Source organism: Magnolia sinica, chromosome 1, assembly GCF_029962835.1.
Source record: "Magnolia sinica isolate HGM2019 chromosome 1, MsV1, whole genome shotgun sequence".
In the NCBI taxonomy this organism is placed as follows: domain Eukaryota; kingdom Viridiplantae; phylum Streptophyta; class Magnoliopsida; order Magnoliales; family Magnoliaceae; genus Magnolia; species Magnolia sinica.
The window spans coordinates 103,533,410-103,605,498 of record NC_080573.1 but is presented as its reverse complement, the minus strand read 5'-3'; the positions used below and the strand labels follow the sequence as shown (position 1 = coordinate 103,605,498).

Sequence of the window (72,089 nt, the reverse complement as noted above, 5' to 3'; positions counted from 1 at the left end):
CTTTGAAGGAGGTTTAATCCTGATATCTTCTTTTCGGTTGGCTTCTAAAGCTCCTTTTGGCGGATAAATAAAATTTTATCAGAATATAACTAGGGTTACGAATTATGGTGAGTGTTGATCAATGGTTCTGATTGAAGGGATGGGAGTTAGGAATATCTTGATCAGGCCCGATAGTTCAATCTGCAATGAGTCCAAATTTTCTCCTCTAAATTTAGTCAGGCATCCAATGGTAATTGAGGGTTCTAGGTGCAATTTTATTAGGGTATAGCCCGTGGTTACAAAGTAGCATTTCATGATTTACATGGGGTATCTACAAATGCCCACCTTTGGTAAAGGTTACTAGTAACCGAATGCTAAAGTAAGTGAATAGTCCACCCCTCGAGATGGTGAATTTTTTCCCAACTAGTCCTAGTATCTTGATCGAAATATCTACTTAGCTAAATATTAACACGGACTTCTCTCAAGGTTTGAGGAAGACATTATGATTTGTCTCTACATATTTTGTAACTTTACAGGCCATCGAATCAGAACTCCTTCACATCATAACAGGCATGAACACATTGAGGGTGTTTGTGAGTCAGGATTTGAGATAGTTAGAGCCCCTGTACCTTTTACAGCCTTATGGAGGTAACCTTTCGAGCATGAAGGATTAGTTCATGATGCATGCATGATCCCCTTGGATTGATTGTAAGACAGTGCTCATAATAGGCAATTGCCTGTGCATTTTGTGGCTTTACGAATCTCTCAAACTACAAATTGCCAGTCTTCACTAGTATCTTAGACTAGAGTCTTTCTGAATTATTATTTTGCCATGTGGAGCTTCAATCTTAGTATGATTGAGTGGGCACTTTTTCACAGCTAAAAGTGTAGTTGTACCATCTTAGTCAAGTTCAATTTGTAGTCCGAGATATGAGCTGGCACTGGGAGTTTAAATTAGTTATTCCATGTTCCATATATCATCTTGGGAAAAACTAAAGATTCAGAAAACACTAAAATCAGTTATTGCTTTTGCACTAACACCCACTAGGAAGTATGGAAGAATGCCCAATACCTCGGTATTGTGCGCGTTTGTATTTTTGAAAGCCCTCCACTTTTTAATTTTTTATTGCAAGGTATTCTTACATGGGGGCTTTATTGCAAGGTATTTTTGGAGAATTTTCTAGGCCATTTATTGTAAAGAGATCTGTCCGATCTTGCATGTGGGTGTCAGACGGTTTTTATTTTTGCCCATTTGCTTTAAAGGGGTACGATCCCATTGGCTATTAGTGAGACAATGGTTGTTATAGTTGGCTACGAGATGGGTATAAACCTAATCCATCATTTCATGATCTAACAATCACGATTAAGATTTATCCTTAAGGGTATGAACCTGATCCATCGTTTCATGATCTAACTATCATGATTAAGATCTATCTTTATTGAAAATGTATTTTTTTAAAACAAGGTATCTAATCTGTCGTTTCATGATCGGATGGTCACAATCTAGATAAGATATATTGATCATGTATTTTAAGATTTTTGGAATAAGATCCATTCCATCGTTTCATGATCGGACAGTCACAATTAAGATAAAATGTATTGAAAATGAATTTTTTAGCTTTTTGAAATAGGATCCAATCCATTATTTAGTGAATGGACAATCACATTTAAGATAAGCTTTATTGAAAATGTATCTTTTAGATTTTTGAAAGAAGATCCAATCCATCATTTCATGATCTGATAATCACGATCAAGATTGGCTTTATTGAAAATGTATTTTTTAGATTTTTTTTTAATAAGATCCAATCCATCATTTTGTGATCAGATGGTCACGATCAATATTTGATTTACTGAAAACATATTTTTTAAATTTATGAAATAGGATCCAATCTATCTTTTTATGATTGAATGGTCATGATCAGGATTGGATTTATTGAAAAAATATTTTTTTGAATTTTTTAAAAAATAGTGGGTTAGATCATACCTGTAGGTGGGTCATTTCGATATATGGTGATGTGGCAGGTCCTAATTAGTTTGTGGTGGGTTGTATTATACTATGGGGCCCACTTATCATTAACAATAGAAAACCAAGCCCACATGTTCACCAAGGAGTCCGTTATAGGACCCAAGGTGTCTTAAAAATCGGGTTAAAGGACTATTAGTGGATGCAATGATGTGACTTGTGATTAAGATACCATCACACTAGTTCTTCTTCTTCTTTAGGTCATTGGTGACATTCTGACAACCATTACTGCTATCCTCGAACTCTTTCTGCCCCATTTTCACCCACGTTTAGCATTTGCCTTACTCATTTCCCCCCCTATTATCATTCCCTTTGCTTCATTTTCTCTGTTTCTTTCATTAAACATTTCATGTAACTAGGGTTTTGAGAAAACCCATTCTTCTTGCTCATTTAGCGGTCATATTTTGATCTAAACTACCCATGTGCAGGTAGTGATGAAGTATAGTACTCGGTAAGACCAAGGTCGATCCTCGAGCACTAATTTGAATAAAAACACTACTAGAACTATATTAAATCTAAAATTAGGATTTGTAGAGAATTAAGAAGGATTAAAAACAATATTACCGAGAAACTAAGGATCTAAGGATCCACTTTTAATAAATTCTTAATGATAATTCATCAATTCAACATGATAACTCAATTAGAATCGAATGAGGATTCACTCTAATAGGAAGATAAAATAGTTAAACTAAAGAATAGTTCTCAATAAAAGTTATAAATCTCAATTGATCGATTTATCATGAATAACTAAGTAATTGATCCCTGAGAATTCCAAGCATTTATTGTACTTGGAGTTCACAATAGATTAATGGATTTTACATATCAAAACTTTCACCAATACTTGAATTCAATAAAAATAATCTCAATTCATCAATCAAACCATAATCCTTGAATTAAAATCAATTAACAATAAAAATCAATTAAAATGTTCACCCCTTAACCTTAGCTAAAAGATTAGCTAAGCATAGCTAACAAACTAATCTCACAAGGAAAGAAAAACATAGAACAAACTAGAATAAAAGTAGAAATTGAAGAACGAAGGTGTCGATGAAGCTCCGCCCTAACTTTCTCTCTCTCCTTGATGCTTTAGGATGCTTCAATCACATTTAGAAGAGTTCCTTATATGGGGAATGTTCACAACCCCAAGTATAAGGTCACGATGTAGTAATAACTCGGTGAGACCGAGGTCGAATCCATAGGGACTAAACTTGTACATATTCTGAAAATAACTAGAATTAAAACTAGAAAAAGATCTAAATTGAAATCTAAAATAGTTGAGAATAATTGTGAATGAATTATCAATAATCAAAAGGGAACTAGAGTACTAAGGATCCACTTATAGCTATTAGGATACTACCTCACTTAATTTAATCAATACAACTGGAATCGACGTCCTATCTTATCCAGTTGGAAGATAAGCAATTAAAGCACAATCTAAACTTCTCATTGAATTAGTTCACACATGAAGGAGTATTGTGATGATTGGAAGGGAATTCATCCATCCACCATGCCCAAAAGACAAGGGTGAATCATGAATTTCACCAATCTCACAATCTCAAAATAGAAAAGAAGATATCCAAAGCTATCGCAGCGTCTATTGTAATTTGAGTCATAACAAACCATAGAAAACTGAAAATATTCCTTAAATTCAAACTAGAAGTCAATGAAGTTTAATATAAACAAGAATCAAAAGTAAGATAAACATCCTAATATGCTACAAGCTTCACCTCTTAGCCGTAGCTAAGAGATTAACCAACTAAAGACATGATTGAAACCAAAACTCTTAAAGAAAACATAAAACTAACTAAAAGAAGAAGATTGAGGAAGAAAGAAGGACTCCTTGAAGTTCTCCAACACTTTGCTCCACTCTTCCAACCCTAATTCATACTTAGAAACAATTAAGAGACCCATATTTATAGTTTTTGCTTAGACCGACATTGAAACCGCCTCAAATTTTTACAAAACGTTATGCTTCGGTTGGACGAATTAAATCTGAAAATTGCACTTTCTCTCTGGACAATTCTATTCAATTTCGGTCGGACTGAAGTTGGCTTCATTCAGACCGAATTAAGACTAAAAATTCTACTTCTCGCTGAACTGTTTTGTGCGATTTCGGTCCAACTGAAATCGCACTTTGGTCGGACCGACAGTCTGTTTCAAGACTTTTCTGTTGTAGACTCAAAATTCCAAAATATGTTTTTTAAGGCCAATTTTCAGGATTCCTTTTTTTTTTTTCAATCAAAATTTCATTTCATAAAGGAGCTCTACAAAACTTCTTTACATTTGGGTTTAACAAGATGAAAAGAACCTGACCAGAACCTATCATAAGGCTGGAAAAGAGAAAAGAAAAGCCCTCAGAGAAGGGGAGGAGGAACTGGGAAAGGGGCTAGCTCCTAAAGCACCTAGACCCACCCTGTCGAGGAAGATGAAACCCCTTACCTGAAATTGCGATAAGGACCGCTGTAGTAGAAGTTGTAATAGGTCAAAGTGTCCTAGAGGGGGGTGAATAGGACTTTCTAAACTTTGCTTGATAATTAAAAAAACCTATTAACCCAATCTTGATCTAATGTGCAACTATCAAGATATACTTTAACTCTAATGGCTTCCAAACCAAGTAGAGGATCCAATCACAAGACTACTCAATATTTAAACAAGATTAAGCAATTAGTCTGTGATGGATGAACAATGTGACAATGTGTGTGGGATGTGATTCTTAACAGTTTTAAACATTCACGTTATCATGTTTTATATAATCATTCAAAGTAAGCATAATAAATGAATACACAAATATCAATCTCAAAAACAATTGTTTATAGTGGTTTGGTTATGTGCCTACTCCACTCCCGGCGGATGCACTCAACCCTTGAGTGTACCGGATTTCACTAACGGAGATTTTGAACCAGGTTCACCTTCAACCTTTACAAACTACATAAGGTCGACTCTAGGACCTATACAAGGAACCTAGACATGCCTACACAAGGCACAAGTTTATACCCTACACAAGAGCAAAGGTTAACACAAAGCACCTACGTTTTATGCCCTATACAAGAGCAAAGGATCTACACAAGGAACCTCAGTTTAGACCACACAAGTTAAGGATCCACACAAGGACCATAGTTTAGGCTACACAGGCCAAGGATCCATACAAAGACCCTAGTTTAGGACACACAGGCCAAGGATCCACACAAGGACCCTAGTTTAGGCCATAGGGGCCAATGACCTATACAAAGGACCTAATTTTATGCCTTACATAAAAGCAAGGGTCAACACACAGCACCCAAATGTACTCTCCCGTCGGAGGCCTCCTATGAGTGCTTGAAAAGGTGAGATGTACTTGTCACCCAATCCTACATAAGGAATGATCAATATGGTCTCTAGACTCTAATGACTTACAGATAAGTAGATGAGCCCCATTCTGCACGTTGTTGAAGATATACTCCCTTGATGATGGTTATTCTTCAGCTCCCTTGATCCGCAACAACGATGATGCTCCAATGTAAGGCGACGGGGTTGGGTCAAGGTTTATTGGAATATACTCTGATAAATGTTAATCATTAAGAGACAGAGTGATTCCAAGGTTTTAAGCATTCAAGGGATCCCAGCTCAATGATTTGCCTTTAAGATGGTAGCTGGATGATCCTTGAATGAGGAAATTCATTCACCAATCAACTCTATAGAAAATCAATGATGAGGGTGGATTAAAGAATGAACTCCCATGAGAAAAAAGAACTAGGGTAGATGATATGTAAGTATTCTCTAAAGGCTCTCTCTCTTTTTCTCTCTATCAGCAACCAAGAACAAGCTCTCCTTATAAAGGCAAAAAGTCTCAACAAAAATAAAATTGTCAGAGTCTAACTGAGTTCAATATCATCGAACCTGATTCGATGCCATCGACCGTATACTTTCAATGCCATTGACTATCCGTTCGATGATACAAACTCAACTAAAAAATATTCTGGGAACTTTTTTTTATCAAAGATCGATGTTATCGAACCTCCTTCGATGTCATCGATATTTGACCTTCGATGACATCGAATCACTATTCGATTCCTCAACATGACATTACTCAGAGCTTGCTAGAATTTTTAAAGAAGGCGTCGATGTCATCGATCCTAGTTCGATGATATCGAAATTCAAATTCCGATTTCATCGACTCTCAGTTCAATTCCTCGGTATTTTTGGATGATATATCATAAAAGCTTGCTAAACACTTTTGTCCTCATTTCGATCTCATCAATCCTTCCTCAATATCATTAGAGTTTGAATATCAATAAAATTGAGGCTATTTCGATTCCTCAAATATTTCCACAAATTTTTCTGTTTAAGCTTGTTGGACATATCTAGTCCAGGTTCGATATCATCGAACCCGTCTCGATATCATCGTAATTTAAATTTCGATGACCTCGAAACACGTTCGATTACTCGAGTAATATCATAATATTTTTCAAAAAGATTTTGTTGGATAATGCTCTAAGTCCTTCGATGATATCGACTAGCCTTCGATGTCATCGATTATTGATGTTCGATGTCATCGAAGGAATGTTCAATCTATCGAAAATTCTGTCCAAATACTTTGTGGTTGCTGGATATAAAATACCTCAATTCGATGTTATCGAACCCTATTGGATGTCATCGATGTTGAGTGTTCGATGTCATCGACGAAAGCGCGATGTCATCGAATTAAGCTGAAAAACTTAGAAAATTTTCCTATTTCAGAATAAGTTTTTAGCCTTTTACCTCCTCTGTTGTTCTAAGGTTTTTAAGGATTTATATACCTGGGTGTTTTTGAGACATGGGATGTGAGGCTTAATTTACCTTTGACGGTTCAGAAGACACATCCAGTTGAGGCAATGGCTTGAACAATCTTCTTATGGGGCTCACTTGACTCATCGACTCAACCTTCATGCTAATTGACAAACCAGGGCACTTTTAATCTCTCCCTTTATCAATTACATGACAAAACACAAAACACCTAGAACAATACCTAAAACATCACCCTAAATTGTGTGTATATGAATTTTACACAATTTTACAAATGATCTAATTGAGTTCACACACAAAATGAAGTCGTCATGTAGCTGCTTCTCCTATCTCCTTGCAGCAGCTCCCTATATCACCTGTATCACCATGCTTAGAAACCATAGATAATTGTTCTCATGTTGGGATTTGTTCTCCCTCTTTTTGTCAGTCATTAGCAAAGGTTAGAATATACCCATTGTAAACATATTGACTGAAGTTGAATTTGAAGATACTGGGAGAATCAAGACAATAGGAGGGCCATGTAGGGAAGCCTGATAACATAAAGGCGACAGACTTCACTCTATAATATGAAACCATATTTCCAAAATGCATAACATAGATATTAAAGGCGACAGACTTCACTCTATAATATGAAACCATATTTCCAAAATGCATAACATACATATTAAAGAATATAATATTTCGTAAGAGACATTATAAGCACATATGCATTTGGAAATAGAGCATTGAAATCATCACTTAGCAATCTGAATGAAACCCTTTTATGAGCATATAAACAGTGATAAACTAATCATCATCCATAGTTAGTATTCAATCCCTACGAGCATATAATATGCAATATTTAGCATTCCGCAGACATGATTCATCCTCAGAGATAATTGAATATCAAGTTTAAAGATATGATCATTCATCAAACCACAAAAACTACCCAAGCTTGGCAGCATGAATATCCAAAAAAAAATATCATCCAGCCCATTATTGGGCACATTTACCTCAAAAAAAAAAAAATCCAACCATTTTGCCCATCCATGGGCAATATCAGATAATATCCTAACCAATCAAAATATCCTAATTCCAAGGACCAGACAAACACACTAAACTGTCAGACTATACAAGTCAGTAGACCATCACATACACTCATAAGTTCTTAGGATAATAAAAAAGATACCCATGTCCTAAGTATGAGTGATGAACATATGTATGTGATGGGGCAATCAATAGAACTACGGCACTGAGTTGAATGGAGCAGTGTTGTCACGCCGACAAGTGAGTAGATCAACTATATGTTGAGCCGTGTGTTGCAAAGAAACCACCATCTGCTCTAAGCCCGAGATTCACTCCTCCTGTCGATCGAATTTGTCTTCAAGACGCACCACCCCTCTTAGAGTCGCCCCGACCCGATCCTGATGCCACTTTTGTCTCTATGTTTGTGCGGAGTTAGGTGTGGTTGGAGTGACCTGTGGTCCCTACGTCTCTCCTTCAGTTGGTGCCGCTACCTCCCATATGTCAGTGTCACCTTGCATCTCTTCCTCATTCAGCCCTTCTGTGAGAGGATGGAACTTGAGGTCCATCTTTCAGATGTTGACTTCGTTGAAGTGTTGTAGAGGATGCTCAGGATCATCCGTCACGGGCTGTCCCAACTCATTGCACAACACATGGATGATATGTGGGAAAGGTAGATGAGTTGCTCAGGAGGTGTAGACAACAACAACCAGTTGGTGGACTATTAAAGTGGGTAGACATAGCTTGATACCAGACGCAATGTTGTATAGGATGAGGACCATGAAACTCGTAAGATCGGCTCGATTCATCCCCCTGGGGTACACATTTGTAGAGAAGAACCCATGCAAAACTCAGTATTTAGGGAGCATGTATTTTGCCTTAAGTGCATTCCCTTGATACCAAGGGACATCTCTACAATAGCACAAGAACTTGGTGGCTAGGGATTGGAAAATTGGGTCATCAAGATCAAGGTTGGATAAGCCGAGAGGGGAAAGAGTGAGACCAAACAGATTTGCAACAGACTTGGCCGTGATTTCTACATTCATTTCCCCGACTGTGACTATGATAGAGGGAGGCTCAAGAACTGGATAATGATAATAGGCGAGGAAACAGTAGGTTCTTTCATCATGGCATGGTCCCCCAAAGTCCAATACTGGGGTCCAATCGACAGTAGACAATAGGGATTCTAAGTCATAAGCTCGAATGCATTCCCTATTAACCCAACGTTCATGCACAAGACTCCTCCCCATATATTTTTCCAATACATTGGCGTGTAGCAGAGGAATTACTATAGCTGGAGGAGGTGTAGGCACTGCGGACGGGGCCTCACCACGTGATGACTATCTAGAGGTGGTTCCACGGTGGCGAGCAGGTGATTTGGGACCTCTAGGTCTTTCTCGCAGAGCCAAAGCATTTTTCCGAGTAGGCCGCAAGGATTCTCCAATGATTGGAGCTTTTCCTTTATCCTTGGACATGATAGCTTTGGCAAACTCAGATGCAAGATGAAGGATGACGGAAATACCCAATAGACAGTTGAAACACTGAGGAACAAAAGGATATTTCCAAAACAAAACTCCTAACAAACCTAGGATAACCCAATGAAATGATAAATACCTTTGAGAGAAAGGAGGAATATGCCTAGGGATCTCCGGATATGGGGTGCAAATGACTGTCCAACACGTTAATGGCGTCAAGAAGCTTAGGGAAGAAGAACTGTCCAAAACCGGAAACAAAACAAAAATTTCCCGCTCGCCTGACTTTTATCGGGTGGCTTTATTCGATATCATCAAATTAGATTTGATGACATCGATAGACCCTAATCGATGTTATCGAGGAGATGTTCGATGACAAACTATCAGGTGCGACGTTTCTGGTTCTGAGAGGTCATCGATGATATCGAGCTATTCTCGATGACAACGACGAGTCATTCGATTCGTCGACTGACTTATTGAAGAGAGGAATATGACATTGATCTGTGGACTTCGATAACCTCTTAGATATGCATATCATAAAGTGTTTTCTTATCAGCTTGTATACATAGCAAAATTTGTACAAAAAGTTGTGGGACTCAAAATTATGAACATTTGTTATGTTTATTATCAAAAAGAATTTGCTGATGTATACAAACCTCGAATATAATATAGTAATCACAAAAGTGCATCATTTCACACACATGTTCGGGCCTAGATGCCATAACCTGAACTTATTATCTGTACTCTGGTGATATTAGGCAGATGGATCATCCTTGTTGTTGCCTTTGACAGCATAGTAATGGTCACTAGTGCTAAGACCCTTCATAAGTAATTTACCTAATAGGTCCAAATCTTGCACTCATGTTTGGAGAATGTTACCACATGTTTGTTGTCACATACTTGAGAAATGCTTAGAAGATTGTGAGTCAACCCTTCTACACACAGAGCATTCTCATTTTTGAGCATTTCTAATCCAACAATAGTCTCATGTCCTATTACTTTAGCAGTGCGCCCATCTCCAAAGGTGACCTTCCCATCATCAATATTAGAATAATTTGAGAGAAGTGATTTGTCACTTATGACGTGTCTTGAGCACCCGCTATCAAGGTACCACTTAGCATCATCGTCTATTTTTGAAAATGAAGTTACTAGACAATTTCTCTTGTTTTTCACTACCCATTTAGTGACAGTTTTCCTAGGAGACGTTGTTTTTCCTTCACTATGGGCTTGTCTGGGCATGTTGGGTAACTGAATCACATTTCCTTATTTCATTAATTCTTTTGTTTTCTGATTTAGTTGAGCCACTTGACTTAATATCTCCTCCATTCTTTTTGTTATTCTGGGTGGAGACAGATGTTTCTTACTCCTTGGCATGTATCTTGGTGGACATTTGAAGTTTTGCAGTGTTCTTCCAATTGGTTTGTATTTACCACAAAAGTTCAAACCGGAATCAAATTAAGTCTTGCCAAAAGTAAGGCATTCAAACTTATAATGTCCTGAGTCTCTACATGAGTGACAGATAGGAGTACCCCTTGCATTACTCCCTGATGCAGCAGTTTTCTTAATCATTGGAGGCGTAGGAGTGGGACTTGGTTTGAAATTTTCATATCCCAATCCTCTCTTATCTTTTTATGATCTTCCCATTCCTAAAAGTCTTTCTAGTTTTTCACTACTTTGAAAAAATTTGTAACCAAACTCAACAGATTTTTTAGATTTTTCTGCATAAAAAATAAGTGTGTGATTTTCATTCTGAAGATGCATGTTTTCATCTTTCAATAATTCAATCTATTTGTTTAGTTTTACTGACTCAGACTTGAGAAATGAATTGATTCTTTCCTGCCTATCATTATTTGAGTGGTATTGCTGAAGGTCATTGATCAAATGAGTATTCATCTCTAAAGTTTTATCTAGATCCATTTGCAACAATTTATTCTTATTTTCATTAATACCAAGTCTTTTGAGGATATTGATGCTATGCATATAGAGTTGATCATAGGCATATTGTATATTATCCTTTTCTTCTTCTTCTTCTTCTTCTTCTTCTTTCTCATCATCTGATGGAAATGTCTCTTTGGCTTGTGGTTCATCAATTTCTTCAGTTTCTAAGGGAATGTTTGTAGGTGTGGAGGCCATGAGTATCTTCAAAGATTTCTGGTCTTTATCACTCTCTGAATCAATGAAATCGGAGTTTGATTTTTTAGTGTTATTCCAAGTGGCTGCCATGGCCTTTCCCTTAGTCTTCTTAGTGGGACAATCAGTGGACAACTGTCCAAATTTCCTGCAGTTGTAACACTAAGGCTCTCTGGACTTTTTAGAAGATTTGCCTATATTGTACTTGTTGTCTGAATGTTTGCCTCTGTATGGCTGGCCACGGTTTTTGTTGAAAAACTTCTTGAACCTTTGAGCCAAGAGAGCCACTTCCTCATCTTCATTTTCTCTCTCACTCTCCTCCTCATTAGTGATGGTGTGTTTTGCATCTTTGAGGGCCTTGCTTTTAGATTTAGGGGTTGGTTTGAAGTGTAGTTCAAACATTTGTAGGGAACCTGCTAGTTCTTCTACTTTTATTTCATCCATGTTCCTACATTCTTCAATAGTTGTTACTTTTGAGTTGAAACGTTCCAGTAGGGATCTCAGAATCTTTGTATAGATTTTTGGGACCAGAACTTTCTCTCCCAGTCCACCCATGATGTTTAGCTTTGTAAAGAATTCCATGAATGTCTCATGCTTCTCCATTCTGAGATGTTCAAATTGTGATGTTAGGAGCTACAACTTAGATCTTTTCATTGTGCTGGTTCCCTCATGAGTTGTTTCCAACAAATCCCAAGCTTCTTTTGATGTGTTGCACATACTAATTTAATTGAATACTTCTTGAGACACAGCACAGTAAATAACATTCATTGCTTTAGCTTCAGAAATTTGTTTTTCTTTATCGAATGTAGCTTGCATTTCTTTGGATTTTGGTTTGAAGATAGTTGTGCCATTTTCAATTACTATTTGTTCGGTTGGAGGCACCTATCCATTTTCAATAATGTCCCAAATGTCATGATCCAAAGATCTCAGAAAGTAGTGCTTCCTAGCCTTCTAGTATGCATAATTTGAACCATCAAATACAGGAGGTCTAGTCACAGATGAGCCCTCCCCTTTGGCCATAATTCCAACTTCAGTCAAGATCACTCTCTAGGTGGTTAAGCCCTTAAGAGAGACCCGCTTTGATACCAATTAAAATTGCGGTAAGGACCGCAGTAGTAGAAGTTAGAATAAGTCAAAGTGTCCTAGAGAGGGGGTGAATAAGACTTTATAAACTTTTCTTGATAATTAAAAAAACCTATTAACCCAATCTTGATCTAATGTGCAACAATTAAGATATACTTACTTTAACTCTAATGGCTTCTAAACCAAGTAGAGGATCCAATCACAAGACTACTTAATATTTAAACAAGATTTAGTAATTAGTCTATGATTGATGAACAATGTGACAATGTGTGTGGGATGTGATTCTTAGCAGTTCTAAACATTCACGTTATCATGTTTTGTGTAATCATTTAAAGTAAGCATAATAAATGAATACGCAAATATCAATCCCAAACACAGTCATTTATAGTGGTTCGGCTATGTGCCTACTACACTTCTGGCAGACGCACTCAACCCTTGAGTGTACCGGATTTCACTAACGAAGGTTTTAAATCAAGTTCACCTCTAACCTTTACAACCTACACAGGGTCGACTTTAGGACCTACACAAGGAAGCTAGATATGCCTACACAAGGCACAAGTTCATGCCCTATACAAGAGCAAAGGTCAACACAAAGCACCTAGGTTTTATGCCCTACACAAGAGCAAAGGATCCACATAAGGAACCTTAGTTTAGACCACATAGGTCAAGGATCCACACAATGACCCTAGTTTAGGCCACACAGGCCAATGATCCACACAAGGACCCTAGTATAGGCCATACAGGCCAAGGACCTACACAAAGGACCTAAGTTTATGCCCTGCATAAGAGCAAGGGTCAACACACAACACCCAAATGTACTCTCCCGTCCGATGCCTCCTATGAGAGCTTAAAAGGGTGAGATGTACCTGTGACCCAATTCTACACAAGGAATGATCAACAGGGTCTTTCGACTCTAATGACTTACAAATAAGTAGATGAGCCTCATTCTGCACGTTGTTGAAGATATACTCCCTTGATGACGGAGATTCTTCAGCTCCCTTGGTCTGCACTATTGATGATGCTCTAATGTATGGCGACGGGGTTGGGTCAAGGTTTATTAGAATCCACTCTGATAAATGTTAATCATTAAGAGACGGAGTGATTCCAAGGTTTTAAGCATTCAAGGGATCCCAACTCAATGATTTGCCTTTAAGATGGTAGCTAGATGATCCTTGAATGAGGAAGTTCATTCACCAATCAACTCTACAGAAAATTAATAATAAGGGTGGATTGAAGAATGAACTCCCATGAAAAAAAGAACCTAGGGTAGATGATATGCAAGTATTCTCTTAAGGCGCTCTCTCTCTCTTTTTCTCTCTATCAGCAACCAAGAACAAGTTCTCCTTATAAAGGCCAAAAGTCTCAATAGAAATAAAATTGTCAAAGTCTGACTGTACTTTCGATGCCATCGACTATCTGTTCGATGATACAAACTCAACTGAAAAATATTCCGGGAACTTTTTGATCGAAGATCGATGTTATCGAACCTCCTTCGATGTCATCGATATTTGACCTTCGATGACATCGAATCACTATTTGATTCCTCGACATGACATTACTCAGAGCTTGCTAGACTTTTTAAAGAAGGCATCGATGTCATCGATCCTGTTTCGATGATATCAAAATTCAAATTCCGATGTCATCGACTCCTAGTTCGATTCCTCGATCTTTTTGGATGATATATCATAAAAGCTCACTGGACACTTTTGTCCTCATTTCGATCTCATCGATCCTTCCTCGATATCATCGGAGTTTGAATATCGATGAATCAAGGCTATTTCAATTTCTCGAATATTTCCACAGATTTTCCTGTTTAAGCTTGCTGGACATATCTAGTCTAGATTCGATATCATCGAACCCATCTCGATATCATCGTAATTTGAATTTCGATGACCTCGAAACACGTTCGATTACTCGAGCAATATCAAAATATTTTCTAAAAAGATTTTGCTGGATAATGCTCTAAGTCCTTCGATGATATCGACTAGCCTTCGATGTCATCGATCACTGATGTTCGATGTCATCGAAGGTATACTTTGTGATTGCTGGACATAAAATGCCTCAATTCCATGTTATCAAACCCTGTTCGATGTTATCGATGTTGAGTGTTCGATGTCATCGACAAAAGTGCGATGTCATCGAATTAAGCCAAAAAACTTAGAAAATTTTCCTGTTTAAGAATAAGTTTTCAGCTTTTTACCTCCTATGTTGTTCTAAGGTTTTTAAGGATTTATATACCTGGGTATTTTAGGACATGGGATGTGAGGCTTAATTTACCTTTGACGGCTCGGAAGACATATTCGGTTGAGGCAATGGCTTGAACGATTTTCTTATGGGGCTCACTTGACTCATTGACTCAACCTTCACGCTAAGTGACAAACAAGGGCACTGTCATTACCTCCCTTAAAAGGGCAGTAACTGTGTGGAACAAGGCTGATGACTAAGATGTTCACAACCCCAAGTGTATGGTTGTGATGTAGTAATAACTCGTGAGAATGAGGTTGAATCCACAGGGACTAAACTTATACGTATTCTGAAAAGAACTAAAACTAGAACTAGAAAAAGATCTAAATCTAAATATGGAGTAAAAGAGAGTAATTGTCAAGGATTTATTAAATATCAAAAGTGAACTAGAGCGCCAAGGATCCACTTGCAGTAATTAGGGAGCCCTCTTACTTGATTTAAATACCACAATTGGAATTAGAGTCCTATCTTATCCAATTGGAAGATATAACAATTAAGATCAAATTTGAACTTTCCTTGACCTAATTCTCAATGGAGGAGAATTGTGATAATTGGAAGGGATTTCATTACTAAACCATGCCCATGGGATGATGGCAAACAATAAGATTTACCAATCCCACAATCTCAAAATTAGGAAAAGATGATACTCAAAGCTATCGCAGATCTACTGTAATTTGAGTCACAATAAACCATTACAAATTGAAAGTATTCCTTAAATATCAAATTAGAATCAAAGAAAGTTCAATATAAATATGAATCAAAGCAAGAGAAACATCCTATCACGCTATAAGCTTTACCTCTTAGCCCTAGCTAAGAGGTTTAGCCAATCATAGACATGATTAGACCAAAGTCTCTTAAGAAAAATATGAAAATAATTAAGGAAGAAGAAGAAAAACTCTTGGCGACGGCTCCACTCCTTAAACCCTAGAATATGCCTAGGAACATCCTAGGGAGTCCTCTTTATAGTTGTGGAATTTCAACTTTCACACCTAGTTGGAAAACTCTAAAAACCACCTCAAATTTAAGCAGTTTGCTAAAATAGACTTCACTCTGTGTAGTTTCTCAAAATAGACTTCACTCTGCGCAATTTCATAGAATGACCCAAAGTTTCAGAATATGCTTTTTCAGGACGATTTTAGGATTCCTTTTCTTCACTTCAAATTTTTGATTCTCTCAATTCCTCACTTGGTTTTCTTGGATATTTGGCATGTAAATTCTTCAATCTTGGTCTCCTAAGATCCATCCTTTGCCTTGGTGATTCTTGAGCATCAAATCCATGCTTTTAACACCATTTTCAATCTAAGCTCTTAAATTTACCTTGCAACACAAACACGAGTAAAATAGAACATTAAGCATTATCATGTTCATAAAACTAAGATATAAATGGGGGATAATATGCAATATTTGACCCTCAACTTGGGACCCGCTACTCATTCTGGCTAACCTGTCTACCGGCCTATTCTCCTCCCCAAGGATGTGCTAGAACTTCACCTCCCCTTTTTTCTATCACGCATTGTTCCTAGACAACTAGTATTTCCATTTCCACCCTTCAGGATTCCTTTTCTTCACTTCAAACCTTCGATTCTCTTCATTCCTTAATTGGTTTCTTTGGATCTTTAACATGTGAATTCTTCATTAATGACCTCCAAATCTCCAAATCTTTATTTAGTAATCTTTTAAGCATAAATCTTCCTTTTGACATCAATTTCACCTTAAGCTCTCGAGATCAGCTCGCACATGAAAACACATAAAATTAGATCGATTAAGCATTATCATGTTTATAAAACCAAGGAATAATTAGGGAGAAATATGTAATATTTGACACTCAATAGGGAATTTCCATCAACTTTGAGAAAATTCATGAACTTGTAGACAACCACCTCCATCGATCAAACTTTTTAAACGAATCAAAACGCATCGAAGTCCTATTAATCGAATCAAAATAACTTTTAATTAAATCAAAAGTATAAAAAATTTTCTAGCAAGAAAATTCATAAATTCATAATTTTCTCGATCGAATCGAACTTCTGGTCAATCAAATCGAAGATGCTCAATTTTGTCCAAATTTTAGACTTATTTCGATCGATCGACATTCAATCGACTCCAATCAATGGACGCTCAATCAAATAGAAGGCTCTGTCAATTTAATAAAAAAAAATCTTTGTTTCTTTACTTGAATTGTAGCTGCACGATTAATAATTTCTTCCATGTGAAGTCTTGCTTCTCTTGATCCTCAAGGCTTGGATTCTTCAATTCTTCATCATCTTTGTCTTAATCTCTTTTGGGTCCACAAATGGCTCAGATTATCTCAAACTTCTCTCAATCTTCTGCACATTGGAAAATTATCTAATTAAGGCAATTTAGTATTCATATGCTTACAATAGGGATGCGAAATTGAGGATCATTATGCAATTTTAAACACTTAGCAGATTTCTTCTTTGCTCACAGCCAGATTCAAATTTGCCCTTGTTTACTGAGCTAAATATGCCCTTTTTTGAATTTTCTAGGTCGCATTTTGATTTTGTAAGTGTATGGTTTCCTATGATGAAAATGGGGTCCATTGTTGTTGTTTGGGTTTTGTTTTGATGATTTGCTCCATTGGATGGGTTAAGGACGGCCTTGTGGGTGTAAATGTGTTAATTTTGCATAAATCGGACTTCTATAGCCTTAGTTTGAAACGGTCTCATAGTGGCCTCCTTTTGGATGATGATGACCATTGGATGGGGCCCGTTTTTCCTTACATAATGTATCTGAGGATTATTTATCGTCCTGTCATGATTTTCTGACCCAATCATTGCTTGGAAGATTTGTTGGGGCAACCCCACCGTTGGATCGAGACAGGGCTAGTTTAGAATAATTTGAATCGTTGTATTATTCCCTTTGATGATCGAGGATGTTTTCTTATGCATAGTGATGCCCCATTCTGGTTTGCGACCCCGATAGTTGCCTAGATTAATCCTTCGGATTGATTCGACACTTGGATTAGGGAGGGGCTCTCCAGGGCTGACCTAGGTCACTGGATGGTCCTTTTGGCTTTAAGTAAAACTCTTGGAATCTTCCTGGGTTGGTTTAAGTTGAATTAAGGATCTTGATTGATTTTGAGATGGACATTTTGTGTTAATTGAGTCATCTGGTTAATATGAGGCTCACTCGGATTTGTGCTTATGTATTCTTGCTCTCTTTTCCTCTTTTCACTTGCATGGAACTGATCTTGAGTTTGTATGAGCCTTGCAGGATATCAAGCAGTTGCATAGATTATTTGCATGAGGCCTCTTCGAGTCAAGCTCCTCTCCTCGACCCTTACAATATTGGCTACTGATCGACAATCCCAAGTGTAGGACTACGATGTACTAATAACTTGATGATACAAAGATCATTCCATAAGGATATATGTGGTTGATAACACAACTAAAACTAAACGGATTTAAGGATTATAGTTTCCAGTGGATTAAAAAGTGTGTAAACAATAATCAAAACACACTAAGGATTCAAGAATCCTTCACTTAACAAATTATTTAACTAATTTGTCTTCTTCAAGTAGATAACTCAACTAGAATCGGATTTTAATCTGTACTAATCAGAAGATAAAGCTATAAATTCAATAAACACATCCAACAAAGATATATAAATCGAGATAAATTGATCTCTCATTAAGATCTAGGTAATTGATCGCAAGGAATCAAAAACATCTAGTGTACCTAAAGTTAACAATAGATCAATCAATTTTATGGATCGTTTCCTTCTCCAATCGAAGAATTCAATCAACACAATCAAAATTCAACATTAAAAACCCAAGTTTCTATGGCCAAGGATAAGGTGATCCAAGCCATCCACTATCCTTAGAAGGAGGTTTAATCCTAGTATCTTCTTTTTTGGCTTCCATATCTCCTTTTGGTGGATAAGTATTGATCAATGGCATTGATTGAAGGGTTGGGAGTTGGTACTCTTTTGATCAGGCCTGGTAGTTCAATCTAGGATGAGTCTGAGTTTTCACCTCTAAATTTGGTTGGGCATCCAATGTTAATTGAGGGTTCATATATAGCCCGTTGGTTCAAGAGTAGCATTTCTTGATTTAGGAGAGTATTTACGAACTTATCCCATGTGATGTGTGCACGACATCCAATCTGTCCACTAGACCTCTCAGGTGGGCCACAACAAAGTGGGAGGTGATATTCACCCTTGATTTTCATGGGGGCCACCAGAGCTGCAAAATAGTGTAACTTTTTACTTGACCCTTTATCCAAGCTAGAGGTTTGTATGGCCTAGATTGCCTATGCCGATTACGTGAGATGAGTTCTCAAAGGATTCTCATTGAACCTATCCTGGGAGAAACATTATCATTTTAAATATATGTCGACGTCATTATTTGAAAACGCAATGATTCTAGGACTCGATTAAGCTAACTTAGGATGAAAATCTGGTTGGTTCACTTAAGTTTTTGACAATTTGGTCAAGGTTTGCATTAATTGGTCGAGCCACCATCGAGTAAAAAAAATTCTACGTCAATTTGTGTAAAAAAAAATTGCTAAAATTAAGACCAATTCATTGTGAATTGCTTCCATCCTTTTTTATTGGTCTTTAACATTCTACATTTACTTTCAATTCTTTGCAAGTTGATAACTTCTTTTTATCAATTTAAAATTTTACTAAGATCTAAATTGTTTGTTAGGACTATTATCAATTAGATTCCCAAGACTTAAAAATATCAAACTGTTAGATGATCATGATCTTCCAATTAGTGGACATTTTTTCCCATTGAAGGTAAATTATTTTGCTTATTCCTTTTTAGTGTTGATTGGTGGGCCATTTTTTAGTAGTTAGAATTCCACTTGATGGATAGTTCAAATCTAACGCACGTATGTCATATCTACTATTTGAATTATGGATACTTAAAGAAATATACACCACATTAACCATTTTACTATATTGACCTTCACTCTAGAAAGACATTTCCCCCTTAACAACCGATTGTGCACTTGGGGCTCACTCCATTATTCCAATGGTACGTTCCATTTCTCAATTGGCCGATGTTAAGCCTTTTAAAAATTACAAGTCCATGTAATAATTTGGTACAACTTAAGGATGGAGCTCAAGCTGGTACCAACATTAGAAAAATTAAAGATATTTAAGACCTGGTCAAATTTTACAAGACTCATCCGAGTTACCTTGTTGGCTCGTCCTAGACCTAACTCATTAGTTGACCAATCCAAATATGAGTTCTTGCACAATGATGTAGGTATTAAAATTTTACATATTGTGTTAATTTCCTAATAATTTTGCATTAAAATCATAAAAAGTTAAAAACTAATTTTGAAATTTAGTGCCCGTTTCGATGCCACCAAATAAGTAGCATTTTTAACTTACGCAAGTTAATAAGTTACTATTTGTAATTAAGTTAGTATGGTTAATCGATTTAAATAAGTAGCTTATTAAATAAGGTAACTTATTTTTCTTAAGTTATTTTTTATTGCTTTTTAACTTACGAAAAATAACTTAAACCACTGCCAATGTATAGAGTGGGCTCCAAGAATGGATGTGCTATGTTGAGAAATGGACCCTGGATGTTTTTTAGAAATTCATCTTGTCAACTAATTTATTCATTTCATTTTAGGAGATGCTCCAAAATATGTGGTAGATACAACACTTTAAGTGGGCCACACAACTTATAACAATGGTATTGAATGCCCACCATTGAAATTAACCACACCCATTGTTGTGTGGCCCACCATAATGTTTCTAAGAATCCAACCCGTCCACCAATTTTTGAAGTTGATTTTAATTAGTGAGCCCAAATATAATAAACATCCAAAACTCAAATAGACTAGGCAGCTTGAAACAGTGTTATTGAACCCTATCCTATAGAGGAAGGAGCTAAAAAAATTAGAGTATCCCACTACCATGTTTTCGAGAAATCCACTCTATCTACCCTTTATGACAGCTCATTTTAAGCTGTGGACCGAAATATAAGACAAGTCTAACAGTCAAGTGGGCCACAGTAATTGAAATAGTGGTATTGAACCTCCTCCACTTTAAAAATAGTCATAAGGCCTACATTGATTCTTTTGAAATATCCACCTGTCCACTGGTTTCTTCATATAATCTGGGTCTGGGAATGACCTTATGACCTGTTTGGATGGCTTATAATCAGCATAATAGGCCCCAGGAAGATTTCAATGGTGGCCGTGCAATCTCCATTGTTTTCTTCAATGTGGCCCACTTAAGATTTGGGTCTGCCTCATTTTGAGCCCACCTCCTAAAATGATCCGGTAAAATAGATATCCAGAGTAAATTTCTAAGAAACATCACTGTGGACCTAGGCACGTGGAGTTAGATTCACCCACCAATCCGCCTCTTGCAAGAGGAGCAGACAAGATTAGGTTAGTTCAGGATAACAAACGTGTTCAGTCAGCATGTGATTGTGGACCCACCTTGTATATGTTGTATATCCATGCCTTCATACATTTTGCCAGCTTATTTTAAGACACGAGCCCAAAAATGAACCAGATCCAATTATCAAGTGGACCACACCATAAGAAATACGGTGAATGTTCACAGCCCACTATTAAAATCTTATTGGGGGCCACAAAACTTTCGGATCAAGCTGATATTTGTGTTTCCCTTCATCCTGGTCTATATGACTGTATCAGCAGTTTGGATGGAAATTAAACATTTCAGTGGGCGCCCTTGGAGGTTTTCAATAGTAAGTGTTCAATCACCACTGTTTCCATAGTGTAGTCCCTCTGAGATTTGGATCTAGTTCATTATTGGGCCAATGCTCTAAAATGAGCTGGAAAAACAGATGAACGGAGTAGATATCTAACACATACATTAAAGTAAAGTAGGCCCCAATGGTTAGGCCATTACCAGACTGGGTGTATCGAAATAGCGAAGTCACACTTTTTGTGAGCCATTTTAAGAACATGCATACCAAACATGCTTATCTGCTTATCAAGTACAAACTAAGATAAGCTACTTAAGACATAAGTAACTTATGTAAAGTAACTTCTCATGCGAAGGTGCCCTTGGCAAAATGTCTAGTAACTCAGCAATATTATATGGTTAATATAGGCCTAAAAGATCACTGAGTTTTTTATAATCCCAGCAATACTTGTCACAGTACTAGCCATAATCAGCTGATCATGAATTCATCAATCTGGACTGTTGGTTAAGTTCGCTACACTTTGATGAGCTATCAAAATTTCCAGACAAGTAGAGTAACTTTTGATTCCATACCTGCCATAAAAATTAGATGGTTTGGATGAAACAAGGTCAAAGTCCAATGATCGATGTGACTGGGGTCCACCATTTTAGGCATAATTTTTGTATTTTTTTGTTTTTAAATGCGAAAATAAAACATGTTGAGAAAAAAGAGGTAAATCTGAGAAACGGTTTGGAGTAGACTCAGATAGGGAGAGACAAATGCTCGTGCTTTAAATGATGGATGAGTCATTCCTACATTTCTTATATTGTGACCCACTCAAGTTTTATATTTGTCAATATCTTGGCATGAGCAAGCGATAGATTTACTAAGTAAATGTCACATTGTTAAATGTTAACACAGTGCTAGCGGCCCCACAAACCCATGTTGTTGGGGCTTCCTAGTAATATGTGAGTACAAACAACATGCAAAGAGGAAAAGAGGTTGAAAAGAAGTTGTAGCACGCTATTGGCAAAAAAAACTTGAGCAGGTAAAATCCTTTAGCACCCCTCTGTCAATAAGGGTAAAAAGGGCGGAGATATAGAATAGTAGATTGAGGACGGTCACTCAACTCCATAAATAGTGAAGATAGATTCTTTGTATAACATAAGGTTTTCAACTTGATCCAAGGAGACTTGCATCCAAATTTAGACTCGAGTATCATCGTTGGAAGCCCCTTCAACCCCTTCTCTCAGTTTATTTTGTCTTGTAGGTTGCAAGCCTTGTCTTGTAGGTTGCAAGCCTAGACAGATGATGGCTGGATGTAGGGATTTCTTTTATATGTATTCAAAACATTTTCAACATATTATTGTAAATATTATATTTTTTCATTGTAAAGTAATACAATTTATTTAGTATTCATTTTTAAATATGTTGTGCAACATTTTTTAGGTTCTAAATATTTAAAAACAATATAGGTTCCAATTAAATATAAACAATCAAATGGATTAAGAAAAAAAAAAATTTAACTCACGATCAGCACTTTTACAAGCGGTCAACAATTTTTACTTATGCATATTTAAAGGTTTTCCATGGCATATGTCTGCATTTCATGACTTTTGAATTATGCTTGGCTTGTCGGGAGCCTTTTACTGATGCCTTCATAGATTTGTACCCATGTATACCGGCACTTTGATATCTCTAAATGACAGTTCGGCATGCCTTTTCTGACATTTCTGCATATCTTTCGTAGTGCTTTGACAACCTTATTGCGACGATTAAAATACTTTTACTAGTGCTTTGATATGTCTGAAAACATTTCGCCAGGCCTTTATCAACATTTCTACATATCTTTTCCCGACATTATGGCAACCTTTTGTGGCACTTTTTCCATATCGGCGCTTGTTACGTCTTTTGTCGGTGTTTCTTACAGCTTTTACTAGCGCTTTTACAGTTTTTGTCGACACTTTTACAGTTTTTACTAGTAGTCACCAGAAGCGCTGGTAAAGGATAATAAGTGCCGATAAAAGTCTATATTTTAGCGGCGGCCATAAAAAAACGCCAGTAAAAGATACAATAACGCCCCCCTTTAGCGGTTCAAGTACGATCGCCAGTAATTCCTTTATTGGCGGTTTTTTAGACTTTTAGGGGTGTTTTTGGCCACCGGTAAAGTCCAATTTTTTTATAGTGTTCGGAGCTCTCTTATACATTAGAAATTTTTTTGGATCATTAGTATGTCACATACGACGGGGAAATGGGAATGTTAAAATGTACATTTATCCTTGATTGATTCTCTCCTCTCCAGTAACGCCAGCATAGGAGGTAAGTAAGTCCACTCAAAACTGAAAAACTCTGAAGTGTGTAAAAATCCCAACCATCTGTCCTTAGCACACATAACTTTCGAATGCCCTGAATATATTTTATGTTGTAAATCCCTTCTAATGTCCTTTTAAATCTTATGGGAATAATTTTCCAAAATTACTGGTACTGTATTAGATATTAAATAACATAAAGTTTTCTAGCAATTTAATGAGATTTGGTAAGTATATCCCGTAAGAGAGCTAACATGCATGTGCCAAAGTGGCACACATGTCACTACAAGAAAGGAGGGCATAACCGGCAGTTGGTGGAACTGTTTGCCGGCGGGAACCAAAGCCGGTCGCCGGAAAAAGGTTCCCATTAAATCAATATCACAGATGCCCTATTCTCAATTTTCAGCCCTCTCTCTCTCTCTCTCTCTCTCTCTCTCTCTCTCTCTCTCTCTCTCTCTCTCTCTCTCTCTCTCTCTCTCTCTCTCTCTCTCTCTCTCTCTCTCTCTCTCTCTCTCTCTCTCTCTCTCTCTCTCTCTCTCTCTCTCTCTTCTTCTTCTTCTCTCTCTCTCTCTCTCTCTCTCTCTCTCTCTCTCTCTCTCTCTCTCTCTCTCTCTCTCTCTCCCTCCCTCCCTCCCTCCCTCCTAGGTTTAGGGCTTTTAGTCTGATCCACGCTCTTTTCCCATACTTCTGCCGGAAATTAGGATTTTAGGATGAGGTTTTCTCCCAATGGCAATGATTGGGTTTAAATTGAATGACATCTTCCAAATGATTTTCGACATTTTTGGTTGTAGATTGAGTGGCATCCACATATAGGAAGCTGATCCCTAAGCTCAGAGTTCAATGCAGCAATACATAGTGTTGGAGGGGATGATGGTGCCAAGGTTGTCAATGATAAAGATTGACCTTGTTCTGTTTCTACTGCCAATGGAAATGTATGTTTTTTTCCCCTTTTTATTATTTTTTGGGTTCATTTATACCTATTAATCTATTAAACGATACCCACCCATATTGGTGGAATATATATATATATATATGCTGCAGGGTTTTGGTTCTGCTCAATATACTCTGATCATGTACTTAGTCCAGTCAGCCACATCAGATTAGTAGTAGCAAGATAACCTGGACATTGGCACATGCATTTGGTATTGGACACTGATATGTGTCAAGCATGGGGACCCTGGAAAACCTGACAAGCAGATATCTAGAGACTGAGAGACATATAACGATAGTATAATATTGAAACAGAATGGATATCTATACCTTTCCCACGTACCTTGACTTGATAGATACATTGTTTTGTTTTGTTTTTTTACTTTTATTTTTTCTAAATTGGTAAATAGGATAGTTGTAGAGCTTGGACTGTTCTTTTGACGAACATAACAAGCTTGCATTGCTGTATTACCAACAGTAAAAGAGAAGAGATGATTAAAGGCATTTTCAGGTCAAGTACAGACGTATTTCTCGGAGATTGGTCGGTGTTGATGTTGTAATGGGGTAGTCATTTGCCTATGGGCTTTGTTTCTTAATGAACTTTACTTTCTGATAAAAGAAAGTAAAAACAGAGGGCATATATACCAAAAAGGTTGCATATAAATAGTGGCCCCCAACTGAAAATTAGTGCTTTTTAAACTATAGTTCGTAAATGCCAGTTATTTCTTAACAGAAGATCTCAAGTCCAACTGGTTGGACCACAAGGTACAGTCCACCCATCGGAATGGATAGCTTCCAACCTACTAAGAGCATGTGAAATCTAACCCTTCCAATAGGTTGTCCCCAATATGAGGATCACCTAGTGCAAAAATTGGCCCTATCTACTCATCAGGTGGGTCATGTCATAGAAAACAATATCTAGCCATTGATAAATAGCAAAATACATGCGTGGTCCACTTGATTAGTGGATATGGCCAATTTTTGCATAAGGTGATCCTCATGATAGGGCCAGGGTCAATCTATTGGACAGGTTGGATTTCAGACACTTGAAAGGTTGGAAGTTGTCCAATGGGTGGACTTTAACTTAATAGTCCAACTGGTTGGACTCAAGACCTCTCTCTCTCTCTCTCTCTCTCTCTCTCTCTCTCTCTCTCTCTCTCTCTCTCTCTTGTAATGATCGGTGATAGGCGCAGGATACAGAAAAATGTATCTATATAACTAGAAATGAATTTTTTTTAAAAAAAACATATTAATAGTGCGTGTGCACGCGCGCTCACACGCTTGTGTGTATGTGTTTGCATTTACTACTAAATAAAATTATAAAAGGTAAATATTATTGTTTTCTACAGTGGCTATGTTGATCTCTTTCCTACACATGCTTTTGACATGGGTATCAGAGATGCAGATATTTTTAGAAAATATCTGTCACGCCCCAGACCTGGAAACCGGACTCATAAAATTCTCGATCACCGAATCCGGCGCCGACAAGAGCTGAACAGGAGTAGAAGTGTGCTGCGGAGCTTTTGGAGTTTTTTTTTTTTAGTCATTGTATCTTTCCCTTTACGCACCTTGTAAAAGTTTTCATTCTTTGTGGATTTTGTAATGATGTTCCTGTGGTTATTATTTGTGGTTATGCTGATTATGAAATAGACTTATGTTATAGAAATCCTCCTTTTAGGATTCCAGGATCAGAACATGGTGTATGGGTGCTAAGATCCGAGAATGGAGTACTATGGAGGCTGTCGGCGCCAAATTCGGTGATCAGAAATTTTGTGAGCTCGATTTCCAGGTCTGAAGTGTGACAGGAGTTGGTATCAGAGCATAACCCAGGAATAATTCAGGACAATATCACATATCTGCTTCGAGCTTAGGACAAGTAGTGTCCCGATTGCGTACTCTTTTAATATGGTTTTCTAACATTTGAGTCTTCGAGGGTTCTGTTCTCAAGGCTGATGGACGCCTTTATTCTTTCTGTAGACCATGCCGCCTAGACGAGGCACGAGAGGCACTCGTGGTCGAGGCACGAGAGGCACCCGAGCGATCCGAATGCATCCCGCTCCACCTTTTGAGGATCTTATTCCCAAGGTTCTCATTACACCTCTAGTTGCTCCCGTTCCCTCGCCTGAGCCTGCTGTACCTATGTCAGAGGTCCTTGCAGTTCTTGTACCTCTGCTTAAGGCCAATGCAGCCCCTACATTCCCTACCATACCCGTTGGAGCAGAGCAGTTGCAGCAGATGTTGTAGGCCGTCACAGCCGCCCTCCAGGGGCAGGGCAGGTATCAAGTTGTTTCGCCAGCGCAGGCAAAGCAGGTGTGTGTGAGCGCTCTTCTACGAGACTTCCATCAGCATGATCCTCCACGTTTCCAGGGTGAGCTAAACCCCTGCAGCGGCTAAGTTATGGTGCTCCAAGGTAGAGAAGATTTTCGACACCATATGGTGCACGACTCAGCAACGAGTCTCATTGGAAGTATTCCTTCTTCAGGGAGAGGCTCAGCATTGGTGGGCATCCGTTTTCCAAGTGGTTGGGCCAGATTTTGTGTGGACTTAGAAGGACTTCGTGGACCAGTTTAACTAGAAGTTCTTCCCCGAGCATGTTCATCAGCAGCCTGCATTGGAGTTTGAGACGCTTGTCTAGGGGGACATGACCATGTCCCAAAATGAGGCACGTTTCGTTGTATTGTCTAGATTTGCGACCAATCTTATGGATGATGAGAGGCGAAAGGCCTGCCGTTTCGTAAATAGCTTGCGTCCCGCCCTCAGGAGTCCTGTGGTTGAACACCTGCTTACGACATTTGACCAGTTGTTCAGAGAGCTTTGGTCTATGAGGATGATTGGGCCACCTTGTAGAGGACTTGTGACCTGGGAGGAGACGGAAGAGGAAGGCACCCTCCAGTAGCTCCCGTCAATAGTAGCACCATCGGCGTATGGCTCACCTAGGATTTCAAGCACCAGCAGCGCATCCAACATCATCTTTGGGACCATTCACCGGTGTTTGTTTTGGTTGTGGTAGGATGGGACATCGTCGGCACGAGTGTCCCCATCCTTAGCAGCAGCAGCAGCTAAGGGCATCGCAGCAGCCCCCGTATCAGCCTCCACAGCAGAGACAGCAGTGGTAGCAGCAGCAGTAGAGACCGCAGAGGGGACAAACACCTCCCTCGCCGGCCCAGGGTAGATTTTATGCTGCTTAGCAGGACCCTCAATCATCAAGAGGGGTAGTCGAGGGTATTCTTCCTGTTTCCGCTTGCATTGCACATGTGTTTTTTTTATTCTGGAGCATCTCATTCTTTTGTGGTCGAGGAGTTCTGTCGATCGACTGATCTACCATTAGAGTCCTCTCATGAGGCTTTATCAATATCAACTCCCTTAGAGAAGACTGCAGTATTGGGCCGATTTTACTCATCTTGCCCCTTCTGATTGGGGATATCTTTCTGCTTGCGAATTTTTTTTATGTTGCCAATGTCCGATTTTGATGTTAATATGGCCATGGATTGGCTTGCTAAGTACCACGTCATATTATACTGCTCCACAACGCCATATTATACTGCTTCACAAGGACAGTCACGTTCTATATACCTGGCTTGCCGCTATTCCAGTTCGTTGTCGAGCCCAGAGGAGAGCCGTTGTCTAGTTTGATGACATGTACAGTAGAGGAGTCAGTGGCTATGTGCATCGATCAGTTTTCGATTGTCTATGATTTCCCCAACGTGTTCCAGGAGATTCCGAGGTTGCCGTCGCGCCGGCAGATTGAGTTCCAGATTGATCTTGTGCCTGGTACTGTGCCTATTTTAAAGACCCCGTATCATATAGCACCGATGGAGTTACGAGAACTGCAGATGTAATTGGATGAGTTGCGAGAGTTACACTTTATCCGTCCGAGCAGTTTGCCGTAGGGAGCCCCAGTATTATTCGTAAAGAAGAAGGATGGCTCGTTGAGGCTTTGCGTGGATTATTACGAGCTCAACGGGGTCACGATCAAGAACAAATACCCATTCCTGAGGATCGACGATTTATTTGATCAGCTGCAGGGTGCACAATTCTTTTCGAAGATTGATTTGCGGTCCGACTATCATCAGATTCGGGTCCAAGAGGAGGACATTCTGAAGACAGCCTTCTGGAAGCACTACGGTCATTTTGAGTTTCAAGTCATGTCCTTCGGACTGACCAATGCGCTCGCCGTCTTTATGCAATTGATGAACGAGGTCTTCCGGTCTTACCTCGATCAATTTGTTGTGGTCTTCATCGATGACATTATGATCTATTCGAGGACCACGAGCAGTATTTGCAGATTGTTTTATAGACCCTTCGTGCCCACCAACTTTATGTGAAGCTGGAGAAGTGTAAGTTCTGCCAGGAGGAAGTGAAGTTCCTCGGTCACGTGGTGACAAGGGAGGGTATCGTTGTGGACCCCTCGAAGGTAGATGCAGTGCGTCAGTGGAGTTAGCACACGAATGTGTCCGAGATCCGCAGTTTTCTTAGTCTGTCAGGATATTATCGACGATTTATTGAGGGATTCTCCCGCATTGCAGCACCGCTGACCAGGTTGACTCGGAAAGACACCGAGTTCGTCTGGAGTGATGCCTATGAGCAGGCATTTATGGAGCTGAATGACCGCCTCACGTCGTCTCCTGTCCTCACTCTTCCTTCTAGGAGTGATGGATTTGTTGTTTTTACTGATGCCTTGAGAGTTGGATTGAGTGTTGTCCTGATGCAGCACAGGAAAACAATGGCTTATGCGTTCCGCCAGCTCAAGGTCCATGAGCTTAACTATCCCACGCATGATATGGAGTTGGCAGCAGTTGTCTTCACACTGAAGGTATGAAGACACTATCTTTATGAGGTTATGTTCGAGCTCTTCTCTGACCACAAGAGCTTGAAGTATCTATTTTTTTAGTCGGAGTTGAATATGAGACAAAGGCACTGGATGGAGCTCCTGAAAGACTACGATTTTGATCTTCAGTACCACTCGAGCAAGGTGAACATGGTGGTGGATGCATTTAGCCATCAGGCACAAGGGTTAGTGGCACAGATGATGGTCTGAGAGTGGAAGATACTTGAGAATGTAGCAGAGTATGACTTCGAGTTTGGTCTACAATCTTCCATTGTTCAGCTATCGAGCCTGTTAATTTAACTCTCTTGTCACAAGGGTAATCGAGGCTCAACAGACAGACGAGTCGTTATAAGGTTATCGAGCAGAGGCCGCATCCATGAAGCAATCAGATTAGCAGATTGGCTCCGATGGTGGACTTTGTTTCTGTAAGTGCTATGGGTTCTTGCTCCTTTGATTGTCAAAATTTGTTGTGCCAAAACCACAGTATGTGTCTTGTGTAGCACATTGATATATCTGTTCAAGGCAATGCATCACATGTACAAGGATAATGCTTCAAGTCAAGAACAAAGATCTACTTCAAGAAATGCTAGATCAAGTACATTGATTCACCTTTAAGCTTCAAAGTTCAATGATTTTAAAGTGACATCAAGACTCAAGTATTACAAAGTCAAGCTTCAAAAGATCTCAAGTACAAGCGTCATGAACTTCTACGATCATCCATCATTTGAAGAAAAGAAGGTTCAATGTTTATACTTCATGGTTAAGGTATGAAAGACCTTAGATTGACCTTAGGGTAGGTCATTTCGGATACATAAGTCAATTGCTTATTTTATAAGTGTTTTGGTCTGTTCTACGAATAGTCCTGGACTTTGTTCGACTAGTCCTACCACTGGCTCAACCAGTCCAAGAATTTCTACGACCAGTCCTAAGTTGTTGCAAAATTTCAGAATTTTTTGGTTGAGCTACGACCAGTCTTGGAGTCTGCTCGACCAGTCGTGTGAACAGTGCACAATCCGTTCACGACCAGTCCTGCAGCTACGACTTAAACTCCAGCAACTATTCTTGGCTCCTCACGACCAGTCGTGGGCAGGTCACGACCAGTCGTGGAGGCCTCACGACTAGTTATGAAATACCTACGACTAGTCGTGGAACGGTTTTATCCGATCACGCTCAAAATTTCAAAAATCAGTTCGTTCTACAACCAGTCGTAGTGTCCATAGGACTAACTATAGACATGATTTATTCATCTATAAATAGAGCACGAATTTCAGAGTTTAATATCCAATTCAAGTAAAATCAAGGCCTCACTCTAAGAGATAAGTTAGTATTCATTTTAAGCTAAATTGTGCTCATTTAATATTCTCTTTTTATTAGGTTTTTATATTTGATTTTGTTTCTGCATTCCAATCTGATTTGAAAGAGGAATTATGATATTCCACTTCTTGGAATCAAAATCAAATAGAGCTAGCCCAACTTGATTTAATTTAAAATCAATTAGAACCTAGAACCAGTTCAAAGTGAGTATTGGACATTGAACTTCTATATTCAAACTTCTACTCCGACTTGGTTCTTTTGGATTGCAACAAAAAGATAAATCCAGGTATTTTACATTTGTGTAAATCTTGTGTCTTTGGTTTCTTTTGAGATTGATCCGAAAAAATCTCATTATTTGGTTTATTTAAGGTGATCCAGAAAACTCAGAGTGAGGTTTTTTTTTTTAATTGTGTAAGCCCGTTAGAAAGACACAATTGTGAGGGTTTTAGGTGAACCTGAGAAAAACCTATTTCATAGTGAACGCTAATATCCACTGTGTGAGGATATTAGGAGTGGAGTAGCAAGTTGTGTGGCCGTTGTTTAACAGTTGGTGTACACACAGGCGAACCACTATAATTCTTTGTGTTTGGATGTATGATTTACTTTCTATATCTTTTATCATTCAATATTGTGGGATGTATGTGTGGATGTGAATGTTGTAATCTTTTACATTTCAAGCATTGTGGGGAATGTTGTAATAGATTAGATTTCATTTCCTTGCTATTTATTCCTCAGTATCTAGTTTGAGTTTTTGATACAAAGACCTTTCTAGGAATCAGGTTATCCTACCATAAACCTTGATTTTTGGTGTAAGGTTATCCTTAGAACAACATTTGTATCAATCTCTCAATACTCATACAGTTGAGGTTGCTATACATTTCAGTATTATAATTTGTTTAAAGTGCTATCTTTCATTCATTTGTTTATAAGGCTATCTTATAATTTAAATTCCACTGTTATTAATTTAAATTTGGCATAATCCTATTCACCCCCTTCTAGGACATATAGCTTAGCCTTTTTAGTTTCAGAGGCCGATTGTGTGTTCTAGACGTGCCAGACTAGTTGCGTAGAGATCTGATGACCGATGCACACCGATCGTGACTTACTATCCACCTGAGCTCCACGAAGATGTATCGTGACATGAGGAGGCAATATTTTTGGTCGGGGATGAAGCGCCAGATTGCCAACTTTGTAACCGAGTGTGACACGTGCCAGTGTGTCAAGACCGATCACTAGAGACCCCCTGGTCCCTTGCAGCTATTGAGGAAGTGGGAGCATGTATCCACTGATTTTGTCATGGGTTTGCCGAGGACTTAGCGTGGTCACGACGCCATCTGGGTTGTCGTCGATCGTCTGACAAAATCGGTGTATTTCATTCCGATTCGTATGACCTGGACATTGGATCGGCTTGTGGGGATATTCATCAAGGAGATTGTGAGATTGCACGGCATTCCCATTTCGATCGTTTCTGACTGAAACCCAAGATTCACGTCTCAATTTTAGAGGAGCTTCCAGTCAGCGATGGAGACTATTTTGCAGCTCAGCACCGTGTATCATCCGTAGACTGATGAGTAGACCGACAGGGTCAACCAAATTCTTGAAGATATGCTCAGAGCTTGCGTGATCGATTTCACAGGTAGCTGGAATAACTATCAAAAAAATGGACAAAGGATACTGACCATGCTAGTTTTTTTGTTACGAATATAAACCGTTGCTAATATTACTACGGTTCTAATCCGTAGCTAAAGTGTTGCCACATCATTAATAATTACCGGTGCGGTAAGGGACCCTAGAGGGCCTAAACAAATATATATTTTATATCTAAGCCGTCCATTTATTTTGAAATATTATTTTAGAATAGGAAATAAAAACTCAGCTAGATTGAAGGCTCAGGTGGACCACACGGTAGGAAACATGGTGATTAAATCACATTTGCTTCCTATGGTGTGGTCCACTTGGGCGTTCAATATACTTTAAGTTTGGATCATGAACTAAAATAATTTATTAAAATTAATGATCAGAATGGATAACCCAAATACATCATGGTGGCCCCCACGGAGCTCTTGATAGGACCGTCCAAGTCCGTCTTGCGAAAGGACACCCAAAATTGGGCGCGCACTCAAAAACGGAGCCGCGCCCAATGCGCTCTCTCTCTCTCTCTCTCTCTCTCTCTCCGTTCCCTAATCCTCCGTCCCGCCGTTGCCCTCTCCCTCCCGATCTCTGCTCCATCTTCTCATTCTCCTCCCTCTCTCTCCAATACATCTCCGCCCTCTCTATCTCTCTCCATTGCAGCAGTTGTGAAGCTCCTACCCAAAGAAACCCACGCCATTCAAAACCCTTCTCATATCTTTGAAGTATCTTTTAAAACCGAATTTTTAACATTTTCTATTCCCCGTAAAATTCCCTGATTTTTGCTGCACGTATCATCGAATCACATGTATTGATCGATACACTGTAAACGTATAAAGGCCCTGAGTGTGATATATTACGATACACAAACGATATTTGTGATATTTTCGTGGACACGGGGGATTTTTACGTATCCCCCTGGTTTCATGTCACACTTGTGCGATATCGATTGTATTCTTTCCCATGGCTAACTTACGTACAAGCATTTAGCACTTTTCTTTCCGGTCTTAGTTCCTCTTGATTGGTTTCCTTGAAAAAAAAATCCATTTGAGTGTAGAATATGTGATTTGAATGTACGATTTGAATCATACACCCAATTGTATGATCTATATCAATAATTGTTCGATTCTGAAAGACATTATATCACTTCTAGATGTTTGGGCATTATGTTTTTAAAACATCAAGGTTTACTTACATGCTATTTAACTTTAGATTTTTTATAACTTATAATTGAGTGTAGACATGAATATTGCTATCATGTCTGTCATTGTTCATTTTAGTGGTTATATTATTCATGCTTCCTGCTTGTTAGGAATACTAGGCCTTTGCATGCTTATTTCTTGGGTGGTTGAACTCCTCAATTCTCAATAGTATTAACAATCTTAGATGCATATGACAGAATGAGGTTTTTGCTATATGTATGCATTCAAAATGGTTCAAAAGGTGCGCGCGCGCTCGCACACAGATATATATATATATATATATATATTCCTGTGAGAAAGTTTTGTACATCATCTAGTTATTTTTAATAATGACAATGGCCCAAAAAAGTATTGGACCTCTTTTCCCTTTCCTTTGTACTTTGCAAAACATTCCAGGCAGAATACATTTGGAGATATAAGTGGCAAGGTAGCAGCAGACTTTGGTTGTGGTTGTGGTACATTGGGTATTGCAGGTGCTCTTTTGGGTGCCGAGTGAGTACCTTCTCTCCCTCGTTTGGGTAGAATCTTTTTTGTTTTTCAAGTAAATTGCTTACTCTCTGCTGGAATGTTTTCATTTTGATGCCACCCACTGGTACAAGTTTTGTTATAATCCAAGGTGATTTTGCACATTTTACAAATTTCAACTTTAAATGAGAGAGCCAAACAGGATTTTTCAGTATGTAATTTTTTATGAAATTTCCTTTCATGAACTTATTCTAAATTGATGAGACGTGCTTATATGATGTGACAGACAAGTGGTTGGCATTGACATTGATTCTCAATCTTTAGAAATTGCTTCATTAAACGCTGCAGATCTTGAGGTAATATCATGTCCTCCACTTTTGTGTTTTGTCATGATATTGATCAGCTTCATGGAGTCACCATCACCACCACCATCATCCAAACCTTATCCTAATTAATTGGGTTGGCTACTTGGACTCACTATATATTATATTTGATTTTTACGATGAAGTCATGCTTATTTACATTATTGACCATTCACAAGGATGAAATGTGAAGATATTGTACTTTGTATACGTTTCTTTTTCTAAACCACCCGGTTGCTATGTTACATATTTTATGATATCTATGTGCAGGACATATTTGTAGAATAGAGATGTTTCACTGACACATTGCTTCTTGGTTACATATTTGCATGGGCATTTGGACGTAAATCTTATCTGGTGTGACATCAAAAATTTAAAATGGAGAGGTAAACATTTAATCCCTTGTCGTGTTCTTTTGTTGAATATTGAGGACAGAAAAAGGGTCTATTTGCGTTGAACATAATGGGTTTTGATGGAAATGGTCGTTGTGCTCAATTTGCCACTTGCTGCACTTGATGGATTTTTTTAGCAGAATCAGTTTTCCACACTTCCTAAAGAAATGCATATTTCCAAATGCAAGCTGACACCATTTAAATAGCGTCAACTGGGAATTTCCAAATTCGGCTAGTATTGTTGAACCCTTCTTTGCTCCCCTGTTTTAATACGGTTGTGATAATATGCCTTCTCCACAAGAGTATTTGGTGCTGCATGTAAAGATCAACTCATGAATTTTACCCCAATGGGATGCTCCTATTTTCAGTTATTTGTTTGAGATAAGTTGTTTTAACTGATTCAAGTTTCTCATCATTAGGCAACTCAACTACCCCTGCAGAAGTAAAAGGCTAGAAGCTTCAGTTCACTCTCCTTGGATCTCCTACGTGGTTTGAGAACCTGAAAACTTGACTCGGAGGTCCATTGGGTCAAGTCGACTTGAAGACTCATTTGAAAATTCAAAACACTTGAAAGCAAGAATTCAAGAATTAATAATGATTTTAATATAAAATGTATAATAAAAATGCATAAATTAATAAAAGATGAAAGCCCTGGAAAAACTAGACTAAACTTGGTCAAGTTTTCAACTCACTCAAAAGGACGATGAGGAGCAGAAAAGAAAAGAAAAAGACTTGAAAAAAAGGTTCTTTATCCAATACATCCTATTTATGTAGGCAAAATAGTCGACACTGTGGTAATGAACCCTCCATTCGGGACTGGGAAAAAAGGTTCCGACATGGATTTTCTCTTTACAGCTTTGAAGGTGAGAACCAACTATTTGTTCAATGACTTGGGTCATGCTTGTTCTATTTACCTGGTCCTAAGTTCTCTCCTTGCAATTGTCATTGTAGGTTGCCTCTCAAGCAGTCTATTCATTGCATAAGACCACAACAAGAGATGTAAGTAATTTTCTTTACCAGCTTCGGTCAATGCTGTTTTATGATGGAAATTTGCTGGCATTCAATAAAAAAAATAAAGGGAGAGAGAGAGAGAGAGAGAGAGAGAGAGAGAGAGAGAGAGAGAGAGAGATGAAAATTTAGATGAAAATTTTCTCTTCTTCAACTCATAGATAATGGATACACAACGTGGCAACGCCACACACTTGCTCTCTAATATAAAAACAGCAGTCAATGAGAACTTTGAATTGATGATAACTGGGATACTTCAAAACAAGCAATGTATCTGCACTGTCCTATTTCTGGAACTTCAATCTTATGTGAAGAATCCATATCCACATCCGTAATATCACATTCACTGTTTATATTTATATGTTATTATTATTTTTATCAACGATGCATCACACATTATGGTGTCCAAATACTTGTATTTGTTCAAAGTATCCTTGTAGATAAAGTAATGAGAAAGGCATTTTACATGGCTGGATACTTCTCTTTTGTACGCCTGCTGTGTTCTCTCAGCCCTCTTGTCCATGGTTTTGAATGTCGGTATTGGTCAACATATCGGCCTGATGGAAAAATGATACGATACAGCGTCGCGTATTGGTATCGGGGCTGTATCGGCCCGTATCGGTCAGAATTATATTTTTTTTAAAGCAAAAAATATGGAAAATATATGGAAAAAAAGATATCCAAGAATCTTTTATTATTATTATTTGGTATTTTGACGATGTATTTAAGGGTGTATTTTACCTCTTGTATTTGATAATCATGCTCACAGTAGGAGAAAACTCTTCTCTAATAGAAATCCAAAAAGGATATCAGTAGCACTACAAATCCAAACCCAGGCACGTCCCATACATAACACCAAATCCTACTTACATCTTAACTCTTCGTTTGTTTTCAATCTCATCTATCTAATCTTGTGTATGAGCACTTAAGCACTGTAGCACGTGTAGTGCATTACTCTCTCTTTCTCTCAGCAAATGTAGGTGATAGGTCTCCATGATTATGTGAGGCCCATCCATGACTACATCATCCACCTAATGAATGGACAAGCCTGATCTGTGTGTGTGTGCGTGTGCGCTTGTGTGCAAATATAGTTGATGGGTCTCCATGACACTGTGATTGTGTGAGGCGCATCCACGGCTGCATCATCTACCTGATGAGTGGATCAGCTTGATTTTTGTGCATGCTCATGTTGATGGGGAAGGCCAACTTATGCACTGTTTGATGTCCCACTTGCTCACCACAATGTCATGTATACTTTATGGGGCAGCCGGGCTAACCCCTATCTATCTGGTTTTGTGAGTGCAGAAATTTATCCATTTAATAGTGTTATGTCCTTGAGATTCATGTTTTAGTTGGATATTTCTCATGAATGATCTGATCTTGAGATGCAGGTTTAAGGTATTGAGCAAGGTTTTAAAAACCCTTAACTCAAATGGGACTTGATATGGACCCTATAACAACTCCATATTTGGTTGAGCACTCAATGTGGGCTTTTGTGTTTAAGGAGCCAATTCTCTAGTCTGATTTGTAAGTTTTCTGCAAAGTTGAACGTGTGACTGAGTCATTCCTTGTTTATTGATGCAAGAACTTGATTGAGTTTTAAACTCCACTGCTGAGTTTTAATCATGCTATCCAATGTTTCTTTTCTTGTTGTTGCTGCCTTGCGGGGTTTGTAGCATGTGAGACGAGCAGCCTTACGTGATTTCAATGCTAAAAGTGCCGAGGTTTTGTGCGAGGTAAGTGGCAATTACTTGGCTTCAAGTTGTCTTTTTTTAATCAGTAATTTCAGGCCCTCATCTTCTTTCACCTTAAAAGAGTGAAAATGCATACTATTTTGATCAGAAAATGGTCAAAACGCTTGGGAATTTGGTGATGCAACCAAGACAAATACCCATGTTTCAAATTAGGCACACCACTTCTTGAAGATTAACCACAGAGTTTCTCCACAAGTAGAATTTTATGCGTTCTGGAACAAGTAGCATGGGGTTCTTCTCAGTTTCATGAAGGCTTTGTTCCTTTCTTCTTAATCAATAACCACATTTTATTAAAAACATGAAGAAAATCTCTTATCAATTTACAAGTGGATAATATTATGGGTGACAATGAGGGGTACTGGGCTGGGTGTTAATGCACTTTGGCCACTATTTGCACATGCATGCTTGGTAGGTGATGATGAGGGGTACTGGGCTGGGTGTTGATGCACTTTGGCCACGATTTGCACTTGTATGTTTGCTAAGGTTGTGTGCTTATGCTATGTAGCCAAACCATAAAAAGGTCCCAGGTTGCATTGATTAGTTTGTGGTGTTCACAGGACCAACCGGAGATCCAAAACAGTCAACCAATTGTTTTCTTGGTTCCATAGGACCCATCAGGTGTGTCCTATACAGTGGATCAAGTGATCTGTGGGACCAACAGAACCATTTGTCCAAGTTTGAGTTCCAGCCATGGGTATAGCCATATCTAGCCATATCATGTAGCTAGGGCTCGTTGGGATGACTGTAAATTTTGTAGGTGGTAAATGATTTTCAGGTGTAAATCATTTACAGCCTGTCCTGTTTGGCTTTAAGCTGTAATATGTTTACAGGTAAATAATTGTCTATGTTTGGATAGCTTGTAATTGTTTAGAGGGATTTCATTTGCTGCTAAAAGTTCAAAATTGTAGCCACTAGGCTGTAAATGATTTGCAGGTAAATGAAATCACAGCTTTACAGAGAGATATCATTTGCAGCTAAAAGCTGTAAATGATTTACAGTCTGAAAATTATTTACAGGCATTTTGCAGCATCCAAACATTGCCTGTAAATCATTTACCTGTATTTCATTTACAGCTAGCCCAATTTACAGGTGTTCAAATGACCTCTTAGGTTGATTTAGTTCTAGGAGTTTCCAGTAAATTGTTTAGCAGCAGGCTACCGTTATTTAGAAAGATTTTCTTTATTGTTTATGTTTGTTTTGAACCTAAATTAAGAAAGTTGGGTCATTGTTATTGCCATTTGTGTTGAACCTAAATTATGAAAGTTGGGTAGTGGTAGGAAAGTAGAAGCTAGCCTACCTATATAATACTGGCCTTGTGTCTTGAACGGGGGCATGTGTGAATCTCTGCTTCCAGAGATTAGAATATGTGTGATTGATGATTCTTCTACTTTCTTTCGACTGGTTCGATGCCCTAGAAGATTATTGGAGTCTTTCGACATTCTGTATCTAATTGTCTTGATTTCTGCTATTCTGAGGAGTTTCTGTTAAAGATCCTGCTTCTGAGATCTGGTGCATGCATACTTTGCCTTTTCCCCTCTTATTTTGGAGCAAAAACAACTGTCTGTACAACATCAACCTTGCTATCAGAGTTTCAATACTCAGTCCTGCCTCCAGTCCCAACAAAAAATAAATAAATCAATAAAACAAAAACAAAAACAAAAACTAAAAAGGCAGTTCTTATTTCTCAATGCCCACTCCCATAAGCTACAGGCCCAGGTCTAATCCTGCTCTCTAGCATTTATATACTAGAGATACTGTGCACAACATCAAAAGAGAAGGTTATGGATTTATGGATTTATTCAAAAGAGTAGGATTTATATAATAGGCAGGATTTATATAGCTCACTTTTGATTTGTACACAGAAATTCTGCTGTTCTCTTTTTACTAGCATTTATGTAGTCATCCTCTGCTGAGTAGTGATTCGCGCGGTCCCAAAGGTAAAGGCTGAGGGAATTGATGTTGGGTGGGCAGCTCGCCATGATACTTTTGTCGAGCAAATAATGAAAGTCGACCCTAAAAAGCTCGGACAAGGCTATGATGATGATGATTTTTTTTTTCTGGAACAGTTTCGGCAGTATGCTGTTCATCTGATTTTTTTCTGGACTGCAGAACACTATATTGAGACCCAGCCACTGGAACTACAATTTTCTTATGTTATATAAAATCCAAGGAGTCATGGCTATCCTTTACTCAAGAGGCTTATATCTTACATAACAACAAGGTAAGATCTCACAACTTCTGTATTTTTATTTTATTTTTTTGCTATACAATGATGCCATTGTCTCCTGCTTTGTTCCTGATAGCTTCAATTGCTTGTGTATTCGAATTATATGGCTCTTGGATGTTCTCCTGATTCTGATGGCTGTGGACATGGTTCATGTTATATTTTCAGATAGTTGAAGAAGCTTGTACTAATCTCCTTTCTAGCATTTTGTGTGAATATCTCTATGACTTGTCTGAAGTATTCACAGGTTCTACACCAACTGCCAGGTATGATCCATCCATCTCTACCTTCTCCATCTTATATAATCCCAGCATTATTTGCAACTGGCATGATTAAATGTCTATATTTTGCCTCTTATCCCATAACTTATTCTTGTCATGATGGAATTAAAGAATGAATCACTTTCAGGTTGCTGCTAGTTTCACATGCCCAAGACACACCATCCTTGATGAGAGACTTAAGTGTAGTGAGCATTCAACTGCAACATTAATTGGTACCTTGCTTCATCAAGAATTTCAGGTTTTATGTTCAAAAATTACCTTTTCTGAGAAACAGGATCTGCATGAATGGTCCCAAATGTCACTGACTTCACAAACCATAGTTTAAAAAAAAAAAGGATCTCATCCAATGTGTATCTTTGCTATCTAGATATCTCTCATGTTACCAGAGCTGAGGCTGTGTGTGTCGGTTTGTGCAGGGGCCATACTATTGTGGTGTCGGCGCTAACAAGGCATTTGGACGATCTCTGCTCCTATTATACTTACAACCGGCGATCTGTTGTATTCTGAAATTTGTTTATCTAGATATGTGAATGTAGAATGCATTGTATGATTTGATTGCTATTTGTAATATTAATGCATCGTTTTCTTTCCTGATTGTATTGATCAATCACAGCAGGTTCTTGCAATAGTAATAGACACCATTGTTATAAATTTTTTTTGAAAATTAGCTACGGATATTATCCGTTGCTATTGTTCTAGAAAACCGTAGCTAATACTAACTAACGCAATATGCTACGGGTTTCGATCTACTTTTAGCTACAAATATTATCCGTAGTGGGATGTACATTTCTCTACAAACTGTATAGCTACGGACTGAAACCTATTGCTACGGATTTAATCCGTAGCCATAGTTTTTTGTCTTTTAGTTACACCACCAATTGCTACGGACGTGCTATGGACTATAACCATAGCAATAGCTCTTTTGCTACAGTTTTTATCTGTAGCCTTTGTTCGTTTTTCTGGTAGTGGATAAGCATTTGCGCCTGGCCGGGTTCACGTACAACAACAGCTATCAGGAGACTATTGACATGACTCCTTTTGAGGCATTATATGGCAGACCGTGCAGATTTCCTAGTTGTTGGACCAAGGTTGGAGAGCAGTGTCTCCTAGGTACCGAGCTTGTGCAGCAGTCATCAGAGGTAATCGACATCATCAGGTTGAGGATGCACACAGCTCAGAGCTGGTAGAAGAGTTTTGCTAATCGTCGACGTCGTCCCCTGGAGTTTGCAGTTGGGGACAGGGTGTATTTCAAGGTCTCGCCCATGAAGGGCGTGATTCGATTTGGAGCGAAGGGCAAACTTGCCCTGAGATTCATAAGACCTTTCGAGGTCACCGGGTGCGTAGACACCATGGCCTACAGGCTTGCCTTACCTTCTGAGTTGTTTGGTATCTATAACATTTTTCATGTTTCGATGTTGCAGAAGTGTGGATCAGACATTATTCCTGTGATTGATTGGCAGCCTCTTAAGGTCCGTGAGGATGCTTCTTATATTGAGCAGCCGATTCGCATCTTTGATTGAAAGGAGCAGGTTCTCTAGACCAAGGTCATTCCTCTAGTGAAGGTTCAGTGGGGTCACCATTCTGAGGCAGAGGCATCTTGGGAGTGCAAAGCTGAGATTAGAGAGTGCTATTCCCATTTGTCTGTTAAGTGATTGATTATATTGTGTCATGTATTGCCTTGTATTGATTGCTATATATGTGATGATGTTTTATCTTCTTCCTTTGTTTTGTCCTAGTAAATTTTGAGGATGAAATTATTTTTGTTAAGAGGGGAGAGCTGTCAGACCTATAACCTAGTATCCATTCCATTCCGTTAGGTCCCGCGGTCCTTCCAGTTAAATTCCGGCGACCCGCGACTTGTAAGTAGCATTTGAGATCATCCCTAAGTTCTGCCCAGTAAACCTGAACCAATTCGACTTGAAACCTATACTATTGCGACCGCATCGTCGCCGCGGTTTCAACGCCGCATCTCATGCGCCAATCCGAGGTGTAGATCAAGAGTTATGACCCGCGCATAATCTCGGCCATAGACTGCGCATTGCAGGGCCGTAGGATTCTAGGTAGAGAGAGATCTCTACACAACCTCCAATGCATGACATCATCACCCTAGCCCATCTAGACTAGGATGATGACATCACCCCTATAAGCATGCCTTACATGTAAAAAGTACAAACATACTTTCTTCTCTTCCCTATGCTCTTACAAACCCATCATTCCCTCTTACAATCCATCACTTCCCTTTCTTCTCTCTCATTTCTCTCATTTCTCTCCTCTAGCAAACCAAGAGAGAGACCTTGGACGTCTATTAGAACCCATCCCTCCAGCCCCTTCCAAGCTAGATCTCTCCCAATCTAACCCTCTAAAACCTATCCCCACTATTGAAACTACCTCATTGGATCTAGAGAACCCAAGTATAGAAGAAGAAGGATAAGCTTTGAGGTGGGTACTCTTCTAGGTTTAGTTCTTTCATTTTTCTTACATGGATCATTCTTTCCTTTGCTTAGGAGTGTGTAGAACCTACTAATCAATGATGGAGATCCTACATGACTCCATGAGTGTGGCCAATGGCCCACTTTGTGCATGCATGTTGCCATGATGGGGCCATTCTCCATGGACCCCATCATGAGGTTTTTCATTTGATCTATAGTTCGTTAGGTCATGTAGACCCTAGATCCATGGTGGGGATGGTATCCCCACCTCAGATTTTTTAATTGTAGGGCCCATGCATGCATGGAATCCATTGATGTATGGTTTAGATTGTTTGGAGGGGCTCATAGTGGCGGAGCCCACTCCCATGGTCGTGGATCTCTCTTTTTCCCTGGTGGCGTGGCCCACCTGGTGTGGCCAGGACCCCCAGACCATCCAGTAAGGTAGGACGGTCTTGTTGTCCAATTTCTGGACGTTGGACGGCCCACCTTGTTGTCCATTTGACATGCAAGGTGAAATGCTATTAGCAACCTGGTCTGGGGTCCCTATGGCCCACTTAGGTAGGCCATCTCATGATGAATGTGATGAATATTAACTATCTAGCAAGCTCCATGGGCTGTAATGTGGAGCAACATGCTGCTGCCCAGATTTTTTCCATGGCCATTTGCTGTTTGTTTGTATGGAGTTTAACCTTATTTATTTGTTGGATTTTTTCCCTTGTAGTGGGGTGGTTCACTGATGAGTGGACCCCACCTTGATGTATGATGAAACCCACACTATCCAACCTTGATTGGAGCCCCAAGAAGCAAGCCTAAGAGGGCTAGATGGTCCAAGTTTTTGGACCGTCTAGCAGTCCTGCATGAAGGAAAAACATACATATCGGCTTGGTTTTGGGGATAGTGGGCCACTCATGTGGACCCCACTTGTTGTTCATTTATGGGTGCATGTAATCCACCCATTTTCCCCTTGATTGGGCAGGCCTGGGCCCACTCCATCGGGTGTACAAGATGGGGACAACAACATTCCAGCAGCAGATTTTTATTTAAAAACCTTACTGTCTAGATTTTTATTTTTATTTTTGTTTATATGCATGTATGGCTTCTCCCCTTACCTTCCTTGTGACCCACCTTACTGGGACCCACCTTAGTCATTGGTAGAATATCCAGGCTGTCCATCTATGGGACACCACAGCTAGGCCAGCAGCCCACCTGCTGGACGCCCCAACTGGGCTAACATCCAGCAGGAGGTCTGACCGTCCACCCTCCTTTGTGGCCCACCATGATGATGTGTTAAATCCCAACCGTCCTCCATTGTGTGGCCCACTTAGACGTGGCCCACCCCTGGTGGAACGTCCAGAGTTGGGACCCACCTTGTATGTATTTTGCCAGGCCATCCAGGCGCCCTTGGAATTTCCAGGCTGGGTTGGGCGCTGCTGGACCAGCGGCTGGCCCACCCTGATTTATGAGTTGTATTCGTACCTTCCATCTAGTGGGGCCCATTGTAACATGTATGGGCTACCATGGAGTGTTTATTTTATCCAGATAATTTATTTTGCTGGACTCCAGTAAGCCCAGGAAGTTAGGTGGGCTAGATTTTCAGCAAGGGCCCGAAATTGCTGCATATAGTTGTATGTTTTGGAGTTGTAAGGCCCACCAGATTGAGGGTGTTATGTATACATACCATGCTTGTATTTTTATTTCTAAGGTTTTGGGCCCCATTTGTGTCTTGTACGGCCCACTACCCATTTGATTGAATTCAGACCTTGCAACCCAGATTTTTTTGGACGTCCAGGCAGGCCCAAATGGGCTGGACGTCTAGCCTTAGTACTTTTCCAATGCAAGTGCTGCCCATCCATTGTGTTGGGCCTTGTGGGCTGCTTGTAAGCTCATTATGGTGTATGTGATTGTATCTTTATGGCCCATCCAATTTACCAACTTTTGGGCTAACTTATAAGGCCCACAAAGTGAATGTTAAAAATACCTTAGCCATTTGTTTTGGGGCATATGGGCTGCCCATGAGGCCCATCATAATGCATGTATTCGTTGGCCATGATACTTGGGCCATGGTTTGCCTCATTGAGCCCACATTGATGTATGTAGGCTTTGGGCCGTTTCTTGAGGCCCATCATGTGGTATGAGATGTTATGGATTACTGCCCATTTTCTTTTCATGGTTGTATCCAGGCCTGGGGCTTTGTTTTAGCTAGGTTCCTTGTTTGGCTGCCTTCTAGGGAACAATGGTGGTTAAATGTCTACATTGTGAACCCCTTTAGGCCCTTTGATAGGCCCATTCTCATCTATTGGGCCCATAGTATTACTTATCTAGACTTTGTGGGCTACCCCAAATCGTTGGGCCCCCACTATTGGTTATACTTCTTCATACCATGTAAAATCATCTAAGTACCTAGACCCAACCTTGTTGAGAGGAGAGTACAACATCAACGTATGTCATACTTAGTTTATCTTCATTCCCATGTACATCATATGTATGCTTGGTTGGGGAGTGATTAATCATGGTATGTGTCATTGGGCAGATTGTTTATGGGACTCCCTGAGTGATGCCCTGCATGAGCGCGTTGTATGCGCAGGAGTGATGCATGATTGATTAGTATGATTCATGCATCTCGCATTTGCATGGCACGGTTATTATTTTCCTTGACATCATCAGGGTCGTAGCCTCCACAGGCACATCGTGGATGGCCAGGTTTGGACACTGGAAATGCTTGGTTCTAGCACTATGGGCAGGCAGGATGTCCTTCGGTGAAAGTCCCAGAACCTTTTTGGTACCATGAAATGCTCCAACGTCTAGACTGAGTGGAAACATGAGCGCCAGTGCCGAATACCATTAGGCCGCATCTCCCACCGTGTCGTGGTCGGTTGGAAGGGGGTGTCGCCTTACTCGCCCGAGTGAGGGGGCGTAAGCTATACTGAGTTTGACCAGCTTGCAAATGGGTTCGTTATTGACGAGCCGAGTAGGTATTGACAGACTATAGGCGAGTAGTGAGGTCTCTTCCGCTTGTTGGGTTGCGCAGCTAGGGAGGCGGCAGTCAGTGTGGAGTGTATTTAACCCCGGTAATTTTCCAGAGAGGAACTATACTGTTACGTGGAGTTGATATGAGGACTGGCATGATCGCATTGCATATTGCATATAACATTTTGCTATATAGGTCCCGCATCGCATAGCCTTGGGATGGCTGATAGCATTCATGTTTGGTGTTGCATAGCCTTTGTATGGCTAATGGCATTCCTGACTTGTATTGCATAGCCTTGTTACAGCTGGTGGTATTCATGGTCTTGGCAGCATATTCCGCATACTCTGATATTGCATACTTGGCACCTATCCTGCACACAATTACACCACCTTCTAAGCTTTCTATAAGCTTATGCATGATTGATGCGTGCAGGTGACGCTAGACAGTAGCTGAGCAGGAGTAGGAGCGTGCCGCAGAGCTTTTAGAGTTTTTTTTAGCCATTGTATCTTTCCCTTTATGCACCTTGTAAAAGTTTTCATTATTAGTGAATTTTGTGATGATGATCCTGTGGTTATTATTTGTGGATTATGATCTTGGTTATGCTAATTATGAAACAAACTTATGTTATAGAAATCCTCTTTGTAGGATTCCAGGATCATAACCTGGTGTATGGGTGCCAGGAGCCGAGAATGGGGTACTACGGAGGCTGTTGGCACCGGATTCGGCGATCGGAAATTTTGTGAGCCCGGTTTCTGGGTCTGGGGGCGTGATAATATCATCCGTATTAAATGGGTCTTTCTGTAGCTAGAGACGGCTAGTTTAAGGATGTGAAGATTCTGTTGTTGCCCCGTGGCATAAAGAACCTATTTGAAAGTTGTCAATTTCTCTTTTTTCCTAGGTCTGGGGGCGTGATAATATCATCCGTATTAAATGGGTCTGTCTGTAGCTAGAGACGGCTAGTTTAAGGATGTGAAGATTCTGTTGTTGCCCCATGGCATACAGAACCTATTTGAAAGTTGTCAATTTCTCTTTTTTGCTAGTTCTGTAAATTCTTATAGTGAATTGTTTTTCAATCTCAAAAGAATCAGCAATCATATGGTCGTTTAGAAACATTTTGTTTGTGTAGTTTCCATTCTGAATTTCAAGTACTAGTACAATTGGAGAATCATAATTGGTTAATGACATGCAAAATGTCACATTGCTGAATGCGTTGTGTTTGACAATAGTGATTAATAATCATTATTTTTTATTGTTTATTTTTCTTCTGTGTATTTCACTCTTGTTGTTGTTGTGGTCATCATCATATTATTGTGGTTGTATGGTCAGCAAAGTTCGTTGTGGGTGTATGGTGATGCTCTTGTTGCTACTCTTTGGATTTTTTTTTAAAGGTTTGCAATACTCTTTAGATTTTTTGATATCGTGATATCATATTTGTCTGGAGTTGATTTGTCTTATTTGCCGTTATTATACAGGTTAACTCCCCACCACCAGATTGGTTGGATCCATCATTACAGCTGAATTTTCCTCTAGTTGACGTGGACAAGGTATGGTGTCTTTGCACAAATTGGTATCTTTGAATTGTGAAGATTTTGTTGGTTCTAAACATCTAATTTACAGCTTTTTTCATTTTCAACACTGTTAGTCTGGTTGGATTACTATTTTAGAAGCCTACTTGCCCCAGAAATTACAAAATTATGACCGAGCCAAGGAGACTATTCTTTAGGAAGATCCAAACCCACTTTCATGGATCTCATGAGTCCAATCTATGCTTCATTAAAATCATAAAATCTGGACCTGTTAGGGTTCTTCATACTGAATTTCCATCAATATCTTGATTTTCTTGATCTCAATGATGGAGCAGACCATATGTTTTTGTTGCATTTTCTGATTTTCTTGATGTGGATTGCTTCTGTTGCCAACTTCTAATCCCTTTCTAAATCAGTTGCTGAGACGATTCAAGGCCGCCTTGTTCCATACAGATCACTTTCTAAATGTCTAAAAAACTAGCGTTAGAATGAAGATGCAAAAGCTGTAAAAGAACCATTTCGGAAGAATCGGCATCTGGCTGCAATATTACATTGAAGCTTCAGTTGTTGCAAATGATACATTCAATAAGCATCCATCCTCATGAGGTTCAGATTAGGGGTGCAAGTAGACTGGATATTTTACCATCTTAAAATACAATTGAAGATAGGTCCTCTGCTTTGGGGTACAATAGACAAGATGAAGCAGTGAGCAATGGGCAAAGTCAAGGAATACAATAAATCATGTATGAAATGCTTGTGGGCTATCCACCATTTTACCCCAATGAATCAATGTGAACATGTTAAAGTGAAAAATGTGTATTGATCATTCATTTTTGGTGAAACTGTTAGAGTTTCTGTGCATGGGCTTCATTTGTATAAACTGAAATCCTAGAGAATACTGTGCAGGGCCTTTACATCTCCCGGAACTTCCCACCCCAACTCACTGGATGGAATTTTGTCAGTGGTGACCCCTTTGAAGAGAGCTGGAAAGGAATCAAATGCTCTGGAGATGCCATCCAATCCAACTAAATCCTTGGAATGGATTGAGTTTCATAGTATCCCTTTGTCTTAGTGTTGCACATTTTATTTCTTCTTACTTTTGTATGGTTCTTTGTCATCTCACTCACTGATCCACATTTTATTTTCTGTTTCAGTGGCATTTCCTCAGGTAGGGTTGCTTAGGCAATGTGTCTGAACTTTGAATGATCTCCAGCTTATCTTGTTTTGAATACCCAGCATGCTTGCTCACTTTTTATCCTCCACTTTTTTTTTTTTTTTGGGAAAAGTCCGATTTCACTTTTATGCATTTATGATCTTCTTCTTTTCTTTTTCTTTTTCTTTTTCTTTCTTTCCTTTCTTTCTTTTTAATCTGTAGATGGGAAATGCTGCAGCTGCATTTGGTGGAGGCTTGCCTCCTGGAATAAGTGGTACAAATGACAGGTGCACCATCCTTGTCTCTAATCTGGATCCTGGCTGTGTTTCAGGGATTCAAGCATTTGAAATGATGGCAATTGCTGCAGTAGGGAACAACCTCATATGTTTATATTAAACTGGAATGGTGTATTGAGTTTTGTTTATGTTGATTAAATAATAATATTCTTTGGGGATATCCTGCTTTATGGAAGTGAGATTCTTCAAATGTCTGTAAGATAGCATTCTCTTATAAACATAATAAACAAGAGCACATCTTCAAAAATATTCATCCCTGTTTGGGGCATGGAAAGTTATTTCATACTTTGGTCGAGTTTGATGCATGATGCACAGGCACTTAGAGATCTGTAAACGCGACGTGCATTATCTCATTATGACATTCAAATTGTGGGGTCCACTGTAGATAGAGGTTATAATCTGAAAATCAGATTGGTTCAACAATCTTAACATTGATTTGTGGAAACTTATTTGTTGAACAGTTGGATTTTTTTTTTTTTTTTTCAATTTTAACCATCTGATACTTGTCCACCAATTGGCGAGTTTGGTAATCAAATCAATGTAATTTTTGGATTATGATGCATCTAAGTTTGGTGCTGACAGATTAATTTGAGTTACATGTATGCCACATATATCAACCATCACATCTTGCCAAAGTTGTTATGCCTGAAAGCTACCTCTACAGAAATACTTTACAGATAAATATATCCCTTGAATTTGTGGATGATGTGATTATGACAATATATCTCATGATTTACAAGATAAGCCTATATTTTCCTCATAAAATGAGCTTATGGTCCAATTTGACAGATTGTCTTTTACTATTTTCTCTGTGTAGTTTTGTGTTCATGCTACTTCTATCAGCTACATGAATACAGAACTGATCCTTATCCATTTGTCTTAACAATAGTGAGATTGAGGAAAGTGAACTCTCTGATGCAAGCTCAACAAATTTGAAAGAAGATGGATCTTCACCATCCCTAACTCTGATCAGAAAGCATGTAGATATGCTATACCAGCTCATAAATTCACCAGTTAAATGGTTAGTCTTGTAAAATATATGGAATGGTTTTTTGAAGATCAGTTTTCCCTTCCACTTCTGTTTTTCTTTCATTGGTAAGTCATTTTGGAGTTAATCTATGTGCATATGGAAAATCAGGGATGGTATTCAGATAAACTTTCATATCTAAAAGGAAAAGTGCCTTCCTTGATAGGAATTCCAACATCAGTTGCCCTGCCCTTTGGAGTTTTTGAGAAGGTTTTGTTAGATGATTCAAACCAGGTTTGTCTCATCTCATCTCATGTCATTTAAGTGTATCCAACATTAATAGAATGCTAATTCTAACATATCGACCTTTGGAACCTTTCCAAAATTATCAGAAATGACATAGGTGATTATCAAGCAAATGCAAGATGTGTATGCCTAGATGAGGGCTTCGCTTAGTGAGGCATGCATTTCGTGAAATTATATTCACATTGTGATTAGGACTTCAGCCTCAGTGTTGTTGTGATATTCATGATTGTTGGGAAGCGCGGAAGGTGAGCCCTCAAGATCTGACGGTCTACACGAAGTTTGAAACCTTTACAAAGTAGAAAATTGACACTCCAACGGCCTACTTATCTAATACTGGGGCAGATGGATCTATTCACACCTCTGATCCTACGATATAAGTGGCCCCGGATTGCGATCTATGGATCAAATCATCCCGAGGACAAGCTAAAATAGATTGACTATAGTGCACACTGTATCTCTCTGTATACTCTCGATTTATCGTATATCCAATGCGAGAGAGAGCGCATCCCTTTTTATAGGAAAGGAGGGAGAGATCGGATGAGATAGGATGAAACCATATTATCCGGTCAAATCCCTATCTCTTATCATATTTCAAATTCAAAGTTGAATTTGAAATCTCAACCGAATGGAAAAGGCCGGAGAAAGCCTAAACATGTGGGACCCACCCACTAGTGATTGCTCACCAGTGGGCCCCACTGGCCTACGTCCAACATCTCTCACTCAATCACACTGTGGGATAGGCACAAAAAAAAAATTGTCCATTTAACTCGCCTAATAACAATCAAAGATCAAACATCGCGATCAAAAGAATCAGAGGCGTGAGACCAGCTGGATCACCATAATCTTCTCACAAGTGCTTAAGTACTAAGTGACCACCTGACTAGTACTCAATAACCCAAGCTTTGCAATGCCTGTCCTAGTCCGCATGACCACACCGGATGGAGTTAACTCCCGACCTGGAGTACTCGGCCAACATACGCACTTATCCAACTTATCGAGTTATTCTGAAAACTTGATTTTTCACAAACTTCGACTAAAACCAATTCAAAGCAATACTTATATATATATGCTTTTTAAGAAAAATACTGTTTGCAAAAGTCTAATAAAAACAACTCGATACTGCCGGCGGATAAGTCTTCAAGTGCGTATTTATAGTTCTAGAAACTTGGTGTAGCTGTCACGGGATCTTCCCCACGCAGATGTGTAATTTGGAATTAATCAAGCTGCTTTCCTAGCATAACTGAGTCTGGCCAATCAAGGACCTTTCGTCATAGTACACTAAAGTAGCAACACTCAATCTCATCCTCATATACACAAGAGGAGGGTAGCTAAGGACACAAAGAGTCACCTACGGGACTGGCTACTCGCACGTTGCAATGATTAGATCGAATCAAAGCAATCTGTAGGTAATAGGTCCCAGCACGTGGCTACAATCCACGTCGTAAAGTAGACAATACTAGGTGAATGTCGGGTCTACAATACGCAGGTCATTCTACATAAGGTACGACTCATCTCATAACCTCATAACCTGGCTTTAATTTCAGGCCATAACATTGATCGCATGTAATGGAATGGTGCGATTATGTTATTCGACTTTATCAGTCTCATCTTCAATCTTTATAAGATTGTAGGCGGATACGACTCACTCATATCCTCATCCTTTATTATTCACAATAAAGGGAAGTTCATACCTCAATGTATAAACATAGCCTCAAATGTACCTCTCTTGTACATTCAAGGTTGGTCAACCCGTGCGAGTGGGTGACCGGCCTGTCGACAAAAAATAGAAATCCTACATGATTTCAAGGTAAATGCTGATGATCTTCATACCTAGTTATATTAGTGTTCAATACTGAATAAAAAGGAATATAATATTCATTAATGAAAGATCAAAGGTACTACAAAACAAGTACATTAGTCAAGCTTTCCTCAATCCCATCTGCCTGACGTGAACCTGAAATAGATCTCTAGCTATAGGTTTCGTCATGGGATCAACCATCATCTCCTTAGTAGGAATGTAGCTGAGGGCGACCTTCTTATCTCTCACTTGATCACGGACGTAATGATACTTGATCTCAATGTGCTTAGATTTCTGGTGGTGTTTAGGGTCCTTTGCCAAGTCAATGGCAGAAGTATTGTCTATCTTCAGCGATATAGGCTGACTAACACTCGGTACAACACCCAGACTCAATAGAAATCTGCGAACCCATACACACTCTTGAACTGCTGCACAACATGCAATGTACTCAGGCTCCATAGATGAAAGAGCTGTGGATGTTTGTTTCTTACTCGACCATGAGATAGCTCCTCCTCCGAGTAAGAATACATACCCTGAAGTAGACTTTCTCTCGTCGGCGTCATTACCCCAAGAAGCATCAGAATATCCTTTGGGCTCGAGGCTTGTTCCTTCATAACACAACATTAGGTCTTTTGTTCCTCTGAGATAGCGGAATATACGTTTGACGGCTTGCCATTGAGACTGTCCCGGGTTACTCTGATAACAGCTGACTATGCCAACTACATAGCTAATATCTAGTCTGGTGCAAAGCATAGCATACATTAAGCTCCCTACTGCGCTAGCATAAGGTATTGAGGACATAACCAATTTCTCAGCTTCAGTTTGGGGACACGATTTCCTGTCTAGCTTGGTAGCTTTATCTATAGGGGTTTCAACAACTTTTAAATTTTTCATCCTGAATCGCTCTAAGATCTTTTGTATATACGTTGCTTGAGACAAGCCTAAAAATTTCTTAAGGAGATCTTTGATAATTTTTACCCCAGGAATAAAGTTGGCTTCATCGAGGTCTTTCATCTCAAAGTTCGAGAATAGCCAATCTTTAGTCGATATCAACAATTGCATGTCATTACCAGCTAACAGGATATCGTCTACATATAGAGATAGTATCAGAAAAGATCTTCCAGACCGTTTCATGTATACACAATGATCTTCTTCACTCATCGTGAATCCAAAAGTAGTGATGGCCAAGTGGAACCTCATGTACCATTGTCTTGAAGATTGCTTCAGCCCATAGATAGATTTCAATAACTTGCAAACTTTCTTTGGATGCTTTTTGTCCACATAACTCATGGGTTGTTGCATGTATATCTCTTCATCCAAGTCACCATTTAAGAATGCGGTCTTTACATCCATCTGATATAACTCTAAGTTTAAACTTGCGACAATGGACAAGATCATGCGGATTGAGGAGAACTTTGCAACAGGTGAAAAGGTCTCCTCGTAATCAATGCCTTCTTGTTGTGTAAAACCTTTAGCAACTAATCGTGCTTTATACTTGTCCACTGTACCATCTGCCTTTCTTTTGATCAGGTGGTCACTTAGTACTTAAGCACCTGTGAGAAGATAATGGTGATCCAGCTGGTCCCACGCCTCTGATTCGTCTATAGCATTTACCCAATCGGCCGAGTTAGAAGATAATAATGCATCCTGATACGAATCAGGTTCATCATCATCAACTGCAACGCAAGAGAATGTTTGCCCCTTAATATCGAAGTATCTTCGGGGAATCAATCCTCTTTCGCTTCGACGTAACTCAGGAGCCTGCTGAGATGTCCTCCCACTGTCCTGGTGAACTATAGGAGCATCTTCATCTTGAGGAGCAGAACTCCCACTCTCCTGAGATACATCGGGTATTTCAAAAAGTTCTATTGGAACCTTTTGCTTCATTCGGCTTGCGTATCTATCTTCAACGAAGGTCACATCCCGGGATTTTATCTCAATCCATCGTCCATGGTCCTCATAAACTAGAACGTATCCCTTTGAATGCATAGGGTATCTAATGAACACGCATTCAATGGTTTTACTATTAAGTTTACCTCTATGTGGAGTAGGTAGCAAAACATATCCTAAATATCTCCAAGGGCGTAGGTTGGCTAGAGAAAGAATCCTCCCAGACTACATCTCATATGGGGTCTTAGGAATGGATTTGGATGAGACTCTATTAAGGACATAGACGGTTGTTAACAGTACGTCTCCCCAGAATATGGTAGAGAGATTGGCTTGTGCCATCATCAATCTAACCATGTCCAATAGTGTCCTATTCCTTCTCTCTGCAACACTGTTTTGTTGTGGAGTGTAAGTCATTGTGTACTACCGAACAATTTCAACGTTTTCACAATATGATTTAAACGTTTCAGATGTTTACTCGCCACCTCTATCAGATCGAAGGATTTTAATCTTTTTCTCAAGCTGATTTTCCACCTCAGCTTTATATTTAAGAAAACAATCAAAAGCCTCAGATTTGTGTGAGATGAGATACACATATCCATAGCGCGAGTAATCGTTAATGAAAGTGACAAAGTATATATATCCATTTCTGGCATGTACATTAAAGGGTCCACAGATATCTGAATGGATTATCTCTAGTGTGCCCTTAGACCTAGCCGCTTTGGGAAATGGTTTCTTCGATGTCTTCCCGGACACACAATGTTCACAAAATGGCAAATCAACTTTAGATAAGGAGTCTAACAGACCAGAACGTACTAGTCTTGTCATACGATCCTTTCCGATGTGACCTAACCTCGCGTGCCATTTTTGAGATTCAGATACTACATTTTTATTCGACATAGCAGATAAAGAAAGAGGGTCATTATCACAGTCTACGTCTAGAATAAATAAATCTGAAATTAAATTTTTCTATGCAAAGATGAGGTTATTTTGTCTCAAAGAAACTCTAGTTCCGGAAAATCAAATATCAAAACCATCAAATAATAACCTAAAAACAGAAATTAAATTTTGACGCATCCCCGGTGCAAAAAGAGTATCACGAAGGATTATTGTTTGCCCTATGCGCGTACGGAGATGGAGAACGCCAATCCCTAGTACGTCTTCAACAGCGTTATTGCCCATGTACAGCTTGTAACTTCCTTTGGCTACAGGCTGGAATTCCTTGAGTCATCACGACTCTGTGTCACGTGCTTTGTTGCGCCTGAATCCAAAATCCACTCGTTAGATATAGTATCAACGGAAAGGATTTCAGAACAAACGCCTACATACAAAGTCTCTTGTGACTGAGAAATTACCGTCTTTTTGTGGGCACACTGCCGAGCATAATGGCCAGAATTTTCACAGACAAAACAGATTTTATTTGTCTTTTTCTGCTTCTTCTTTCCATTCCCCTTCTTGAGATTTGGAGAAGGTGTTGTGGTCTTCTGTTCTTGATTATTCTTCTTCGTCTTCTTGCGAGCTTTGAACTATTTATTGTTAGCTTTTCGCTTATGGGTCTCTGCTACAAAGGCCTTGGCCGAACCTGGCTGAATTGCATTCATTTCAACCTCACGTATCAAGTGGCCACAAAAGTCTCTGAATGTAATGATAAAATCAGTATGGTTCAGAATTCTTTTGATTTGGGCCCAAGATTCAGGCAAGGAACGGTGCATGGCTATAATCTTCTGATTTTCAGTCAATTTGCACCCAACATTCCTAAGGGCACCTATCATTTGCTCCATCTTACGAATATGATCTTTGATGGGGCAGCCGACAGGCATCCTGTACTCCTGGAATTCTAATTCCATTGCCCTAACTCTCGCATCTGACTTCTGCGCGTAGGCATCTGTCAGTGCTTCCCAGATTCCCTTAGCGGTTTCATGCACTTCATACGTAGGTATGAGTTCTTTGTGCATAGTGCTAAGAAGGACATTACGGGCTGAACGATTTTGTTTTCGCCACTTATTATAGCGAGTCATCGCAACCCTATGTTCTTGTAAATTTTCGTTTTCAGCTAGGATGGGTTCCTCTTGAACTACATCGAGTGTGTGAGATATGTCGTCCTCGTCCAAAAGGCATCGCACCGCGTGGGACCAGTCTTCGTAGTTGTTGCCATCGAAATGTTGTCCTTTCAGTTGTTCAGCGATTAACGCTTTGGTGGCCATCTCTACATTGCATGAGTATCACTACTTAGCTATGATCTAAGGTATTGACACTAATCATCAGCATTTCTACGTGTTATATAAAATTTCAAAGTATAAAAGCAGTTAACACATCTTAATGAGATCTGAAAGTCCACATACCCGAATGGGCGGTGTAGAACAATCAAGTTCTCTAATTAAGATGAGATTTAATGCTTTTATAAGAATAAATTTATATAACGTGCAACCTTCCATTACATGGTTGCATGCATCATTTGGTGGAGGAGAATAAACTCCCACTCAGGTTATGCACCTTTATTTGTGTATAGGGAGTATCTAAGTACTAAGTTTTTCTATATTTTCCAATGAAAAATAAGGGGGCTTAGATCTAAACACATCAAGCCGAATATTTTCATGCATATTAACATCATCATCAGAAAGGAAAAATTAAGTGCTTAGATATAAAGAGAGTACAATCTTCACCTGTGATCATGACTATTAGTGATGGATCCGATCATTATCGATAATGATCATTGTTGATGATGGATCCTTTCATCAACATTGATCATCATGGTTGATGATCGTTTCGTTCACTAATGAGCAATAGATCAATAGTGAAGAAGATATTATAAAGGAAACTATATTTTTTATATGAGTCCATCATCCTTCAACAGATCTACACATGTGAAATTAGCAAAACTAAAAACATAGTTTCTGCACATGTACATCAGCCAATCACGTGTACATCAACCAACACGTGCAACCAACACGTGCACTGCAGCTTTACAGATGTACATTATACTATCAGCTAACACGTGAGATGTACATGAGCCAATCTGCTTCACACAGCAGCTAAGCATTTGAATTTGAGAGGCACTAGTAACATATGTGATATACACATGTATATCATACGACATGTTAACACATGTGTACACTTGCACATTAACCAAGTGTTTTTTTTTTTTTTTTTTGTGCTTCTCTAACATAAATCCAAGCCCATCAGATGGATGGACGGTTTGGATTCAACACATATCTCGTGATGGATGGTATGTATACAACACCATGTGTTGCTGACGTGTATACTACAGCTAATTCTTTCAATGTAAAGAAAACACCGGACGTGTAGTAGTAGTGTACGTCACTATAACAAGGTTGAATCCAGTTTCAATGTAATCACATGTGTGCAATCTGTTATATAAACACGTTAATATAAAATATATAACTTGTTTCTGTTCTTTAATCTTACAAGTGGGTCTCACCATTCGGTAATCCCAGACCATTGGCTTGAAAATAAGGTGGTGCGCCAAGAGATGGTCTATACGAATTGGCGTTGAACACCTATTACTGTGGTGTGGTCCACCAGATTAGTGGATCTTCCTCATTTTTAACCCCATATCATGAAATGATACGGAGAAAATAATGATTGGAGCGGATCCCCTAGGTTGCATCATAAGTGGACCCCACCATTCCAACCCAAATAGAATGGAAACCTTCCACGTACAACCAGGAATAGGTTGTTGCGTGTTGGCGGAAAATAGGGAACAACACCTTTCCAAAACATCTACTGTGGCATGTTTGCTGAAAAGATGGTTTTGAATATATAGAATTTAATCCAAACAGTTCAAGTAGTGGGCCACATTATGTATGGACATACTTCAAACCATTTTCTCTATCTGGCAATTCAGACCATCTGGTTGCACCCACCCTTAAATGTGGACCATTTGATTTAATTCTATATATTCGAATTATGCAAATACCATTATGGTGAATGGTCTCATATGATGTTGGTAATGATTAAGTCTTTAACCGAGCTAGCCAACAAAATGGACGGTTTGGATACAGCTTATACCATTTGATCAGACCCACATGGGTGGTTGATCTTGAAAATATACTGGTGTGATGAACATCAACCAATCCACTTTTCTAAAACAATAGCTATATTTTAGAGGTTTAGTTCAATACAACAAAAGGAAACAATATTCTTGATATGTGTCCATTATCCTTCAACAGATCTACACGTGTGCATAACAACATGTGTACAATATTACATGTGTACAGAACAACATGTCTATAGAACAATACGTGTACATAATTGTAAACATGGATCTGATGTGTATACATGCACATCATACAAGTATGGTGAAACTCGTCACCAGAAACTTACGTACACGTGGTGTAGTTCAATACAACAACTATTGGTGGATATTATGTATACGCATGGGGTACAGTATGTGTACCATTCCATAAACCAATAAAATGGTATGCATAACGTGTATGGAAATATAATCGGGCTTACATGCATCATAAAAACTTGGATTAAAGGATATATATATATATATAGATATATATATATATATATATATATATATATATATATATATATATATATCATCTCATCCACCGTACACATGTTGATTCGTTACTTTTGGAAAAACTTGGATTCCAATCCAAAAAAAAAAGGTTGGGTCACTTACCTTTTTAGATGACAATAATCGGAGATCCACTGTTAAATGCTCTGATACCACTGTAGGGAAGCGCGAAAGGTGAGCCCTTAAGATTTGACGGTCTACACGAGTTTTGGAACCCTCACAAAGCAGAAGAACGGTGCTTCAATGGCCCGCCTATCTACTACTGGAGCAGATGGAACTATTGACACCTCTGATCCTACGGTATATAGTGGCCCTGGATTGCGATCTATGAATCAGATTGTCTCAAGGACAACTTAAAATGGATAGACTATAGTGCTCACTGTATATCTCTGTATACTCTCGGTTTATCGTATATCATGAATGCAAGAGAGAGCGCATCCCTTTTTATAGGAAAGAAGAGAGAGATCGGATGAGATAGGATGAAACCATATTATTTAGTCAAATCTCTATCTCTTATCATAATTCAAAGTTGAATTTGAAATCTCAACCGAATGGAAAAGGCCGGAGAAAGCCTAAACATGTGGGACCCACCCACTAGTGATTGCTCACTAGTGGGCCCCACTAGCCTACATCCAACAATGAAGCAATATATTCCATGCAGAAATTGCTGTTGTCATTGCCTCCTTAATATTATTTCATTTACTTGTCCCATTCTCTCTACCATGTACTTCAATTACAACTTCTCTTGATATGTGAGAAGGGTGTATTCTGTTTGCATTTTTTGCATAGACTTGCTATTAATGTTGATTAGCAGTTCCACATTCATCAGTATCTTTCCCATCTAATTATTTTGGAAGAAGATTTGCACTTATATTTCTTTTTGCCAGTTCTAATAACTTTCTTTGCTCAGAACCCTGTAAGGCCTTTGCCTCCTTCTGGCGGTTATAGCCAGCAAACCTATCGTCCACACAGACCACCTGGTCCACCTACTGAAGAGGTACATCTTACAGTGTGAAAGAAACAGAGATTTTGATTAAAATGTTGCAGAAGTTCCTTAAATCAATCTGAACCCTTTGTCAATTTCCATATGGGATATTGATAAGAAATTTAGGTCTTTGTTAAGTGAGAAAGTAGTTAAATTGCTTCCCAAACTGCATTTCTATAAGAAATGTCTTGCCTTGCTAGGAGCTAGTCTTCCCTAAATCCTTTTGCACTCTTGGTAGGATTCCATATGGGATACTTTTGTTGGTTGGTTTTTATTATTATATTTTGAATCATAAACTAATATCTATCAGTTGTGTGGCCCACTCTCTGATCTTCAGCACATGAATTAGTTGTGATTATCTGCAGTACATGAGCCCACTGGATGAACATGTACTCAATGTACAGTGGGAGACTACAACTTAATGTGTTTTATGAATCCTGACTTAATGTGTTTCAACGGAGGATTATGTGTATCATACTTTGGCTGCAAAAGCTAGTGGAGAATTGTCCTTGAAGTATATATTTTCTTTTGGAGCATTTGCACAGCAACCCCTTCTGCACATGTATGTATTTGCTATTGTGTTTCCAACTGTCTATAAAGAATGGAAATGCTTCCTTAACTCTTGTTAATATGAAAATGCCATGTTTTACTTTGTTTCCGATGTCATGGGATGAAATAGTCTAGTATATTTCCCCAATAAATTCAATTTATGCTGTTTTCAATTGTCCCTTTGCATGTAATTGGGATCTTCTTCTTATTCTTTTCTTTCCTCTTTTTTATTTTTGGTAAATTAAGTAGCTATATAATTTCAGTGCGTGCCTTTTTAGGTGAGATTTGGTGTTCTAGAGGCTGGAGCCTTTGGTGTTTCTTAGTCTAGGAAATGAGCATTCATATGGGCAGCTTCTCCAGAAGAGACTCCCAGAGTGGCCAGAGCCAATGCACATCTTTGCAGGCCCAGAACTGAAAATCACATTACCAGGGGATGTACAGTATGCTGCCGTCAGGAAAATCTCTATTAAGTGACTGCCAAAGAGTTGCAGATCACTACTAGAAAATGTGCTATTGCAGATATCACTACAGTATTTTCTCTGTCATGCTCAGTTGGGTGCTGACCAAATTCTTTTGCAGCATTAGGCTGACTACCTTTGACACTGTTAAAGGCTGACTACCTATGATTGGTTGTAGACAATTAGCATTAGGCTCACTACCTATTACCCTTTCTTATCTTTCTTCTCTTCTTTAAAAAGCTATGGTTATGGTATCAATGGCTATAACCGTAGTCCCACATAGCTACGGATAAAATCCGTAGCTTTTATCCATTTTTCTGGTAGTCAACAAAAACTGACGATTTAGGGGCATCCAGTACAACCGCCGGTAAAGGCCAGTTTTCTTGTATTTACTACAAGAAAGTAGGCCTTCAGCCTCGCTTGAAAAAATGAAGGCTAAATGTGTCTTTTAGCCTCAGTTGTTATGGAATTGAGGCTAAAAGTTCATTTTTCGCATCAGTTGCTATGGAACTGAGGCTAAAAGTCTACATGTTAACCTAAGTTACATAAGTACCGAGGCGAAAGGTCTACTTTTTAGCCTCAGTTGCATAGGAACCAAGGCGAAAGGTCTACATTTTAGCCTCGGTTGCATAGGAACTGAGGTGAAAGGTCTACTTTTTAGCCTCAGTTACATAAAAACCAAGGCGAAAGGTCTACTTTTCAGCCTCAGTTACATACAAACCGAGGTGAAAGGTATCACGCCTCAGTTGCATAGGAACCGAGGCGAAAGGTCTAATTTGTAGCCTCAGTTGCATAGGAACCGAGGTGAAAAATCTACTTTTTAGCCTCAGTTGCATAGGAACTGAGGCGAAAGGTCTGATTTGTAGCCTCATTTGCATAGGAACCGAGGTGAAAAATCTACTTTTTAGCCTCAGTTGCATAGGAACCGAGGCGAAAGGTCTAATTTGTAGCCTCAGTTGCATAGGAACCGAGGTAAAAAATCTACTTTTTAACCTCAGTTGCATAGGAACCGAGGCGAAAGGTCTAATTTTTAGCCTCAGTTGCATAGGAACCGAGGCGGAAGGTCTACTTTTTAGCCTCAGTTGCATAGGAACCGAGGCGAAAAGTCTATTGCATAGCCTCATTTGCATAGGAACCAAGGCAAAAATCTACTTTTTAACCTCAGTTGCATAGGAACCAAGGCAAAAAGTCTACCTTTTAGCCTTAGTTGCATAAGAACCGAGGCAAAAATTCTACATTTTAGCCTCAATTGCATAGTAGCTGAGGCGAAAAGTCTACTTTTTAGCCTCAGTTACATGGGAACCGTGGCCAAAAGTCTACTTTTTAGCCTCCGTTGCATAAGAACCGAGGCCAAAAGTCTACATTTAAGAATATTAAAAAAAATTGAGAATATTGAAAGAATTAATAATTTTAAAAATTTTTGACAATTGTGAAAAAATTGAGAATTTTGGAAAAAAATTAGAGACAAATGGAAAAAAAATTGAGAATTTTGAAAAAAAAATTGAGAGTTTTGAAAAAGATTTGAATTTTGAATTTTTTAAGAACTAAGAATTTTTTTTAATTTTCAGAACTTTTAAAAAATTAAGAATTTCTTTTTTGAAAAATTAAGAATAAAAAAATGATAATTATGAAAAAAGTATGATTTTTTTTTTTTAAATTGGGAATTTAAAAAAAATTAAGAATTTTGAAAATTTTTGAAAAAAAAAATAATAAGAATTTTGAATTTAAGAATCTTGAAAAAACTTGGAAATTTTTTTAAAATTGAGAAATTTCAAATAATTGAAAATTTTGAAAATAAAATTTAAAAAGTTGAAATGAAATCGGACTTTTTAGCCTCGGTTGCGTAGGAACCGAGGCCAAATGTCTACTTTTTAGCCTCGGTAGCATAAGAACTGAGGCTAAAAGTCTAATTCCAAAATATAAATTCGCAGGCGCGCCGCTTTTTCCCCTGACTCCTTTTCTCACTCGCTGTGCGAGCGAGTGAGAGAGATCTTCGTTCTCTTTCTAGGGTTTTCCCCTAGGATTTTCACACCTCGATCATCCCTCTTTTTTTTTTGCATAGAAAACCCTAGGTTCGGCTACTCTTCCTATACTGAGATTCTCCAACGCCGCCACCTGACGCAACTTCCGCAGAAGCAGCTAAAGCAGAACCCTTCCATTGCAGCGGAATCCGTTTTTCCGACTGCAAGAGACCTCCCGCCGGAGGTCTTTGGGATGGAGACTCTGCCGGAAAAGCCTCGGGGTTGGGTTCTCCCATCCAGATGTTCAGCAGATGGCGATGTTGGAGCTCGGACCCTCTCAAGCATAATGCAGAAACTATCCAAGGGAGACGAACTTGAAAACTCGCATGATCGGTATGAATTTTCATTTCTTTAGCGGTGATAGGGTTTCTGCTTTGAGATGATTGTAGATTTAGCGTTTCTGAAGGTTTGTGATTGTTTATGGGGGTTCATACATGCTCTTGAATTCGAATTTGAGTGCGGATTACAAAAATAGGAATTCGTTTTAAATCTAGATTGTTAATATTGTTAGTTTGTTCCCGTGAATTTGATAGCACCGATTTGGGATACGTCTGTTCTCACTGAAAACATGGAGGGCAAAATTGACTGGCCTCTAGAACGGTCCAAGGCCTATTTCTTATTATAAAATAAATAGGCCAATATAGAGTGAGCTCTGTTCAGTCCAAATCAGATAGTTAGGTTTTTTTTAATAACTATTTTTTTTAGAGATCCTCTGCTTGGAATGAATTTGGAGAAAAATGTGGCTTTAAAGTAGGATGCAGCCCACGGTAGCATTTCAAATCCCAACTGTATATTTGGAGTGGATCCACGTCAAGCCTCATTTGTTTCAGAGAAGAAAAAACCCATGTTTCTTTCTAAGAAATGGAGAAATCTTCTTTGCAGGTGTAATGCTTGCACAAAATTCTATGTCCAAAAGGGCATTGGCTATCTAATTGATGAGGACTCAATTGAGGAATATGAAAAGGTGGCAAAGTAAAAGAGGAAGGAGAAATTGGAGCAACAGGAAGGAGTGGAGTTAAATTTTCTCAGCAAACTTGGTCATGTCCAAAAGATTGAGATTCTGAATGGCATTGCTGACATGAAGAATGAGCTCAGGTCCTTCATTGTATGGGTTCTATGTTCCGAATTTCCTGTTTTTATATGTGATTCTGTCTGTAATTCTGAATTCTTATTTTAAAGGGGCTACTATGGGGGAGGGCCACAAATTTCATTTTCTTTCATCTGAAATTTCTTTTTTATCGGTTTATGGTTTACAGTGCATTTGGTTGCTTCAAATATCATGAAATTTCATGATTAGGTGCAATCAAATGGTCAGCTAGTGAGAAAAGGGAAGTGCCATTTTTAGGTCTTCCATTTAATTAGTATTGAGAGTTTGCAGAGTTTTAGATCAAAAGGATTTGAAATCAGTGTTGATATTACTTCAGATTACAGGTAATGCACTTACATCTTTTTGAAAATTTTATATCTGGTGCTATTTGTTAGGGTTTTATAGGGGTGGGCCACATATTAGTAGCTTAGGATGCTTATAAGTGTGAGGGTGTTGAATCTGCTGGTTTTGCATTGGTCTGATGAAAACAGATGAGCTCTTGCCTTTACTTGACATCTTATTTATTTGTATAAAAATCAGGGGCTATCTTTCATGAATTTTCTCAATTGTTTGCTTGTGGATACTAATAAGAGTGTTAGGAAAGAAACCAATGCGAGAAGAAAGAACACAACAAAGATCTACATATGATAAAAAGGACTAAAAAAATCAAAAAGAGGCCGACACCTGCAAGCTGCATCCCTTTTCTGAAGTATTTAGACCCTCTTTCTCAGCAGACTTGCATGAAAAGATCCATGGAAAACCATTTTTTTGTATTGTTTATTATTATGAAAATGCTTTCTTTCAGTTTCTTTTGTTTTACAGAACAAAGGTATATTTCAGCAGTGGGTGATCCAGGCATGAGAAGAGATGGATTGAGAGTGGCATTTGAAGGCTGGAATTTTTGCAATGAAGTTGGCAATGAAATTCCTGAGATGGGAAGTCCTAGAGCAGCTTACTGTTTTGATTTCTTAAGTAAGCTCAAACAAACATTTATGGTTTCAAAAATGTATTTCAAGCTCAAAACCAACAGAGAAAAATCTTCATGGTTTTTGTCTATGACTCAATACTGCATTTCAACATCCCAATAAACAGACCAAAAAAAAAAAAAAAGAAAAAAAAGAAGAAAGAACTAGTCTCTTTCTGTGATGTCAAAACTGCATTTTAAACTCACAAGCAACATGCATGAAAAAAATCCTGTGGGTTCTTTACCAATTTCAAAACTGCATTTTAAGTCCAAAAGAGATGGATGATGGAACTTTCCTATTTCCTAGGATTTCAAAACTGAAAATGGGATGCAAAGAAAATTCTTTGTTGGTTTCTTTCAATGATTTTATAACTGCATTTTAACATGCAAAAGATGCAATCTTCATGGGTTTCTTTCTACGACTTCAGAACTACATTTTAAGCCTAAAACAAACATGCAGAGAGAGTTTTTCATGGTGTTTTCTTCTTCATCTTCTTCTTTTTCTTCACATGCAATCCTCATCACAGTCTTTGTTTCTCTTTCGATTGAGCAGATAATTCTTTGGAGCATAAAGTAACAGAAGAACAGAACAAACTTGGGGTAGGAAAATCATTCCCAGGTTTGAACCCAAAGGCTCTCAACAATCTAGACCTTAATGTGATCATTTGACATAGCTGTTCTTAAGGGAAAATCCCAACACATTAATTAGATATACTGCATTTTTACATACATGTATGGGTCATGCAGTTCAAACTTGGCAAGCTGACATTTAGTCAATTCATTTGCATAGGATGTCTTTTATATTCATGATACATTGTTACTAGATTCCATGTTCAGCATTTGTGATTTTATTGCCTAATCATTTAACTCTTGTTAGCTATGAGTAAAGATAAAAAAAGGAACTCGATCATTTTAGCTTTTATACAGTCATATTATAGAAAGAAAGAAAAGAAAAACTTATTGTGACCCACTTGTAAGTTATATCATGATGCTTCTGCCAATTTTTATTTGTTGTTGTTCATATATGTCTCTCCCTTTTCTTTCTCAATGTTATAATTCCAAAAGTCCTTTGGCATTGATGTTTGGGTCACAAGAGAATTTGTCCTCCTACAGGAGATTGAATAGATTCAACCTTCCAATATCAGAAGTTGTATTTTGATTTTTGTTGTCTGACATGCACTAAATCTAACAGATAAATTTTTTAAAAAGAAAGAAAGAAAGACATCCGCATAACCTGTCCTAGCAAATGAATCCAATGATGTTTCAGTCTTGAATCATTTTCTTTGATGCGTCATTTTCCACATCCATGTTTTAGTTACTCTCTATTAAAAGTAATGATTTTCATTGATTGATTATATGAAAATCTCGTAGGTGATAGTTTGATTGGTTTGGTTTGAGATATAACCAAATAGCCTATGTTATGTTATCTGTTGTTTCATTTACCTTCTTTTGGTGATCTTAGAACCAGTTCTAAAACCCAGACCCAACTCCTGGCTGTATGATCAGATTGGTTCTGGATTGGAACTGGCCGGCGAAGTGGCCATATCACTATAACACCCAGTTAGTTGAGCAGAAACAATTTGTAGAAGAAAAAAAAGAAGAACTATATCAGTCAAAGCTCATGCGCAGGACTTGAAAATCAGACAGTTTCACTATGCAAATAATGGAATACTTGTTATTTATTTATTTATTTCTATTTTTATGATCTTAGATTGAGCAGATTTTCAGGCTGAAATGAAAGAGAGTTGGGTCTAACCAGATGGACTGGCGGTTGGAGCAAACCGTCGCCCAAGTCCAATCTATGTTTTAAACCATTGCTTAGAATAATCTTAGGATGTCATTTAAACAGTTCAAAAAATAAACAAACAAATAAAATGAAGTACAGAAGGAAAAAAAATTCACGTTGGGCTTCAAATGGAAAGCCAATGTCTGGTTCTGATCAATAAGTACAAACACTGCCTCAATTTCCAACTATGCAGAAGTCAAATTCTCATGAGTCCCAAAGTTGTGAGGTCAGTGTTATGAATGACTATACTGATAAAAGAATCATTTGTGAATGCTATTGGAAGATTGGAGCCTGGAACATAATGTATAGCAGAGCTTGCAGCTGAATCTCCATAAGGCATCCTTCGTACTCCTGATACTATTGCTAAATTTCAGGTATAGCTATCAATTTTCTGTTGTGTTTATCTCTACTCTCCATCTAGTCTTGCACACAACCTGAATTTTGTTATTTGCCATTATCATAATTGTTTATTGTATCCTGTCCTCACTGTTGCTTTCTTTTTCTTTGAGACTATATCCTACACAGTCTCTTACTCATTTTCATTGTTTTTTTCTCTGTTGGCTTTCTGAATCCATGGCTTCCTCTATCAATAATAAAGAAATTGTATAAGCACTTTATTTGTCTGTGTCTGTTTTCCAACATTGCCAACTTGAGGCAAATTTACTTCTCAGGATATGTTAATGCTGTTGATATTGTGCAGAGTGTTCCTGTGCAAGCTGGGCTAACACCACCACTGTTACAGTACTTTGGGACATTGTTAACTAGAGGAGAACTCAATGCCTTTGAATCTTTGGAATTATCCCGCCTAGTTGTGAACCAGAATAAAAAGAATCTTTTGGAGAATTGGTTGGCTGAGAACAAGCTTGAGTGTAGTGAGGAACCAGGGGATCTTGTGAAGGTTGGTTTGGAACTTTTCCTTTCCTAGTCACTCAAGCTATGTGGCAGTTTGTTTGTTTTGAAAACTTTAAATAGACCATTAATTGTTTTGTTGATTGTTATCTTGATGGATGTTAAATGGGTGAAACATGCACAAGTTCAATCATTGGTTGATTATAATATTGTTAGCTTTTGTTGATAGAAACTAGATTTAGCCTCGTTTATATATTGATAAATGATGTTAAAAATTGAATTTAGCCTCGGTTGATGCCAAAAGAGGCTAAATCCATCTTTAGTCTCGGTTTTGCCTAAACTGAGACTACAACTCCCGTGGCTAAAGGCTTTAGCCTTGGTTGTTTAGAACCGAGGTTAAAAATAGTTTTAGCTTCGGTTGGAGGCAATTGAGGCTAAATTTGGATTTAGTCTCAGTTGGAAACAATGGAGGCTAAAATTTTGATTTAGCCTCATTTTGAGAAAACTGAAGCTAAAAAGGTCTTTTAGCCTCACTTGAAGAAGCGAGGCTATAAAAGTTATTTTAGCCTCGGTTGCTAAAACTGAGGCTAAAGCCTTTAGCCACGGGGGTTTCAACCTCGGTTTGGATAATTGAGGCAAAACTGAGGCTAAGGGCTTTAGCCTCAGTTTTTAACCTTTTTAGCCTCAATTTTGAACCAAGGCTAAAGCCCCCTTTTCTTGTAGTGAGTGTGTGCGATCTAATTCATCCATTTATGCCTAACAATATGAATACCCTGATTCAATGTCAACTCAAGACCCGGTTCCAACTGGAACCAAGCCCAATGACCTGATGGTTGATAAAGAGTCATTAATTCTCTCTTCTTGAACAACTTATATCCTCCACACTTAACCAGTGTTTGATAGATCATCCATTCCCGAGCAATTTTAGTTATTGATAGGTGTCTGGTCTGTTGGCTGGTTTTGACCACTTATGACGTGCAAGAGAAGACAAAGATGGAAAACTCTGGCTGCTGTAGGGGACCCTCCGATGCCAAAGTCATGCAGATAATGGTTGGCTCTTTTTAGCTACGCATCACACACAGTTTCATGTGAAGTTGCATACAGCTCATTATAGCAATCTTCGGCCCATTCAAAAGGTGATTGGTAGAAAGCATTCATGGCAAGAAGTTAATATGTTAAGGAACCTTATACATTATAGTTATATAAAGTTAATCGACAAGCAGTTGCGGCTCAACGATAAACCAATCACAACAATAGTATAAGTTTATTGAGCTTTTTGGCCCAATACCTTCTTGTTGGCTTCGTAACGAATACGAACCCATGCATGCCAAAACATACGTACTGATGGCTGTAGATTTCTTTTCCACCTGGGTCAAAGGGATATGCCATTATATATGCTACACTAAAGCATGCTCCTAGGTGACAATACTGGCCTTGGATCTGCCTCTTGAGCACAAAGGTTGTAATCACGATCACGAGCATCAGACTTTGTTGAATCACACTCACAAGAATCTAGGCATGGATCTAGCTAGGGGTATGAACCTGATACTGTATGCTACATCATCATATGTCATCCTCCTCTCCTCTAAGCCATAGTTATTATCTTAGTTCGGCGGTCAATCATTTCAAAAGTCTTCTTTAATTAATGCATAGTACAGGTGAGCTTGTGCTCATCCAAAGCACTGGTGAAGGCTTTTCCATTCGGACCGGGAGCCCCTCTCATGGTCACAAACACAGCTAATCAAGAGGGGTGAGAATCCAAGATGTTTTAAGGCACATACCAATTTGATATGAATCGGTAGCACATGATCCTGTCAACTCCGACAAGTGGGCCCAATTTAGCCGGCATATGGCAACTCACAACACCACCTGGGACTAAAAAAGTGGGTGGGTCGGATTCCGTGAGTGTTTTAACCATGCTAACCGGTTCCGTACTTGATCAAATCTGAGTCTGGTTCTTAAAAGAGGAGACCCAACCTAATTTAGCCCATGCCCAACCCCGCTTATTGACATCCCTATTCATTTGTTATTGGATGGCTGGAAATAGGGATTTTGACTGTACTAGCATTGTGGTATGGTTAAATTCTCAATGTGGAAGGAAAATTTCAAATATTTCGATGGTAGTCATCTGACAACTTTTGAAAAGTTTTCAAACCAAATTACCATTGTCTTTGGATAAGTAGCTGTATGGTTTTTTAGTGAGTCGTATTCAATTTTGAGAAAGTAACATAGACAGAAGTTGTTATTGGGCCTATGGAATCTAGATCTAATCCGTTCATTTTCTTTGTAGCCCTTTATTTATATAGAAAGATCCTAACTTTTTGCTGACATGATCTCTTGGTGGCCCACAAAACTTGATAAATTATAAAGGTATTCGTTCAATATGAACTATTTTCTTATGATGTGATCAATGTGGCTGGCGGATGTTGATCGTGCTTCCAGCCATGACCTTCAATGAAATTCCAAAGTTAATAGATGGAGTGGATTCCACACATGTGCGATGGTGGACTCCATGAACGGTGTACTTATAGTGTTAAGGGTCAGGGTCGAGGTTATCATGTGTTAAGGGTCGAGGTTGTCATGTGTTAAGGGTCGAGGTTGTCATGTGTTGAAGATCGATGTTGTCAGGGTTGAGGTTGTCATGTGTTAAGGGCCGAGTTTATCATGTGTTAAGGATTGAGGTTGTCATGTGTTGAAGGTCGAGGTTGTCATGTGTTAAGGGTCAAGGTTGTTATGTGTTGAGGGTTGAGGTTATCATGTGTTGAGGGTCAAGGTGGTCAAGGTCGAGGTTATCAAAGTCGTAGTTGTTAAGGTTGAGGTTGTCATGCATTCACTATCAAAAAATGAGTCAAAGGCTACCCACTAAATCCGTAGTAAAAGAATGTTTTAGTCAATAGCCATTGGTACCGTACCCTATGGCCCACAATGGGGTGATCCGTTCCATCCACCTTGCCAGCCAGCTCGACGTGGACCCAAGTCTTGACTTGGGTAGGGTACACTTCCAACAAATATTACAGTGAGCCTAGAAAGTTTCAATTGCGGGTGCCATTGTCACAATTGTTTTCTATTATGTGGCCCACATGAGCTCTGGATCAGGCTTATATTTGGGCCCTAGCCCTAAAATGACACAGTAAAAAGGATGGGTAGCGTGGATTATACACATACATCAATGTGGGCACGGAGAGCCCTGCCTTTTTGCAAGTTCCAATACACACATGCACTACAATGGGCCTTAGAAAGTTTCAACAGTGGGTGTCATCACCATCATTGTTTTCTATGGTGTGGCCCATCCAAGAGATGGTTATGGCTCAAATTTTGGACCTAGCCCTAAAATGTTCTAACCTAGTAGGTGGATGGTGTGGATTATACGCATACAACAGGGTAGGTCCCATGAGTGGAGGCCCCACCTATTCTCTCAAGCATCACTAACGTTGGAGCGTCCCATATGAAATCAGATTGCGTACTGAGTTACTCAGTCTGCTCTTATCATACTAAGTAAACTCTGTTGGGCCCACCATGAATGTATGTGGTTTATCTATGCCGGTCATCCATTTTTCCATATCATTTTAGGGCTTGAGACCAAAATTGAAGCATATATAAAGTACAAGTGGACCATACCACATGAAACAATGGGAATAATGATTTCCACTATTGAAACCTTGCTAGGGCCCACAGTGATATTTATTTGTCATCCAACTTATTCATAAGATTTTTTTTTAAAAAAAGGAAAAAAAAAAAGAAAAAAGAAAAAAACATGGATGAAGGGAAAAAACAAATATAAGCTTGATCAAAAACTTTAGTGGCACTCAAGAAATTTTCACCCGTAGAGGTTCAATTCACATTGTTTCCTGTGGTGTGGTTCGTTTGAGCTTTGGAAATGCTTCATTTTTGGGTTCAAGCCCTAAAATTATCTAGATGGATGGAAGTAGTGGATAAAATATATAAATCACAATCGACCCCACGTAGTTTACTCAGTATGCTTACTGTATTGAGTTACTCACCACGTAATCCGCTTCCATACGGACGTTGTGAACGTCTAGGGTCGCGACGTTTCCCTTCTCTTGTACATAAGTAAGAATTTTACATTAGTGGCATCCACACGCCAATAATCCACTCCAGCCACCAACTTGGCCACGCCAAGGTGGGCCCAGAAAGCTTTGGAACAAGTTAAACCTTATATTTTTCTATCATCCAAACTTTGGTGACCCTATAAACAAGTTAATGGCAAATAAATATCATGATGGTTTCTTGGAATGCATGATTGTAAATGAAGAAAAAGCGCAGGGATAATAACAAAACAAATAAAAAATAAAAAAATAAATGTAGGAGATCAAGTTCTAAAGCGTAAGTATTTGAATACACTAATTATTCAAAAATTAAGTAGAATGCCAACTAAAGAATATACTTGAGAGAACAAGTATTCATGTCATTTTGCAATACCACGAGACTAGTTGGGTCAAAATGTCCTGGAAATACGTGCACACTAAAAAAATAAAATTAATTAATTAATTAATTAATATAAAAATCCATATTTGATTTCTTTATGACGCGCCCAGCCAAGCATTCGATACACGTGAAGATAAGAAAACGGACGGAATCCTCTACAACACAGCCTTACCAGCGTGTAAAACACCTAAGCTTGTGGGGCCACGATGTCATATCTGTAAATCAACTCCGTCCGTCAGGTTCTGTCCTCCATTTTAGGACCTGGATAAAAAATCAGTAAAATCCAAAACCCAGGTGCGTAGCACCAGGGAGAACAATGGGGATGAGATGCCAGCCATACGTTTGTTTGTGGGGTGATCATAATGTGTATCTTTCATCAAACCCGTTAATCAAGTGTAACTCAACTGGGTGAAGCTAAAATACAATAATCAACCTGATCCAAAAATCAGAAAGCCCACACCGTTTCAACTTGAAAGTTCTAGGAGCAATGTTACATTGTTTACATTGGTGTGGCCTATCAAGATTCTTTTATCTGGATTACATCCAGTATTTAAGTTCAAACAATGGTCCTCACCTGATGAACGGAGTAGATTAAAATATAAAACGTGGTGGCACCCCAAAGCTTTTGTCTTTTACGCAGCTGCGTCAAACAGGTGAGAGTTACTTATGATGGTTGATACTTGGGCTTTCATAAATTCAACTTAAATTAAACCGTCCAAATTACGGGACCTGAGAAAGGTCACCACCTAGAAATTAGATGAAATGAATGATTACGAAATCTGATTAGTGGATATTTGTTTTTAATTTGAATTGAAACAGTTAGCTATTTCTCATTACAACCGTCCATTAAGATATCACGATAGGAATGGTCCATAGGTTTTTTTGTTCCAGCCGTCCCGAAATATTATACATTTCTTTCATATCAATGGAAATTAAAAACGCCTTCTTGAATTGAAACAGCTAGCTATTTCTCATTACAACCGTCCATTAAATCTCAACCAATCATCCATTCAGAAAACCAAATCTGTAGTAG

The 72,089-nt window shown here is 38.8% G+C and overlaps 4 protein-coding genes and 2 long non-coding RNA genes across 10 annotated transcripts in view; 4 read left to right on the top strand and 2 right to left on the bottom strand.

Moving 5' to 3' along the window:
• The first annotated feature begins 28,235 nt into the window (after window positions 1–28,235).
• LOC131248201 (uncharacterized) lies at window positions 28,236–36,108 on the top strand. Its single transcript, XM_058248338.1, has 7 exons — window positions 28,236–28,349; window positions 33,896–34,038; window positions 34,298–34,367; window positions 34,711–34,759; window positions 35,540–35,628; window positions 35,717–35,821; window positions 35,935–36,108. Exons 1-7 carry the CDS (start codon window positions 28,236–28,238, stop codon window positions 36,106–36,108), a joined length of 744 nt encoding a protein of 247 aa, XP_058104321.1.
• Window positions 36,109–36,888: 780 nt separating this feature from the next.
• On the top strand, window positions 36,889–49,832 carry LOC131252835 (uncharacterized). 5 transcript variants are annotated; one of them, XR_009174724.1, is made up of 6 exons: window positions 37,083–37,509; window positions 39,637–39,748; window positions 46,902–46,973; window positions 47,862–49,384; window positions 49,543–49,665; window positions 49,764–49,832. It is a non-coding gene; the product is annotated as an uncharacterized LOC131252835 (long non-coding RNA). The 5 variants fall into 5 exon arrangements; XR_009174723.1 differs by lacking the exons at window positions 46,902–46,973; window positions 47,862–49,384; window positions 49,543–49,665; window positions 49,764–49,832 and adding exons at window positions 36,889–37,068; window positions 39,920–40,244; window positions 40,449–40,685 and having other exon boundaries at window positions 37,165–37,509; XR_009174720.1 differs by lacking the exons at window positions 46,902–46,973; window positions 47,862–49,384; window positions 49,543–49,665; window positions 49,764–49,832 and adding exons at window positions 39,920–40,244; window positions 40,449–40,685 and having other exon boundaries at window positions 37,083–37,300; window positions 37,450–37,509.
• A 2,641-nt stretch (window positions 49,833–52,473) lies between these two features.
• LOC131255085 (uncharacterized) lies at window positions 52,474–55,745 on the bottom strand. Its single transcript, XM_058255810.1, has 2 exons — window positions 55,109–55,745; window positions 52,474–52,731 (listed from the first exon to the last, which is right to left on the bottom strand). The coding sequence occupies exons 1-2, from the start codon at window positions 55,564–55,566 to the stop codon at window positions 52,629–52,631; spliced, it is 561 nt and encodes a 186-aa protein (XP_058111793.1). The 5' UTR covers window positions 55,567–55,745; the 3' UTR covers window positions 52,474–52,628.
• Window positions 55,746–58,699: 2,954 nt separating this feature from the next.
• Window positions 58,700–60,063, top strand: LOC131255020 (uncharacterized). Its single transcript, XR_009175987.1, has 3 exons — window positions 58,700–58,908; window positions 59,234–59,458; window positions 59,724–60,063. It is a non-coding gene; the product is annotated as an uncharacterized LOC131255020 (long non-coding RNA).
• A 2,229-nt stretch (window positions 60,064–62,292) lies between these two features.
• LOC131252831 (clathrin heavy chain 1-like) lies at window positions 62,293–66,693 on the top strand. Its single transcript, XM_058253567.1, has 2 exons — window positions 62,293–63,029; window positions 66,462–66,693. The coding sequence occupies exons 1-2, from the start codon at window positions 63,003–63,005 to the stop codon at window positions 66,684–66,686; spliced, it is 252 nt and encodes an 83-aa protein (XP_058109550.1). The 5' UTR covers window positions 62,293–63,002; the 3' UTR covers window positions 66,687–66,693.
• A 5,354-nt stretch (window positions 66,694–72,047) lies between these two features.
• LOC131252815 (cytochrome P450 84A1-like) overlaps window positions 72,048–72,089 on the bottom strand; it is a 2,645-nt gene continuing 2,603 nt past the window's right edge. Inside the window, exon 3 of the transcript XR_009174696.1 lies at window positions 72,048–72,089. This exon is cut by the window's right edge and continues 283 nt beyond it. The gene's annotated coding sequence lies outside the window, so the exon portion shown is untranslated.

What these genes read in the sequence shown, in the direction of transcription:
- LOC131248201 (XM_058248338.1), top strand. Translation starts at nt 28,236, where the DNA reads ATGTGCATCGATCAGTTTTCGATTGTCTATGATTTCCCCAACGTGTTC. An exon ending in TTGATCTTGTGCCTGGTACT is followed by an intron (nt 28,350 to 33,895) that starts GTGCCTATTTTA and finishes GGCCCAAAAAAG; the next exon opens with TATTGGACCTCTTTTCCCTT. An exon ending in TAAACGCTGCAGATCTTGAG is followed by an intron (nt 34,368 to 34,710) that starts GTAATATCATGT and finishes TTGCATGGGCAT; the next exon opens with TTGGACGTAAATCTTATCTG.
- LOC131255085 (XM_058255810.1), bottom strand. Translation starts at nt 55,566, where the DNA reads ATGGCCACCAAAGCGTTAATCGCTGAACAACTGAAAGGACAACATTTC. An exon ending in GGTGCCCTTAGGAATGTTGG is followed by an intron (nt 52,732 to 55,108) that starts GTGCAAATTGAC and finishes ATCCAAAGAAAG; the next exon opens with TTTGCAAGTTATTGAAATCT.
- LOC131252831 (XM_058253567.1), top strand. Translation starts at nt 63,003, where the DNA reads ATGAAGAATGAGCTCAGGTCCTTCATT. An exon ending in ATGAGCTCAGGTCCTTCATT is followed by an intron (nt 63,030 to 66,461) that starts GTATGGGTTCTA and finishes GATATTGTGCAG; the next exon opens with AGTGTTCCTGTGCAAGCTGG.